Genomic DNA, 72,089 nt, shown 5'->3' with positions numbered 1-72,089 from the left:
TTTATTTTAGACTCTGCCAAAACAAAAATAAAAATATATTAATCTACAATATTTTATCCACTCGAATATTTAGTTTACATTGGTAGACACAGATGGAAGTTTCCCCCATCCACCCACGCATAATACAGCTAATACGGATTTTTCTAACCAAAAAACTTTACTTGATTAATATTGATTAAAAGATAAATAAAAGAAACTGAAAAAGTTTGCATTTTGATTTATCTATGGTGTTTAAACATAAAGTTAATTGTACACCTTGATTTGTAAGTTTGTATGGATGTGGGAAAATATTACTTATTTTCCGTAGTATATTGACGAGGTTTAAAAAGCTGTATATTTTAGTCCTGAAAAGATCTAAGAAAAATAGTACAAATTTTATGTTATATAAAATTTATGATAATAATACCTTCGTCACACAGTAAGATGCCAAAACACGTAGGCATAGTAAATAGTCTTGCAATACTTACTTAACGGTATTTAGTTAATGGATCCTGAAGTAAATTTATTATTGTTACATTTCTTAACATTAAGAAAGTATCCTTTAATACATAAACTTCTCTAAAACATACTAGATTCAAGCTCTGAGCAAACTTCAAAGTCTTATTTGTCAAATTAAAATTTCAAAAGTTTCATGTTTATAATTTCGTCAGTAAAAAGTCCGTCTAATGTTTCATAATTTCTTTATAAAATAATATGCTTTATTCTCTTACAATTATTATCTTTTCCCTGTTAACCACAATTTCTTCTCTGTCCTGTTTATTATTCATACCGTGGTATTGTACTGTATGTTATGTATTCTGTTCTTCAAAATTTGAGATGCTGTTTGGGGCTCTCATATACATTCTTTGAGCTATGAAACCCAAATTTTCTCTCTTTCACAGATTTATTAGCATTCAATAAACATTTTGAAAAATCATCTCCTGACTATTTTTTTATCTAGTCTGGTTAACTTATCAAGATTTGATTTTACTGTATTTTGACACGTACTGATTCTTGTACACTATTTCAATATAAACTAACCTGCAATTTATTGATATATTTTTAAATACTCGTATATATGTTATAAACATGCTTTAAGTTAATACTTTGTTAATTTTGCTAAATGTAAGCATATTGTTCCTAATACAACAACATCCCAATTAAAATATTATATAATTTGCTATAAACTGTAAATTTTATACCAATCATTTTTCAAAACATTACACTGTTTTATTATTTCATCCGTAAAATATTATTAATCAAGACATATTTACCATAGAGTGCTATAGTCTGATGTCAGGCTTTTCAACAATGACTGCATTTGACACATGACCGACAAACAGCGGATAAATCACGTGACCGGAACTGGAAACAGCTGACGGCTGTCAGTCACTTGACCGACCAGTCAGTTGACAATCAGCTGGTCCTTACTACTATATGTGTAAAATTGTAATAAAAACATTATTCGGATATTTATTATTTTAAAGTGTCAAACATCACATAAATGTACTAATTTAGCCTTCAAGTATTACTTTTTCGTATTCAACTCTTTAAATGTAGGTACCAGAGATGTAAGAATTCAAGGCTCATCACAGACTTAACAGACAAATTCTCCAGGAGATGAGGGTAAAAATTACACATTTTTAAGTTTCTGAGATTATAAAGTCTATCATATAAGAAACTATAACACGTGTACATGTTTCTGCACTAGTTCTTAAACAGTAAATACTGAAAGTGGTCTATGTAGCTAAGGTTAATGATGAAAACAAATCTTTAAGCCCCAAAAATTGTTTTAGAAAAAATAATTTTGTACTGTAAAATGATCAACTGTTTTTAAAAGGAGTTGATTTTTTTTATCAGAGTATTTACTACTGTAAATATTAGAAAGTTTTTTCTTTCTACTTATTCTACTTGATCCTAAGAGAATCAAGTGAACAAAAATAGTGTATTGTAAACTTTCATACGTAACTATCTAATTTCACAATAAGTTCATATCGTGACATCACCCTAAAATAAAAATTTAAAAGTTATAATATGTACAAAATTCTTAACCTGTATGTTTTAAAAAGTATAACCATTGACTATTAATATACAGGTAGAGTATACGATTCAATACAAGAAAAATATAATTCAATTTGTAAAGAAAACAATCTTACAATCCAGTACAAACGTCATTCAATCAGCGTTCAGCGAAACCAATAAACATCTGATTTGGTATTCAGTCTCCGACTTCCTCAGCATCTGATCTGCATCAGCGAGTTAGTGGGTGACAGTCAGTGAGTCATAGCTTCTTGCACGATTATAAACATGGAAGATGTTAATAAGTGAATCAATTAACTAAGACACGCGTGCGGAAGAGAGCGCAGGCGTCGGGCCGGGGTGGTTAGGGGGGAGGGGCGTCTCGTCGCTCAGAAGCCGCGTGGTTGCCTCCAAGGTGCGTCGGGTCCGTGCCGGAACATTTCTTGGAGATTCGCGTAAGTACAAACTTTAAGTGAATGATTAAATTGAGGCGGTAGTTTGTGAAGATGCGTTTAAAATGGTGTAAACAGTGTTGAAACTAACGTAGAATGATAGTTGGTGACTTTAAAGTAGTTACGTATTCTTTTGTTGAATTGCAAGTACATATTTTAAGTTTTTTTTTATAAAGGACACACAATTAGGACACATAAAACGGTGAATAATCATTGAAAGCTACTAGTGATAAGGATAAGTAACCATAGTGCACTGTTTTTAATTTTATCCTGGTGCGTTCCGGCCCCAAGCCATTTTCAAGATAGTTTTAAAACAGTAAAACAAGGTGTGAGTCCACATATGCACAATAAATGTCCTGAAAACTCCTCTAATGATGTTTAAATATACACAAAATGCGTAAAAAATTAGGCTAGAAATAGTTTGATTATTCTACGCGATCAAGCTAAGACAGTTTTTAACGGAATGTGTATTGCAGCATTGTTTTTATCTAAAAAAATATTACGAACCACTATGTTACCGATAGAAATATCAAAATTACCAAACGAAATCTGATGTCACTCATACTTTTAAATTAAATTGTTTGCTTGTTTGTATTCATGAAATTTTGTGAGCTTAATCTTCAAACGATTGAAACTTAATTAACAATAATGTGTTGTATTAGCTTTTCTGGCTAAATGTTTAGTTAAATATTACCACTACCAAACATGGTGTACTTCGAACTATAAATAGTCACTGAAAGCTACTAGTGATAAGGATAAGTAACCATAGTGCACTGTTTTTAATTTTATCCCGGTGCGTTTCGGCTCCAAGCCATTTTCAAGATAGTTTTAAAACAATAAAACAAGGTGTGAGTCCACATATGCACAATAAATGTCCTGAAAACTCCTCTAATGATGTTTAAATATACACAAAATGCGTAAAAAATTAGGCTAGAAATAGTTTGATTATTCTACGCGATCAAGCTAAGACAGTTTTTAACGGAATGTGTATTGCAGCATTGTTTTTATCTAAAAAATATTACGAACCACTATGTTACCGATAGAAATATCAAAATTACCAAACGAAATCTGATGTCACTCATACTTTTAAATTAAATTGTTTGCTTGTTTGTATTCATGAAATTTTGTGAGCTTAATCTTCAAACGATTGAAACTTAATTAACAATAATGTGTTGTATTAGCTTTTCTGGCTAAATGTTTAGTTAAATATTACCACTACCAAACATGGTGTACTTCGAACTTCCCTTTTAATGGATCTGTGTGAATACAAAGTTAGTTAAAAGTTTGCTTTGTCTGTAGATTAGCCGTCATGGGATTTTTACTTAATACTCAGCTTGTACACTTCAACATAAAATAAAGAAAATAGCCTAAATAACATACAATTTTTAAAGACAACCATGCAATTTACAAGATCGCTTGTTCAACTACTCAATGTGCTTGGAAACTAAAGTCAAAGTCACTAGTTTGATTTGAAGAGTTTGAAGTACTTTATAAAGTTCGTTGGAAGTGTTCTTTGCTAAGGTTGATATACGGGTCAAAAGGTTAGGACATTATACAGTCCTTTAACATACAAGCGGGACTAATGTGTGAAACTCACTCCATTAACCGTAAAAATATACATAAATATACAGTTTACAAACTCTAAGCTTGGGCTGGGAAGTAACAGAACTAAGATTTACTTCATTATAACGAAAACTCAGTAATCTTTGCGTTGAAGTGCACACAACGGAGTTAACCATGTATAGTCCACATGAAGTTAATAAAAAACCCTCACAATATCACCAAAAGGGTATAACGTGAGCTGATTGTTTTCATCGAATCAACCAATCACATGAGTCCCCAAGGATTAAGTTGTAAAAGAGAAACATTGGAAAAACGTGGATGACCTCTTAAAATGCAGTTCGAATGGTTTTAATTATAATATGTAATGTTGTTTTCAACGATTGATATACATTTTTATATAGATTAATTGGATGAAAATGTTTTATAGTAAGAAGTAATTTTCAGATTTAATGTGCTTTCAAACACGATTTTCTGATTTATCCGTACATGTAAAACAGTATAAAATAGATCGTAAATTGAGTATGTTTACTAATCAATATCTTATATCAGTTTTTTCAACAAAGTGAGTGTCAGAGAAAATTAATATAAACCCTCAATGAACTCTAATACAAGTTTGGAAAATTGTCTTTAGTTATATTTATACTATACTGAACTTTATAGTAGCCTATTCAAGAATAATAATTGTATTTGTAAATATGTAGCCAAAAACATTGTTCAAAAGTGAGAAAATGTGTTAAATCCTCTTAATTTGCTAGCATGGTAATTAATATTTCAGTATAATTGGTAGCCTATTATAAAATCCAAACAGTATGCATTTTAAAAGTAAGCTAGTAGCTAATTACAATAATAAACTCACAGATAAAACTTTGGCAATGTAAATATCGCAAATTTAGTGAATTAAAAGACACCTTGCAAGCAAAATATGTAACAATAAAACCTCACACAGTTAATTACATTATTTTATAAAATACCGACCATGAAATGAACTATTTAGGCTAACTAGGGGGGGAAAATTTTTTGAAAAACCGTAGCAATAAAACAATTATAAAATAAGTATAAAATACATTACATAATACAGATATCCTGCGGGATATTTTGGATAAAACTTATGATTGTTGATACGAACCATTCATGTGCCTTTTAGCTTATGTAATTATTTAGTAATTTTATAAACAGCCTAGGATTGAAAAATATTCACAGATATTGTAAAATCACCGAGTATTATTACACATGGAAAACCCCGATTCACCAAACAAACTAAACACTTAATCAGGTTTTTGATTGCACTATTAAGTGTACTGAATCGTATTAAAAAGTTCACCCAATATTCTTTATATCCATTGATATACATTTGTTTTACAAAAATAAGCACCAAATAGTCGTCAATATGCACCTTTAGGTAATATCGGAATGACCGGGTTTAGTTTCTAGACTTGAACACCGCACGGACTTGAAATAGCTCCAACCAATAGTATACTAACTAATACAGGCAATTTAAAAATGAATAAAGACTAAGAGATGTTTTGGGAAAACAATTTAGGCCCACTTAATCTATACAGAACAGTTGACAAAATGGGACTTTAGGAATGTAGCCTGGCAATACAAAAAAATAATTTGATTAAGTTCAAAAAATTAGTAATATGTCAGAATTGGACCATAAAAAGTACATAATTTGTAAATTTAGAACGTAACTGATATGTTCAGAATCTCTCCTAGTATATGTAAGACTAAGAGGCCCGTATATTAATTTCCTTGTAGTTCAAAAAATCTGTAATGCAGTCACACATTTTCAGATAATGACAAATCCACGTAGAAAAAAAATCAAAAAAATAACACCCTGAATATAGTATTTTTAGCGCACGCAAAAAAATATGAACAACTCGCTTAATTGTTTTAACCTATGGCGGTTACGCAATATACATTGCAATATACGCAATATAAAATATTGCGTTGTTGTATAAGGTGTTTAAGAGACATGAAAAGTTTACTGTAAGCCCTTAAATGTTTTTAAATAGGCTTAAACAACATTCTATAATGATGTATTAAATAAACCTTCACTGTATTTTTACTTTAATGGGATATTTATTTAACTAATCGATCAATATTAAAAATGATGTCATTTTATTTAAAAAATAAAATAATAACAATTGGCTAAGGCGGTAATATGTCCATACAATTGTAATATGGAATGCGAGAAAAGGCAAATTTATTTATCAAACAAGCAATTGATAAAAAATAGGTAGTTTATATTTTGATAGATTTTGTGAGCCTCAATTTCATTAGTATTTTATTTGTAGAATAAATTTTCCCTGCCATATATTTGTATAATATTTATTGTTGGAAAACGATACGAAAAACAATCGCCCTTAAAGATCATAATGGTTTTCATTTATTTTTAGCATAACTTAGTTGTGATCGGCATCTTAATTTGTCTGTAAATGGACAGTTTTACAAAATTTACAGAGAGGATGAATCACTTTCATCAATAAAACAATGTTGGTCCTATTATTAAATTTACCATCAAGAAAAATATAATGTGAAAAGTTTTAAATGTATAATTGATGAATGTTGGCAATGATAAAGATATATAGAAAAACAACTTTGGCCAATAGGGGAAAGATGTTGCCGTTTGCATTTTTATAACATAATTGTACGATTAGGATTTTCATGAAAAAAAAACAACAATACAAAATACAGTCTCCTTAAAGATCGTAAAGATTGTTTTTATTTATTTTGAACATAAATTATTTGTGATCGTAATCTTAAATATTTTCGTAAAAAATGGACAATTTTACAAAATTTTATAGAGAGAAGGAATTATTTTTATCAATAAAGCAGCGTTGGTCCTACTATTAAATATAAAGTTTAGGCTAATGAAGTGAAATATCTTGGAATAATTACTGGGGAAAGAAGCTTAAATCAATTTGTAAGGACGCAATTTACCTTCCCATTTTCGTCATTAATATTGTTTTTAACACTTTGAACATTTAATGCAATAAACACTTTATATTTTAAACCAGGCTGAGTAAACGTTGTCTATAACAAAATATCTTGTAATATAAAATTCAACGAGTTTAATTAAAAGTAAAAATCTTATGGCAAAAGAACTCAGTTCTGAGGAAACTACTGCCAGATTCTGTGAAATTCTTTTAGTTTTAATGGGTCATTTTACACTTTTTCTGCTTCAAATGACCATAAAGTAAAACAAATATTAGCAAATTATTAAAATTGTACAAACATCATTTATGTTGTTTTAATTTGCATTGCTTTTGGGTTTATGCCAATTTGTAATAGCTAATGCATATGAAAAAACTAAGTCATTTTCGGTTTTTGTGATATATGTTCATATTACGGTTACATGATATTCCTTAGCTGTAAGTTTTACAGTTATTTTTCGAAAATGATGTTAAATATTTACTCTTAGTGATGTACCTTACCATGGTGGGGACGGAAGTGATAAGTTTGTTTTTATAAATAATAACTCTTCAAAGCTGTTTAAGGTAATATAAAAACAATATGAAAAATGTGTTTTGCCATCAAATTATCGGTCAGAATAATTTTATTTTTTTAGAATAGGACCATAAGGAATGTATGAAACATCAACTAAAACTTAAATAAATAACTCTACAGGTAATTTGTAAACACCTAACACTTATAAATCAGTCATAAATTTCACGATCAATATACCAAACGAAAAATATTCAACGCCCGATCTTTCTAAGCAGCTTGGTGTAATAATTTACAATAAATACTTGAAAAATCTTCTTAGACCTTAATATGTACGAATCTGTTAAATATAAAAAATTTAATCCTAAAACAACTAAACACTTTATAAATAAGCAGTTACTTCAAACACGTAAAGATCGCCAAGATTACATGAATAAAAACATAAATACACTCTAAATTTCCGGATTTCGCAAACAATGTTTCTCTGCTAGAGAGAAAGCAATACTTCTAAACCATTCGAAACGGCCCCTTAAAGCTGCTTATTGTTGTGAAAATATAAACAAATAACGGCATCCCAAGTATTTCTAATAAATGCGCTGTTGCGCCTTGGAGCGAAAATTATAAGCAGCGGGCCAAAGCGGTTGTTACCCTTCTGGGTCCGATATTTACTTTAAAAAATAAAAAAATGTTTCTAATTGAGAATATTTTATAAATTTTTTATTACATGTTATATTATATAGTGTCGTAGTGAGTTTCCCTACACACTTATTTTTTATTTCTTTGTCACTTTGAATTAATTAGCGGCTAAGTTAAAATTTTGTACGCTTAGGGTACAATACTGTACTTTATTTATTAGTATTATGAGAATAGTTATATTTAAGAATTTATTTTATTGTTATATTGTTTTATTTGATTGATGAGAATTCAGTTCGCTGGTTTGTCATGTTTCTACAGAATAAACCAATTTAAATGGTTCGGCTTCCACTATTTTTGGGGTATGCGTTAATCATATATATTATGCGCATTTGAGAGATAATATGCTTTTTAGTTTAATTTGCTCTCCTAGGAATTGGTCGGTTCTTTCTTGTTCTTAAAATAAATGCTTTAAAAAAGCTTGAAGCTTATGTTTAACGTTAAATATAGGCATATAGACTGACCAAAACACAAAATTAGATTGCAAAGGGGATATCAAACAATGAAGTACTTATAGAATACGCATTTAATTTGACAATGTATAAATTAAGAGTGGTTTCATTTATACGTGAAAAAGTGTATTACAGAACATTTATAGTAAAATGTCAAAAAATTAAATAGTTTTCTAAGTATAATTTACGAAAATAATGGAACAATATCTGCTCACCTAAAATCATTAAAAAAACTTATAGAAATTGAAATACTTCTTTGAACACAAGTTTTGGCCTTACAGCTTCATTTGACTTAAAAAAAGCATGTGTATTGTAAATTTGTAATCACGAGTGTCGAAAAAGAAAGTATTGGGTTTTTTGCCATGGTTAAAAATATTGAATGAGAAAAAAAGTTATCTCATAGTAAGCGTGGCTAGTAAAGCATCAAAAATATTTTATTCGAGCTGTAAAAAAAATACATAAAAGCTACTAGACACAAAAACATATTTTGAATATTTTTTAATTACAACAAACTGTAGATTTCAATTTTATTTAAATCTAATTTCATCCAAAACAAATTTTCCCCTTGAATAACAAACCAGTAATTCCTCCCGTGAACGCCTTCAACAGACTACTACTGAGCCCATTAAATGTCTAGCCAAGTAACAAAAGTGCTTCAAACAGCCTGTATTAGTGAAACGGCTACTTGCAAACCCAAATTGTTATTAAAGCTGGCATTTGTCCATTTTTGAACACTGCTGGCGCAAACGACGAGTGTAGGGTATCAGACACTTCATAACAATACAAGCTCTGCAAGGCGTTCCCTGGAAGAGGAAATAACTTAAATAGCAATAAATTATTAAATATATCAATTAAATTAAATAAATAAATCGTGAATGCATATATATTTAATCGTAATACATATTAAACAGCTAAATAGTTGCACTAAAAGACGAAGAATTTAATTTGAATAGGTATTAAAACGGGGAAAAATGCTTATTTATGAAGATTGTATTGTTACTTATTTATTAAAAATACTTACAGAATGCTAAGGGTTTTAGAGGAATGTCCCAACATCATAAATATAAACTGTTTTTCTGTAAAAATGTAAACACACAAGGTTTTTATACAATAACACTGAAATATAGTCTCTTAACTAGCACAAAATCACCCATCTTTCAATAAAAGATAATTTTGTTAATTATTTGTAAAGATAATGTATAATTACAGCTAATCAATTTTGGCATGTTTTTAAATATCAAAACTAAATCCATTTGAACCTTCAAGGGGACAAAACACAATTTTTTTTATACCATTGCAATTTATAATCTACTCCAATATAAAATATTTCCTGGTCCATCTCAAAGTTCTTAAAAGAAATTATCGTTAAGCGGCTTTAAAATTGCTAAAAATACTCAAGGCCAAGTATTTTCAACTAATCTCTTTATTTTACACTTAGTAAAATATTAGTAAAATCCACTTTAAAATCGTAAAGCAATCTATATAGCATTAATACGTATTTTACTTTGGATAAGTAGAGATCTATTTGACTGTCCCGGTTGTCCGTTTGAGTTTAGATTTACGGCATCGCATTCTGCTAGTAAATACCTTTAATGCGATGTACTGTACATATCAACCTATGCTCCTATTTAATATTTCCTTCTGACTCCTTGCGGAACGTCCCCATGATAAGACGGAAAACTTATAGTTCCTTTAAAAAGTAGATTTTAGGTGTCACATTGATGTACTGAATTTTAATTTATCTGTTATCGTTTAGAACATATTGAACCCGCGCGGTACTTTATTTACACTCTGTATATTTACATAATTTAACGCACATCCACCTTGTGTCGACTCTTGAACCATCCTTTTTATAGGATTTTAAGATTGTAAAACATTATTATTGTGATATTTTTGGCATGGCATGAAATATCTCAATGCTTTTTGTTGACATATAAGTTACAAATTCTGAAACCTATTTAAAAATCTTAGTACCTTTAACATGGCTGTTAGAGTACATAGATTCGTGTAACCTTGTAACCTTACTTTGTCTAAACATAATAATTATGTTTTTTTAATAGTTGAATTAGTTCTTACAAAACAAGACAAAAATGTTTAATACATAATCACAGAAGCTACTATAAAAATGTATCATATTGTAATTTAACAGTCTAACAGTTAAAAAATACTTCTTTCATAATCGTTCTTCAATAAAGTTTTCTTTATCCTATTTATTTATTTATTCTTTCAACGGTAAAAACAATATAACGCAACCAAAAAGATATGGTAAAAATATGTTTTAGTTATGTGGCCTATTATATTTAACCATATTCAGGTAACATTTACCCTAATTTAAACATTTACGAATACAAGTTGTTAAAACAATTGTTGTTTAGATAATGCATAGATAAATATAAACAACGTTTATGTTAAGAGTTTAACGTGATTTATGATTGAGCGATTTTTAGATATGCAGCACAAGGTGGCAGATATGTAGTATCCTTTTAAAATATGAATGAGGATAAAGGATAAAATCACATCTTGATTCACATTTCACTTTGTGGTTATTATAAGAGATATGAAATTAATAATCCAACAGTTTTCAACGTGTCTGCACTTATACATTTCTCACTTGAAGTTTTTCTAATCGTAAATATATATAAAATGTGTTACAAAGGCCATCAACTTCGACCAGACACCTTCATATTCAAGTTTAATCAGAAACGCTTAAAAAGTTAAATAGGAAAATTCACACCTAAAATAATAAGAAATAATACAACGATTAAAAAACCCGGACAGTAAATCAAACCTCAATTTAAGTAGATAGTAAAATCAGTTTTTAGCGAATTTCCCTATAGGGAAGTAGCTATTACCGTAGGTCTCATGGTAAGACCTAGGCCCGGGACCGATTTACTTTTTCATTTTGATGTCCCCAGAGGCCAAAGACACCATTCGTTCAAATATATATATATATATATATATATATATATATATATATATACTAGTGGCTTGTAGGGGCAATAGCCCCTATATTATAGCTCAGAGTAAATAAAACAAAATTTGTTTTATTTACTCTGAGATTATAGTAATTATTTTGTACAAATTATTGGTCTCATGGGTTACCCTACCTTGAATTATCATTTAACTTTTTTATTATGATATGTATAATAGTTATTACATACCTGCATAATGTGTTTTGATGTCTGCTCTATTTAAAATACAAATTCCAAAGGATATGCGGTGTGTTTATAATATAAACTTTCAAATCATAATACAACTAAGGAACATTTTCCAATAACAATCTTCATGACTATTAATTAAATATATATAGATTTCTTTAAATATAGACAAATTCACTTAGAAAAACACATATAGAGATAATGTCATCATCCAAATTGTAAAATGCTAATTAATTCTATAACAAAATCTCTCTGAAACAACATTTGTTGTTTAGTATCCATTTTGGTCTATTCCTTGGCCTTTATTTGGTTCTAGTGCTATTAACATCATCTACCCTCTTTACCCATCTAAAAGCAATATAAAGTTGACCATGGGTAAACACTGGGATTTTCAAATAAATGCCATCTTTTGTGAAGGTTCGGCCTTGCGCCACAATTTCACCAAATCAAATTGTGCAATGCACCACAATGAATGCATCCATCGTTCATTGGCCCTATGCTGTGTAATGCAATCTCATTTAAAATTGGTAATCTATACACAGGAATAACTTCATGTTCATCCGATGCTCATTTATTCTTCTTCCATTAATATCGTGCCAAATCTGGCGCCTGTAGTTCTCATTTCGAGGAACAATACCTCTGAGTGGTAGTCTTCCGACATTATACATTATTACTGTGCAAGCCATTGTAAAGTATTAAGTGTAAAAGTATCAAATTGTTTGTTCAAAAGATTTGATCTAATTTTCACTTTGTGTTGTTTACTACTTCACTAACAACTTTACAATAACAAAATAATGCACATTCAGGTGTGGTTATATTTTTCAATTTATATAATCACAGCTGTGTTTGCACTAAATAAAAAGACATAAAATTAGATTCCCATGCTATTTAAATGTGAATTGTTTTATTCCGTAATAACCTTTTGGTGCATAATTAAGAAAAATGAATAATTTTCCCCAAAATTTCATGCCCAGACCTTTAAAATGAGACCTCTCCCAGCTTTCTACAGCCTCCCGTTCACTCACAATTTCATTGTAAAATTTTGGGCTTACGGAATTAGATATATAGATGTGTGTGTGTCCATCCGCTCGATAACTTGAGCAATTTTTGTCCGATTTTGATAAGATTTGGTTTGAAGGTGTAAGGCGGGATAAACTTGAACGAGTTCGCGAACCAGCATGATCGGACTATGGGAACGGGGGTTTATGTGGGGTTTTATGGGGTAAAAAATGGTTTTTCCCATTTTTGACCAAAAAAACATAAAATTTAGCAATTTCTTTCCAAACCATTTTGTAGAGCTTAAATAAAAAATAATTTAGTATATTGAAGTGTTATTATGCGCCTAATGGTTACGGAGAAAATTCCAAAAATGTTAATTTAAAATTCCCATATTACTCTATTCTTATGGAGAACAAGTAAACTGTTGTAGTTTGCTTGTTTCTAAATATATTTTGATCAAATTTTTAAAATGTTTTTATTTCTAACTAATTATTAACATTTTACAAAAAAAAAAAAAAAAAAAAAAAACAGTTTTGCCCTCCCTGATGCAGTAAACCTACTTAAACTAATACTTGTAAAACTTTGTGTACTTGTTAAACTAATTCTATTTAAATAGGAAATAAATTTTATATTTTTAAGTAGACATTTTAGTGTAAATCCAATCAGGCAAATGGAAATTCACTTAGTCTGCAGGTTTGCTGTGGCGGGGGTATTTTAGATACGTAAAAGTCCTGTAAAATTTACTCTACGCTACAAAACAATCAAACCCTACGTAAAGTGGCCTGGCACATGTTAACCCGGATTTAATTAGAGTGGCTATTCAACACGAATGTAAATAATTAAACTGCAGGTGATAACGGAAGTAATAAAGGTCAGACTGCCTTAATAACTCAGGAGTTACTGTGACCAATGTCTGGAATTGGTCCATGTTTTTTCGAAAGTACATCGTTATGTTAGATTTTGATTCTTTATTACCATAATACTAGTGCTATTCAGCATGATACGCAATACACATACCTCACGAATGTTAAATTTTGAATAGATTTGAAATGGTTAGCTAACTATTGATTTACAAACTGATTTATGATTTTGGAAACAATTTCATTTGTGTGGTTTTAGAAATGTTCATGTACTCACAGAGTTGGATATGTCCGATGATACCGTCGCTAACCAAGAATATTTATTATTTCTCATATTACCCACATTGACCTTTGGATTGAAGGGTGTAAATGTTAGAGCAAAGGGTTCAGGTAGTAATCTTAAAATATTTGTCATGTTCCTCTAGGAAATTAGTCTAGTATCTACTATGCAACGTTTATCTTGTCTGGTATACCATTTAGTAAATTTTGAAATAGGGTTTACCATTGTGAATAAATATATGCATAACAATGGTTTTATGTCTGCACATCTAGAAAAGAGATAAAAAATGTTGAAAACTCAATTTCTTAAAAAAAAACTTCCTCCTAAAATTGTAAAAGTTTGACATTTATACTGTCTATTAATTACACAACAAATTTCATTTATATTTTAAAACGGTAGCAATTTTTGGAATAAAAAACTTAGTTTAATTTTGGTATCAACATAAAGCGTGAGGCAAATTGCCAAATTACTGATTACTGTTTTAAATTGAAGTAGAAGGCTGTAGAAAGCTGGGAGAGGTCTCATTTTAAAGGACTGGGTTTGAAATTTTGGGGAAAATTATTAATTTTTCTTAATTATGCACCAAAATGTTGTTACGGAATAAATAATTCACATTTAAATAGCATGGGAATCTAAGTCATGTCTGCTTTGTTTACTTTAAAACATGTGGTTTAACTTTATTTAAAGCATATGGTAATTTGTAATATGTACTGTGTATACTATTATAAATTGCTTAAATAGACTTTTTCCCAATTTTAAGGGTCTGTATTAGTTAATGGGAGTACTGTTGGTTGTGTTAGGCATGTCTGAAAAAAGTGTAAAGTTAGAAGGAATTACTGGAGTAGGCAAAGGAAACATATTTTTCATGCCAAAAATAAAACTTATATCTACCGATCCTAATATGCTGTTTAAATTTATAAGGATTCAATTCAAATTGCGGTTAGTTTTCGCTATTACTATAAATAAAGCACAAGGCCAAACCTTCACAAAAGTTGGCAATTATAAAAAAAAAACAACAGTGTTTACCCAGTGGTCAACTTTATGTTGCTTTTAGCCGGGTAAAGCGGCCAGATGATTTTAAAATACTACTAGAACCAAATAAAGACCAAGGTATCGACCAATATGAATACTGTAAAACAGAGAGATTTTGCATTTTACAATTTGGAGGATCACATTACCTCTATGTGTTTTTTCAAAGTAAATTTGTATATATTCAAAGAAATTTATATATATTTAATAAATAGTCATGAAAATTACTATTGAACATGTTCCTTAGTTGTATTATGATTAGAAATTTTATATTATAAACACACCGCATGAACAGTCCTTTGTAATTTTTATTTGAAACAGGGCAGACATCCAATTGCTATATGCAGCTATGTAATAACTATCATATTATAACAAATAAAAATGTTAAACAATAATTCAAGGTCGAGGATAACTCATGAGACTAATAATTTGTACAAAATATCCACTAAAATAATAGGGGCTATTACCCCTACAAGCCACTAGTGTTTCCTAACTTAGTTCTGTTTTACATAAAAGAGTCAGTTCTCCTATAACAGGATATGACTATTGTTTCTCAAAAGTGGTTATTGCGTAGAACATCTGTCTAAACAGTGTGGTCTATTTCTAGCCCTAGACGTCCAAGTGTAGACCAAAGAAGGGCCACATTTTGTATCCTACTGTACAACGTAGGCCTATCTGTATTGTATGACCTCCGATATATTCGCCCAAGTTAATGTTAGTAAGTCAAAATTCATGTTAACGTACGGTAATTATATAAAACGTGAATGAACAGGTATTCAACAGTTTGATGTGATCCAAAGAGGAAAACCACACAATATGGTGTTACCAGCAGAGTGTCTAAAAATAAAAAAATGCAAATAATAAACTATTTGATTGAAAAGTTAACAGTTCTTTTTGAAAAATATAGCTCAAGGAGAATACAATAGAACTAGATAACAAAGATTAGATTTAAAATTAAAAATAATGCGGAAATAATTGGCTAATGAGGCCTAAACCGGCTATTGTATAGTTTAAGTAATATTTTGCGATTATTTAAAAATATGATCTGTCTAATAGTTGAAAGTGGTTAATACATGTATAGTGTTAAATCTCTAAACGATTAAATTAATCATATTTTTCCGTACTCTGATGACAGGGTTTTTACAAAATGTGACAAAACAGTTATAATTAACAGTTATGATATTATTATGTTGGTCAATAATAACTTATTAAATCAAATTGCATTGCATGATTTAATGGCAACATCTTATACTTAAAATGTTATTACCAAAAACGTCTTTTACCACCCGAGTGTTTTTTGTGCTATAAAACTCAATATTGTATTGTTGAAGTAAAGCTTGCATACAATATATTTTTTCAATTATAACAGCTTGTTGTGAAAAGCTGGTATATTTTTTTTCTTTCTTTTCAAACAAGTAATTTTTTGTTGTTTTTGCTTTCCAAATTTACATACAGTTCTTGTAAGTGAACTGAAATCAAAACTGATCATGCAAAACCTTTTCCGATTTTTAGCCAGTACACAATGAATTATGGATAAACGATATCCAATGTTTATGGCAACATCTGGCTTAACATTGGCGGTTGATAATTATCGGGGCGCTCATAAACCGATCGTCAACCGAAATTCGACCTTTAAAACTTTAGTCAGAAATATATAGGAAGAATTGGAAATCAGAACTGTAGAACATTGATTTCAGTTAGTTTTAGAATAAAAATTTACAGGTTTACTATCAGTTTGCAAGGGAATAATTTTGAGAAGCAGGTAAACTATGTTTTCTGTGAAAATGAAAATATTTAAATTACGAATTTTCTTTTGTAACATTTTATTATTATTGAATTACGAATTCAATAAACTTAATGGATCTAACCAAGTGCGGCCTTGATCTAACGCAATACACTTTAATTGCACTCGTTAGTTCTTAAATCCAATCAGTCAATAATTTTGAATCAGTCCCACCTGATGTTATTTACCGTAGTCAAAATATTAAGGAAATCAATACATTTGTATTTATTATGTTTTTTTGGTTCTCCATTGTCGTATAGTAACCTTCTTCGGAACCATCGTGTTTGGTAGTTATTGATGGTAATAAAAAAAAAACTTGTTCGTTGTTTTATCCTTTTACTGCTAAGTTATTTGACCCTAACTATTCATATACATTAAAATATCTAATCTACGGAAAAATGCGTTTAAAATTAATATATATAAATGAACATTATTATAGTATATTTCATAACAAGAGTAGAAAGTGAGTCATTACATATTTGAGACCATGTTTGAAGTGCGAGATTTATCGATTTATCACTTTAAATGGTTGAGAATATGTATAGCCACTTTCACTCGTGTTTTGAACGTTAATTTTTACTACACTACAAAGAATAATTATTTTCTTCTTTACAAAGCTCATAGAACTTTTTAGTTTATGCCTTTAATGTCAATTTAATATTTAATTTAGTTGTTGAAAATTTAAACAGTTGATAAAACAATAACAAATATTTGCAGTTGTTGAAGGGGAAATTTTCGATTGTAAACAATGTTACTTTCGATAGACAGCTGTTGAAAATATGATGTTTCGCAGGTTGTAAACACATAACGAAAACAGCTCAACTCATAGTAGTGTAGTGACAAATTCTTGATTACACTTAACATTGTATACACTGAACACAGAAATGTAATTCCCACTTGCCTGGCATAACAAAAGCAGATTACAAAATCTATTTTATGAACAGGTAAGTAAATAAAGATACTAGTAAACGTTGTTAAGATTTGTTCAAGAAAGTGAGAAGGGTTTAAAATTACAACAGATATGATCAATGTTCTGCTACATTTTCCCGGTAAGTAGATTCTCCTCGTTTCCACCACTCCCTTAAATTATACTGAAAGCTATGTAAATCTCAACTTGAGTAAGGCGACTTATTTTGCATTGTTCCAACCACGCTCAGTTTTCTCCTGGTTAATTTACATTCTTTCTTCTACTTTTTGTCTGTGATAAAACGTGTCCTATCTGATGCCTGTGGAAAATGACCTAGATATTAGGGATTGGCTCGTGTTGTATACCTACTTAATATTTTTAGAATAACTATTCTACAGATAAGTTGAATATCTTAAGGAACAGTGTTCTTACATATCGAAATGAAACTAATTGGAAAATAACGTGATCTTAAGCTGTATTGATTTAAGTATTGGAATATTGGATACTTACGTTTTATGCCGACCACACCTAATAATTATAACCTAACCTAACCTTACCATACCTTACCTCACCTAACCTAACGTAAGGGTGGTTAGGTTAGGTTAAGAAGATTTTCTTATTCAAACTAATTTTCTTATTTAACTATTTAAAATTATTTGGAAAACGATTTATCGGTGTGGCTGGTATAATACGTAAGTACTGAAATATTGGTCCGATCAAAATTAGTTTAATTATTGAATACTATTAGATAAAAAAAAAACGCCCAATCTATAATCCCGGACAGATTCTTTTAATCATCAAAAGTAGACAGGAAAAAAGTTATGAACAAAACTTCAGAAGTAAAGATTTCGTAGAAAAAAAACATATTTACATACTTGTTTCAAACAATCCCATGAAACTATGACGATTTAAAAAAGTAAAACTAAAGTTTTCCAATAAAGCAATTTAAATTCATGCACAACATTATGACGTTAATTATTGATTCATAATGAAAACGATAAACTCATGAATTTCAAAACCTTTTTTTCTATAGTACATAGAAACCAAACACGCGCAACCCAAACTATATCTCTATCATTTACCTTAGAAAGCCGATTATCGATATATAAAGAGTAAACAAGTATGGTTCCAAACTAAGTTGCAGTAAAATCCACTCAGTACATGCGATAAATAACTTAACTGTTAATCAAAAACCACACAGCGGAGTGGAAATAAATAAATTGCAGGGTAAAACCGATTCTGGTTGGGACAGTTCTGGAAGGGGGTTGTTGTCGATTCCCCCCTCCTCTCCTCTTGCCACAATCCCTAGCAAAACCTCCATTTGACTACCAACTCCCCTTTCAAATTTCTATGTTATAAAATAGCAAATAATTTGTACTCCCGTTAAATGAATTTAGATATAACACCTGTGTTTCATATCAAAATGTCTTGATTGATATACATTTATTGTTAATGGGTTGCTTGATTTTACTCTATAAAAATGGCATGGCGATTTTTAGTTTGCCAAATATAATTGTTTTTCAAATGTGCAATAGCCAAGTGGGTGAATAGCCAATCCTCAATAAAATTTGCATTAGACACACTTATGTATATTATTATAAAATTCGGTATACAGGGTGATTCTAAATTATTGTTACACTTTTGAAACTCCATAAATGATAAACTATACTACCTATCATCACGGGGTGAGAATCAATTGAAATGAGATTCCAAAGTTTTCTTTAACACCACTTTGGTAAACGTAGTTGCAGGATTTGCCTATACAGACAGGTTTATATTTTAACTACGGTTTGAAATTAATTACGTAATTATAAATCTATGAAACTTGCGGCGTAAAAATAGAAGATGATTTCATAAAAGAATTTGAACATTATTATATAAAAATCTATAAAAATGCTCTATGTGCCCCCTCTGGCTGCACAGCACACGTCAATTCGATTAAATAAGTCGTCCCAAACTAAAAAATAAACACAGACAACTTTTAGCTTTTTAAGGTTCCTTGCAGCTTACAATAATAGTGGACAGCAATAACTGAGCGGTAAATTATAGAACTAAATTAGCTTTTATCGGCATTAGTTAATACCTTTGACAATTCAACGTAGAGTATGAAGTTTTGAGATTCAGAGAAGTAATATTGTGTAATTAATTAAAAATCATAGATAAAATCTAAAATGTCTGTATAGGCTAATTTTGGATCTATGTTTAGCAGAATAATGTCAAACAAAACTGTGAAATATCCTATATCAATTTATTTTCACCCCGTGATGATAGTTTGTATAGTTTTTCATTTTGAGAGTTTCAAAGTTTAATAATTTAGAATCACCGTATTTGAATCGGAAACATATGTGTTCGAAATCATTTCATTAGTAAAGTATTTACTGCGTATCCAACTACGTATAGTGCTCGCATCTATGGAAAAGGAGCTGGTTCGACCAATAAGGAACATCGCCAGACCAACGAATTAAAACTGTGTTGCTGTAGTTCGTTGCACTGGACTCAATTGCATTTTTTCTTGAGGTAAATTTCGCTTGTAAAATTAAGACATCGTCAAAATGTTACAATGCGATAGTTTCGTATGCTTGTCATGAACACAAAATAATTTGTAGGAGCTTATAGGTAGTACGTAAACAATCTAACATAATATTTTTTCTACACCAGTGGCATTTTACAAAGGCTACGTGAAATTATATTAATACACTTTATTCTCTTTATTTTTTTGTAAAGAGAATAAAGTGTCTTGTGTTAAACGAGTGAAATTATTTTAAAGATTTGAACACTTTTTACAATGTGTGTTACTTTACTAATACTATGTGTGTTGCCTGCAAGTTTTCATAATTTTCATTGCTCTAGATTTAAATTATTCGTTCCACGTTAATTAATTAATATGTCGGTTTTTATGTTTCAGAATCTTATGTTAGGTGAACCATAAGGAGGATTTCAATTCACATAATTTGGTAAGCTTACATGTTAGCTATAACATGATACTCTAATTTGTATACTGCTTTCTAAGAAAATTACGATTAACTTTATTCACTAATTATTATTTAATTATTGCTTAGAAGTACTCTTCAATCGCAAGCTAAATATTACCATTCTATTTTTAAAACATTGGTTAAGCTCTTTACAAAAGAAGTAACCTCTAATAATACTCAGAAATAAAGTAGAGGTTAAGTATTTTTCAAAGTTATTAAAAGTTTGCCCATTTTTCAAGATAAGCTCACAGATTGCATTCTTTAACTTGTAATATAACCAAGAGAAAAACTGTCCCTCGAGAACGAAATTGACTTCATTTTTCTGAAAATTATATGAAAAATTATATCGCAGGGTTGATTTGTGGCAAAATGACTTTATATTTTTGTAAGTCATTGTAGGCAACGTTGTTTGTAAACTAAGACTACATAAATGCTTTAATGTACATATGTTCGATTAAAAAACCAAATATTCCTATGTGCATCTCTGTCGAAGTACGCGAAGTTACATGTTACACTGAGCAAGCATACTTTTTACTACACGAAATGCACGTTTCGTATTATCTCTAAATTTTGTAATCCGAACGAATTTTATAAAAATTGTTACGATTAAAATTGGTCATTAAATTTTGTAAACTGCAATATTACAAGACATTAACTGTAAATATTTGTTGTATAAAAATACATTTTAAAATATTTAGCAAATAAAAATTATTTTTTTTTCTTGAAATTGTTTACAATACCTGCATATAGTAATCCTTTGTTGCTGATTTAGGCAACTGAAGCCTGAACTGAGGCCTAGAGATCGTTCAAAACAAGAACCGAAACTAGTTGCCTAAATCAGCAATAAAGGATTACTATATGCAGGTATTGTAAACCATTTTAAGTAAAATACAGTAATCTGGAGGCTAAAAAACTATTTATAAAAATTTATTGTCTTAGTAGAATTTTAGTGTAATATTTTCCAAAATACCTTATAGTATTTTATTTTATAGTTCACTATTCTTTAGAACTATACATACAATACTTACAATGGTAATTTAAAAACCGCTAATGTACTGAAAATATAGTTTGATAAATAATTTCTTAAAACCCAATTATTGTTGAGAGAGACAGTTTCAATACACTTTGTAAATTACTTAACTCATTTTAATATTCATATTACATATTCAAATTAAACCACCCAAATAAATCAATCTGAATTTACTCTTAAGAAAGAACTATTGTGTATTGTAATTTCATCAGTTATTCATGTTATCAAAGAAAATGTGTATCGAAACTTAAATAAACATGGTTAGAATGTTTATGTTTATTCTAAAATGTTTAGTACGGGAAACTAACTTTTTAAAGCGTGTTTATTAAAGTTTCACAATGACTTGCTAGTCGATAAAATATCTGCTTCATAAAAAACGTTTTTCAAGTAAATTCAGTTAATTTGAAGAGCGAAACACTAAGAACAGATGTGGATAAATGGTAATAAATAGCATACCATCCTTTCGTTTATAATGAAACACAATTGACTTACTGAGAAAAATATATTGCCTAAGATAAAGTTTTATTTGCATTTTCTTCTTAAACACTGATACACTCAAGCGATTTATCTGCATGTATAATTATGGAGGATGGAAAATGAAAAGGTGGGCAATCTGCGCTCATCTTCACGGACGATCGGAAACTTTTATTAAACATCGGAATGTGGAAACTTTCCAATATTGACTCCTCGCTGAGATGCAACATTTCCAAGAGTTGATTCTTGCAGACCAAACCAGAGATGGAAAAACACGTTTTCTCTCTTTTACGTGCATAGTAAAATAATAACTATTGGCGAAAATATTTGTAATAACGTGTTAAAGTTTGTAAGACCTTTATGTGTAGACCACTAAGTGTAAGACAATTAATTATACATGGTAAATGAAACTCCAAAAATCTTCAGTGAAAATAAAAACCGTGGATTAAGGAAGGTAAGATATTTGGTATACTCTATCATAGTAAGTAATTGCTGAGTGACCAAACCCAAAAAGAACTCTTAAATATTATGTCAACATTTAAACAATTTAGTAAATTAAAAGTTAAGAGTTTGTGTATATTTTAACACATTTACCAGAGTAGGAGGTTTGATTTATGGGAGATTTTCCGACCGTAAAATGTCCCAAATATGAAAATACACGGGACATTTCCTCCTACCAGATGTCTTTTATAACCTTTGTCAGCGAAATCTGCTGTGGTGGTGCCTACTCACACTTTGTGTTGATTTTTCATACGTTGTTGTACTAAAAACTACTTATTTATTGTAAAACTTATTATTTATATCGTTTGTATATAAATATATATATTTGCTCGTTCTGAACCTTTTTTAATAATTTTATCATTCCGGAACTCTTACGATATTTGGTGCAGTTGGAAAGTGTGAGGACTGCTGTGTAGGGTTCTTAATTTAGTACGTAATATTCACCATTTTAATCCAATCATTTAATTAAAATTATGTGAATGTAAAACAGTGGATGCCAGCGTATACAAACATTCGGTTTGTACTAAAATAGTACATAATTAAATCTGACGTGCTTGTAAAGAAGGAAATACATTCAGGTATTGTGACGCTGGAAAGATAAATAATATATTTAGGTACTAAGGGATTTGTTAACAAATGCTTATAGACCAATCACTAGTTGGCAAAATCTTAGAAAAAAATGTTAGCAATTTAGGAAATTTTCCATGATGGAAAATTGAAGGAGCCCCCATCAATATATGTAACTACGATAGTTATACGGTAGTTATACATCGAGGGAGTCCTTATTTTTTTCATCATTCATCATTCGCATACTAAACTAAGAAGAAGTTACCAAGAACCTAAAATGAGTACATACTCAGTAATGCATTATGCGAGCGAAGACATGGAATGAAACACATGTTTAATGATACATAACACCATAGTGTATACAACTATAGTGATAACATAAAATATATAAACGTTAAAAAGACATAACAATAAGTTGTGGAATTTGAAATAAATATATATTTTAAAGTCTCATTTTTACTGATAAATGGTTGAATGTTGGTAGAACCAGCAACATGTAACCAATAACTTGTGACAGTTCATTTCTCAAATTTACACCAGTCGAATACAAATAAGGTTGTCTATGCGTTTGCATTTCTAGTGTGTATTGATTAGTACTTTAAATTGTCTTACAAACAGTTTAGAATAATAAATAGTATTTTCAAATTATCCACAACAAAAACCCTTAATTGTATTAAATATAATAAACACTAAACAAATAAACACAATAGAAAATAATCAAATGTATAATGTTTGAAGATATGCAATATTATACTATAATTTAAATAAATTAACTCCTTTTGGAATTGTATTGTTACATAAAAATGTCAAAAAATTTAATGACTCTTTACATCTCCCAAAATTATATTCAATTTGTACATACTATCATCTTATCGTTAAGTCAACAATATACCAGTAAAGTAATAAATAACAATATTTAGTAAAAGTATTATTTGAATTACCTACAGCTGATGAAAGGAAATGAAATGAAAATCCTTCTTTATTGAGGGGAACTTAGGAACTCATGGTCCTTTCTTACAGTTAACCTCTACCCTACTACTACTATGAAACATTAGTAGTCAAATAACACAACGATTTGCAAACGATTACTCCTATTTATATCCATCCAATAATAAATCATCTTATGTCCTGAATTTAAAATTGGTACAAAATGGTTAGGAGGTTAGGGATTGTTCTGTAAGATGAATCCCCTGGAAATCATTTGAATAAAAATTCTCGGATATAGCATATTTATAGTACATTATTGAAGGTTAATGTAGATAAGAGATGTTTTAGTTCACGTAAATATTACAGTTTTTGACGAAACTAATGAATTTTTTGTCAGTTTGGCTTTACAAAGGACTTATGACTTATTACTCATGAGTTTTTAATATTTAATTAAGTAGTCAAAAATGTAAGTGCCATAACAGTTATTTTTTTTGTATTTCTAAATACAAAAGAAAAAGGCTTACAAACAAACTCCAAGCCAGTGTTTGTATTTTAAATAAAAAGCTTAATTCTGAAGGAGCCTGTTTTACAGATGAAGGGAGATATTTTATGGCAGCATAAGGAGGTGAAAGGCATTTCCAGCTAGCGGCCGTTTTATTGTGAGCTATGGGGAAGGATTTATCAATTCCAGACGGCTACGGCCACTACTCTCGCAGCAGTGTAGGCTATATACTCCCAGAGAAATAATATTATAGCGAGATGATTTTGTTAAATAATAAAACAGAAATGTAATAAAATATGTTGACGTGTATTGAAATATAAATAAATAAAGAGAGTGAAAAAGGAGATTTACCATAGTATGTTTTCATGTTTAGTTCATGTTGGTGACACTGAGCGCTAGTGTCGACGAAATTATATTTCTATTATTTTAAGGCAAATCTTTTAATTCACACTTTACTTTTTGGTTGCATAACCAGGGTACTAGCTATTGTTCAGGATCGTATGGTTTTATTTGGCCAAACAAGATAACAAACTGTAATAACAAGAAACAAATTGTAAACAAAATGAAGTTACAAGGAGTACGGAACAAACATTAAACTAACTTCAGCTGGTCCTTAAGGATGATAAATCTACAAGGAAACAGCTGTAATCTTTTGTATTACGTAATGAAGTCCCATTTGGTTAAGAAGGTGGCAAACAACAACTGTGTTCCGCATTCAATACATATACGTGGAAAGTCAATAAAACATAGAAGCTTTGGTAAAAAATACCAAAACGAAAAAAAAATCAAGAAATAAATTTTTTCATTTTTTTGAATGGGTAGCCTCCGGATTATCAAGATACAATTAAAGTGGATTAAATACCTATAATATTGACAATCCAATCGGTTGTGAAACAACTAGTTTCGGCTCTTAATGGAGCCTTCTTCAGATTTCCCAAGGACATTGTCACTTCTTCCGAAGGTCGTCAAAGTTCACAATATTTACAAAACATAAAAAACATTTAAAACACGTAACACGCATGGCTAGGCCTAGCTTTAACGATGTGACCGGCGGGAGTTTACGTCTAGACCGCCGGGCACTATGGTCGGTGCGTCTTATCAGTACTGTAACAGGTTGTTTGTGGGTTTCATTCTTCTCCCTCTCCCTTTCCATTATTTCTATTGTAGTGTTGTAAATGAAATTAGATGCGAATGAAAGCTTGTCGTTTAGCACGTTTTGTTTGTCCGATTTGATGCCTTATAAATTTCGAATTCTTCTAGCGTGTTGATCTGAAACTTGTTATTATTAAAATGTAGAACAGTCATGTTATCGTTGATGTTGGAATAGCTATGGTTGTTTGTGATTAAATGCTCTGCAAAAGTTGATGATTTAGTGGACGTGGTTTTCTTGGGGATGTGTTCTTTAAAACGTTTTGCAAAAGAGCGTGTCTGGCCTATGTAATAATTATCACAATTGCTGCAATTGATTTGGTAAACACCTGTCTTATCGTAGTTTGATGTAGATATGAGAGGACGTTCCTTTAACTTAGAGCCAAGTTTGTTAACTTTAAGAAGTGACAATGTCCTTGGGAAAACCTGAAGAAGGCTCCATTGTGAGCAGAAACTAGTTGTTTTACAACCGATTGGATCATCAACATTACAGGTATTTAAACCACTTTAAAGAAATTTTAAAATAAAAACCTCAATCCATACATTGTCTGTGTTTGTTTCAGAATGTCTAACGTGTGGCGATGTAGAGCCTTTAACGAGTTGCCCGTGTAACCTGGGATGGACCAAACAATACCATTGCTGGTCTGGTACATGGTTTTTGTCCGATCTGTGTCTGGTGAGTACCTTTGATAACACTACCAAATAGATTTAAAGAGTTTTGTTTTAAAGCATTTATCATTAACTGAAATTGAAGTATTTGTGTCCAGCCAATGGGAAGTAGTAACCTGTATTTCTATTGTTACCTTTGTGTTTGGAAACGTACAAACAGATCTAACACGTAAATATAGCTCCGTTATCTTAGAGAAATGAATCTGAAATTGATTATCTATCTTTCTATGTATATACTAGCTTTTGATTTGCTCATCCTATAAGGCCAAATTGAATTCCTTGTTATGGTTTTAAAATTTAATAATTTAACTTCTTTTTCGTTAAGATTTAAAATTTAAAATTATAATGGTAGATTTTACGAAATACTAAGTTTAAAAGCACACAAGTTGGGTTATTTATTGTCACTTTGGATACTTGGAATTACTAACTCGTTCCTAATCTTCATCTAATAAAAATACTGTCATAGGAAATTTTGAATGTGAATTAAATGTGGAATTCGATGATGTCTTTTGTTTTTATTTTGACCAAAACATAATTATTCTGTAATTTATGATAGCCAACTATATACTGTATGATGGGACCTGTAGGTTTATGAGACTGTTTAAATAGTCTTAAAGGTACTTAAAATGTACTAAAGGTACTAAAAGGCACCAAAAAGGTACTTAAGTTTAAAACACGTATTTTCATCATACAGGCATTAACTGGCTACTGACATGTTTCCTTAAACCTTCATTACAGAACGCCGTGTTGATAAGTTGGACTGAGTTCTTTTCAACATTGTTTCGTACATGTATGACCCAATTTTAATTTTTTTTGTGACTGCGGCCCTTTATCTTTACACAGGTTCTATTATTCTTTAGCGAAATATTTATTTTGTTTTCGTACAAACCACGCTGAAACACTCTATAGATTCATCTAGTTGAGCTCCAAAGAGACTTATTCAGCTCAAAGGGGACGGCGGCAGTCGAAACTCGCATGTCGAAGCACCATTTACTTTACCGCTTCGGTTCCTAACTGGATGTCTCGAGGCCGTTCAAGTATAACCAGATATATTGTTCTTCCAAATAATATAAAATACTACCTTCCAATCGACTTGATACCCTACCTTTGTCGTATTTCAATAAGTGTTATATTCTGAAGATTTGTTAAGCGATTGCCTTAAAAGGTTATTTATTTATTTCTATATTTTAAAACGATGTTAGGAAATTTTCTATTACCAATTCAAAATTATCTATTGTAATTATCTATTGTAAATCTATCGTAATCTACTGTCTATCCTCCTTTTCTCTATGGTATAAGTTAAATATTAATCGGAGGCATCTGGAAGCGAACTCACGACATCACTGACTTCCTTTAAAATCCACCACGCTATTTTATGAGTCACTGAATTATGTAAATATGGTGTAAATTAACGTTAATATCTTTTGTTTGGAACTATGGAATAAACTAGCAGGCGAAGCTAAATCAAATCATAAAAATCAATAGAAAAAACTGAGGTAAGATCAATTAAATAGATAAAACAGTTATAATTAAAATTTGTTAAAATTGGTGGAAGGGGTTTGTATTTTTTTATTTATTTTATTTATTAAAATACATCACATAACACCTGAGGAGTGCTTCTGCAATCAGGCAGGTAAACTGTCAAAATATACATTGTGTACTAGTATATGGAATAAAAGAAGTATGTGTATGGATAAGATGAGTTTCTATGTCATAACATCACAATTTCAATAGATATCCTACCTTTGAAAATGTAAAGAAGTTCTCCGCAGTTTTAAATGCAAAACATGTGTCTGTGTATTACACAGTGCATGGCAAGTAAATGATCTTTAAACATACTTGAGAAAAATTTGCCATGCATATATGAAAATATATGCATGGCAAGTTTCCGATAAAAGTTCTAGTTTTGAAAAGGCTAGTTCAATGAGAAAATACATTTGAAAAACAATAGTGTTGAATTACTAGTTGAAAATTAGTAATTACAAAATTATAAATCTATCTTTAAAAAATCGAATGATAATTCCAAAGGACAAAACGAATGATAAAGTACGCAAAATTACATCTTAGTCTCTTTAAGTATGTTACTACAACTTGTATACTTTTATGCCTCTTTTCAACTTTGATAGTTATCAAGAGTTTTTTGAATAGTTATTTGTGAAACTTAATAGCTCTTATGCATCAAGCCAATTGTGAAATATTTCGTATTTGAAGATGTTGGATGTCAAAAGCAAAGACGTACAGATTCCTACTTGAGGCTGATTCGTGGTCGGTATTTCAACTATCAATCAAAATATATCTGACAAAACGTCTCCCTCCCATGCAAATGTCAATCGGTTATTTTATCAGAAATGCAAACTTCTAGTGTGCTATTGGTATTTTACAGCATGCTATGGTCATTCCTGATGAAATTGTAAACGCACCTATAAATACCGAAAATATAAAATAAAATAGTCTAATGTTTAGATCTCTAACAATTCTTTTTTTTATAATCAACTTATCAATAGTATTATATTTAATCTTCGAAATATAGTATTCTGACAACATAGTTCAATGTTTTCTTTTTTGAGTGTACAAACACTATGCTCAATTATTCCAAGGGGGTGAGGCCTTTTCCGAACATTCATTGACATACGATCTTGGGAGGAAGCCATAAACAAAGACATACAATAAAAGTAGCATTGGGAAAAATCTAAATGATTTTAGCTTGTAAATTGTATCCCTTGGTCTGTAAATACATTTTTCTTATATTTATCAAAGATTTCCTTGAAAGCTACTAACATGTAGTAATTTTCTTCGAATTCATCAAAATTATTGTCTGTTTCATCTAAAGTGATTGCAACTATTTAGCTATGAATGTCTGTGAATTAACTGTACAATTGTTCTAACTTTTCATTTCTGATTTCAATTTCTACAAATTTACCTGTATTTATGTCAAAATTGTTCACAAAGGTCTTCATTTTTTAGACAGAGCTTTTGATTGAAGCTCTCTTGTTTTGTAGAAGCCTGAGTTCTGCCATGATTGTTTGTTAAGGTTAAAATAAAAATTAAAATATTCCTTCGGTTTTGATCAAACTCTTCAAAAGGATAATAAACTTATTTTATTTGTTGGAAATATATGGATGAAAGAAATGTCAGTGTTTTAATGAAAGCAATTATAAGAAAAATATATTTAATGAGAAAATACATGTGAAGCCAAATCAAAATCATCTGACAAAACACTGACTACGAGAATTTCATCCAATTAAATTGAAGCTACAGTTAAGTTTTTATAAATTTCACACTACACAATATGTTTTACTATTGATAGGCATTTTTATTACGGTTGTCAAATACTGTCGAAGAAAATGAGACTGTAAATTTTATATGCCACTAGTGATTTTTGTGCTCACGTGCTGCGGTTTCGAAATAGCAAAGATCACACATCCTTATTTGCCTTATTTCCAAAAATATTAAAGAAGAGAAACAAAGAATCTTCCTTTTATGTACCCAAATATGACAGCAATTGTTGTGTAAAAAATCACTCGTACACGCATTAGACGTTTACGACTCTGGGAACTTTCAGAGGTTTTCATAACCACACAACCCATTTTCGCAGGCTAGTCAGCTTATGTTTTATGGGGTAAGTTTTCGACGCTATGGCATGGAACTAAACAGGCTCCCGTTGTGGTATGTCTTTGTCTTTGTTTACACAACTTTATATTTATTGCTTTAATACTTCTCACTAGGAAAGAAGAGGACTTTGTTCCGATGCTGGCCAATTAAGTTGTAACCTCAAAAGTACATATGATTCGATAATTTTCATGACTACATTTATATGCAGCATACCTTGTGACAAATCAGCAACAAATAGGTCTAACAAAATTCATCTACTGAACTAGAGTTGGTCAAATCAAAATAAAAATCCATTGAACTTTTTATACTATCTTCAATATTTTCAACGTTTTTTTGTACTTGTTATGAATATTTTTATGCAATATAAAATGTTTATTGAAAATAGGCGTTGGTGGGTGTAGAAAATATAGTACTGGATAGATAGTTTCCTAAGGCATCGGGTTCGAATATCACCAATAACCATTGGCGAAATAGTGTTTTGGAAATGTTTAACACTTGTGGTCCAGCAATAAAATAAAACTACATGTTAAATCTCCAATATTTTTTATATTGGTGTAATTTCTTCACTAAAACATGCTGAAACTATGAACTTATTAACATTTTAAAACATTAAGTACAACTACAGTTATCAATTCCACACACCCCGTAAGGGTAAGCTGTTAAAATCCCATGTAGAAACAAGTGAACCGTGCAAGGAGGTTTTATAACAAGTATGACAGCGGATGTAGTGTCAAAATCTAAGTGAGGAAGTTTAATTGGATTTAGCATTGTTCCAGGGAGTGTCACTTGAGTTGTAAATCTCCAGCCAGAGTTATCATCAAACGCCACTCCTCTCTCTACTCTCCTCCCAACCTCCCTTAACCCCTCCAGATCCCTTACAATTATCACTGCTTACTGATTAGCCCGGTCTTTGTCACTGTGCTCACTAAATGCATTATGATAAACTGTAACATAATTTCAAGCAGGGTAACATTTAAAGAAGTATTTTACTTAGTTGTTTTTGTGAATGCAATTTTTGTTTAGTTTTAAGAAAAGCTAAGATTTTAAATTGTAATCCAGACATATTTGAGGAAAACGCATCCTATAATACGTATATGCCGAACAAAGTTTAGTGGAAGATACGGAAAATAATAACATTACCGTATTAAATTAAATCAGTAAGGCATTATACGAACGAGCCCAATGAAGGTAACAAAAATTAAATAAAACCTTTCTCACTAAACAACTTTAACTGATTTTACTTGTCTCTTTGAAACGCTAATATCCCTTCCATGAAGATGGTCTAGCCAAACAATCATAAATGAGTTTTTCTACACAATGAACAGAAATGATGATCAAGATCATCTATTCATAAAAAAATGGTGTTGTTATCAATTCCCTACCAGTTAAAACAATTCCTTATTCGTAACAGGTAATGCTAACGGCCCTTGGACAAATAATTCAAAACTTAAGTTTTTTAAATTGGAAAAATGTATTCGAACAACAACTATTAATACAACTGCTGGAAATGCATGGGGCTTTCTTGATTTAAAATCTGTTTCCATCTTCTAGCAAAACAATTAACCCTAGAACTTATCAATAACAATTTGTTAACAACTATATTCTTATAGGTAGCTTCCCAAGTGAGGTCGGGATCTTAACACCCCAAAATTTACGTAGGATTTGTCTTCTACCAATCGTAATAGCCAATTTAAGCAATAATTTCTTTAATAAAATAATGTAGCCATTACAAAAAAATGCCTTGGAAACAAAAGTTATTTTTAGACCTATGCTCCAAAATTATCAACTTCAACTTACTTTCTCGGTACAATTGGTATGAATCCTTTGATTAATATTGTTTTCAATAATCTATTGTTGAGAAAGAAAACTGTGAGAAGATATTTAACTTAGCAGGATTATGTAGAAGGAAAGCTAGCGTGTGCTAGACAGAAAGAGAGAGTAATGAAGGGGTGAGAAGGGTCGAAAGGGGGGGGGGGGGTAAAAAAACTGTTATGGGAAAGGGGCAATTAGTGGTATCGCAACAAGTGTCAGCGTTTTATTTCGCTGCTACAGCAAAAACATTGGCGATTACCCCCGCCCGTGTAATCTAAACAAATATTTTACAATCTGATTACCAAAGTGTGCGGCTCAAATTACAACAATAATTATGCGACTGTGGGGGTTTTGTAAGCGTAATAGCTGTAATACGTATCAGACCATTATATATTTTGGTAAGATATAGTGCTGTAAGTAGTAGTAATGCATACAACATCATTGCATTGTAATTAATAGTCTAAGATGTTGAAAAATGTTCTATGAGGTGTGAAAGAGGGTCCTGTTTTATATATAGGCCCTGTATATACTTCATTTGAAGAATAAATAACATTTCATTTTTCAGTCTTGCAAAACTCTTACTAGGGCTTATCACAACGTATCGTGATTTATGCAAATACACTCATTAATTATTAATATTTATTTATTTCAATGAACAAATTTCTTTATATATTTGTATTTTTAATAATGATGTTTGTAAATATTCTTTGTAATACATAAAATAAAACCTAATCAAAGTAAACCTGAAAATACCGAAACGTGGCATTTTAATCTTCTGTGTTTTTTGTAAAAGATTATTAATACTCTGTTTTGACTACTCACTTCTTAATATTTGTTTGTGATCAAATACAATTAATTATCCAACATAAGCAAAATATAGAACAGTTCTACCAACAAAACAAAACATAACTTTTAAGTATTTTTGTTTCAGTTACAGATTCTAAAATCCATTTTGTACATACATAACAAATCTAAAATATTCAAATATTTATCACCTAGTTATCATAATACAATGACTTATAGAACTTATAACAAGGAAAGCCATCTCATCATCAACCTGAGTAAATTATAATACTGTATCGGAAGTATGGAAGTGATTCAATTTAAGGTTATGTTTATCTTGAGAGTTGACTCAATCCTAGTTCACAGAATGACGTCACTAAGTGCCGGAAAGTCAATTTCAAAAGGATTACAAAAGCTTTTCTGCTCAGCTGATTAAGCGTTCGTCGTTCAAGTTATTGTCTTTTTTGATTTAACGCGCTTTGTAGAGATAAGTTAATCGTGCAAGTTGGTTTTGTGTATTCTGTTTTATACTGTATTCTTTTTGCAATGTGGACCCTCTTGTTTTATATGGTTTTAAATTGTTTACAGTCTCATTTTTTATCTCTAAATACAGAAAGTAAAGATTAAAATCTGAGAAGTGTGCATAATTTAATTTTTTTTTATATAGACAGTAGCACACTTTTAATTTTGTGAGTGGGAGCTTATTGAAGGATATTTTTGTAACTATAGTGGAATCAAAAACCCTAAAATGATCCTTAACTATTTATGCAACCTTTACAAACAGTTAGTATGACAATTGAAAATATAATCTGAGATGCAAAAAAACATATGCATTCGCAACTAATAATGTTCTTATAACTAAAAGTGTTAGTGTTTTAGCTTGTCAATAAAAGTCTAAAGATAATAATGTAATAATTTATTTTAAAAATGTTTTTGGTTTTAATTAGTAATGAGACAGGAAAATTTTAGTATAGATTTCTGATGAATAAATTTCATTAGTTATTTTTCACTCACTACCATAATGAAGATGTTGTGCTAATGAATAGGTTGCATTCTAACACATTAAGTGGTCAACCTACTTAAAAATAGTTAAGGTGTTATGTAGGGATCAACGAGCCACAAATACAATTAAGACAGTTTTTGGCCTTAACTACTTCGAAAACGTAACAAATTTAACAAACTAACGTGTGAAACATGATAAACGCTATTCATCATCGATATTTTTATATATCGATGCTACTCATACGTTTATGCAAAGCAATTTAATTGATACATTATTAAATTGGAAAACATAATCAACACAATATTATATAATAATTTGATTTACTAAAAATGAAATACAAATATTTTTCATTTAGAAACATTATTCCAGATTATATGCGAGGGACAGTAGCAATTTAGCAGAGATAATTTTAAGTGGAAGGGGGACAATTGTGGATTGATCTAATTAATTGATAAAGCAACAGGCTCCCCAGCTGTTGTGAGACCGACGTTCTTGTTACTGTAAATTCCTGTAAGGATTTAATTTGATTGTATGTAATTTACTTACTGAATTAGAATCCAGTAGTTATCGATGTAAACTCAATTTAAATAGTATTGATAACTATACTGATTTGTTACAGTAGGAAACATTTAATTCAGTTATAATCGTTGAACTAATTATTGTTGCTAATATATTGCGTTAAGTTGGTAGGTTGGTAGCCCTTGTTGTACAGATCAATCTCGACATAGTTTTTTTTTTTTTTTTTTTTTTTTTTTTTTTTTTTTTTTTAAGTGGAGAGCGGAAATAGAGGAGGCCGTTAGAAAATGTAAGTAGATCTATTATAAAAAGTTGTAATTATAATTATCCGAGCACATCCATTGTAAAATATCATTTATATCAACCAGAAGTATTAAATTTTAAACAGAAGACAACACAGATTTAGTTTATCTGCAAGACAATCATAGTATTTTCAATAACTTGCCAATCATAACCTCTTGCCTCGTGTTAAACAATTGTATTTACCTTATTCAGTATTTTAGTTAGTTTAGTATACCAATATGTAACTCAGACAATTTATTTTGTATTTCAGAACGATGATCCTCCTTTTCTTCCCTGAATATAGAGCGCTTTCCATATGATTGTGTATATGCATGTACAGGTATCACTAGCCTAAGAATTTATTATTGCATAATGGATAATCATTATTGTAGGCTGGTTAATGTGAATGAAAAATAAATAATTACATGGTGATTTAATCAGACTCTATTATTTCCACGGATCTTGGTTCTCGTCACTAAAACAAAAACTAGGCCTAACCTAAATTAAAAATTAGGGTAATAGGGCAGTATACAATATATTAAACAGGAATAACAATAATTTAAATGCACTATATACCTGGCGATATTAATGTTTTAAAATCTCTATTTTTCAATATGTTTTTTTTTATAAACGGTATCAGCATTCTGACACGTAATTTCTCCCATAAGTTTGTCAACAACCTTTATCATGGGTAAGTGGTGATAGTAAATATGATATTTTATACAGTAGTTAAAAATCACAAATGTTCCAATTACTTTTGAGTCAGAATTGCTGCAATGGGGTGTTGTACTATATTTTTTTTTATTATGAGGACCATAACATATTAATTCAAAACCAGTTTTTCTCAAAAAATCCGATTTTCGGTTATTTTATGGGGTTTATGGAAAAATCCCCATTAAAAATAAAAAAAATGAATAAAAAACTTTCAAAATTTTAAGGACCACTACATACTATGTTAAATCAAAACAGGTTTTTTTATAAAACCAATTTTTGTTATTTTATGGGGGAAAATAACATAATTTACAATAACTTTTGAACCGTAATTTTTACAGAAATGGGAGTCGCACCATTTTGTTTAGAATTTAAAGGGCTACAACATACTAAAATGTTATCAAAATTGTTCAGGCCATTTTTAGAAAATCCGATTTGTCCGTTATTTTATGGTTTATTATGGGTAAATCAACATTAAAATCAAAATTTCAAAAAAATAAAAAAAAGCGCCTGAAGATACCAAGGGTTAGAACCTACACACCAAATACATCGAAATCGGACCACAGGTGTTAAGCTCTGTACACATCCAGACATACAGACACACTGACACACACACACATACATCACTTCGAAAACCACTTTTTTTGGGTCCAGGAGGGCCAAAAATGGACATATCCACTCAAAACTCAAACGCGAAAATTTTGACGAAAACAATACTTTCTCCATATACTATGGTATAGGGGGAGAAAGTAAAAAGTAAGAAATTAACGATTTACATATGAATATTAAAGTTTTAGTTATTCAATGTTTAATAGGTAGATAATCACTAGGTCTAAAGGATGTAATAGAATGCAATTTTAAATTTGATTATCATTACTTACCAACTAACTTACCAACAAATATAATGAAATTTTACAATTTAGTTTTTCTGAAAAAAATTATGGCTTCAAAACTATGTTTCATTTAAAAATTTGAGTTCAGTGGAATTAATTGAACCTTTAAATGCCTTTTTTTAAGTTTGGCCAATATGTAAACATAACTTTGAGGTGTAACAACTTCCCCTAAATTCCACATAACGATTGGATCAGGATAAAGATGGTTTGAGGACACATTAAAATTATCTAAGCCTAAAATCCATAGTATTATTAAGAGATCTATTTCACTTTCGCAAACAAACGAGGGTACAGTATTAGAAACAATGTACAAAAAAATCAACAACAAAACATTAAGACCACAGTTATAAATACCTCTTATCAGTAAAGTAAAATTATAACACAATAAAACATTAAGAACTCAATACGTCACGGTCGTGGTAGCAAGACCATCTAGAAACAATAATTTATCAATAGTGGCTAGAGGAAAATAACAACGGGGTCGTGGCAGGTTTTACCCTTATCAGTTAATTATATCAGATCACACCCCCGACTCTCCCCAAGGGAGGGAGGCTGTGCCCCATGCACCCACTGCATCCCCCCCCGCACGATGGTTAGCCACACGTTGGTGCAACTTCATCTAAATAATTACTTGCTATCGGCTATCTATAGTTCAATTGTTGGGTTTTAATTAGTATGCTTTACGTGGTTTATTAACTCGTGTGGTCGGTCAAATAGAAAAAAATAGTCTAATTATTTGGAGTACAATTAGTTATGAAATGCTATATTGACGGTAGTTGGATACGGTTTTATGTTTAAGTGGTTAAACATGTAAATATGGTTGTTATATAATATATGGTTGGGGATTTTTAATGATCCTGATTTAACATTAATTAGGTCAATATTTTATATTCGTTTGGAAACTAATCATATACTAATCATATTTTTTATTAATAATACTCGGAATTTTAATTGACAGCACTTGTTTTTTAATAGTCACTCATGTTGATAAATTTTACATGAAAATATCTAGTGCTTTTTTGTTTATAATAGCTAGTTTTCTGTTTGTAAATTACCAATAATTCTGTTGGAAACTTAATATGCTTTGCCTTGTTGTAGGCACATTTATACACAAACACAATTAAGTTAACCTTTTTCGAAAATTCATAAATCAAAACCCCATGGAATCTATAGTTGGTCTATATAAATGTATTTAGGTTTTATCGGATGTTTACGTGGACATACTAATATGCGATGATAAGCTTCCACGGTCACTGTAGATTGTCAAATCTTGGTCTTCGGGTGTTGATACAACATTCCAGAACGTTCTATAAGACTCCGCATACCATCACCCCTCACCCCCACCAACTAATAAAATAGGACGACGCTCACGACCTTCTTCAGTTGAATAGTAGTTCGCCCCGAAGATGGATAGCTGCTACGCATCCGAAACGTCGGCCTCTAGTTTGACTTATTCAACGACGCGGTCAACACCCGAAGACCAAGATTTGACATACTAATATGCGTATTTTAATGTGAATATGAGTGTCGAATTAATGGGATGATAGATAGTTAAATGTAGTGGACCAACACATTCTTTATGAGCTGTATGCATCAAACTTTCAATTTAGTTTTGAACGTTTCGTATCAATATATATAACGTAACTTAACGTATATATCGTAACGTTTATATTCAATATCAGTTAGGTAGTCACTGCATGTATTATCATGACACACAACACTGGAGATTTAGACCATCCTAGCTGGGGAAAACGTGCCACACACGCCCATAGCCAGATCAGTTTCAGTTGTATAAAAACAAAAAAATAAATGGTTTCCACAAACGAACTTATAAACAAGCTAGGTCGTTTCGACCTTTACACTACATTTTTAAAGGAATGTCTATAAAGAAATTTAGATATAAACCCCTGGTGGCTGGTGTCGTAAACTGGTTTGGTAAATGGGAGGGAAGAAAAGGAGCGAAGGGTGCGTGGAGCGTGGTATTAAACGATATCCACCAGATATACCGTCTCCCGCCCTTAAATATTACACATTTTATATAAAGACTAAGGAAACAAATACCCAAGTAAAATCCTTTCAAGGGACCCAATTTATATTGTATTTATTGGAGGTAATTTTTACATGTTTTAGTAGGTAAATTATTTATCGAATGGATGAATTAGAAGTGCATTTAGTATTATGATTTTGAATATAATTTCTTTGAAAAATTTTGAAATCGAAGGAAAATCTTCCTTAAAAGAATTAATATTAGTTTTTGGTAGGTAACCTATATTATGATAAGCAGTTATAAAACTTGCCTGGAAATAATTTTTTCTTTTCGATCCTGAAAAAGCTGTTAGATTATTGGATTTTTGAAGATTTTTGAAGATCCTGTTCAAGTAAACAGCTAATCTTATGATCCAAACTATTTTTATGCAAAATTCGATCAGCTGTTTGGTAAAGTAATTTTGTTATTAGTTGCATTATTGTTGAAACATCACACTCTAATATACAAACTTAGTTTTAATATCGCCAAAGTTCAATATCTCGCGAATCAAAATTATTACAGTAAATGGGTTTTGTGCTACAAACTAATTTTGTACCTGAAACATCTTTTGTTTTAGTCTAATTGGATAAAAGTATCGAAATGTTGTAAGAAATACCTATTATCATCCTCTATGATAAAAAAATATTGTATTTTTAGGATCTACCCTATAATATGCAATTAGATATATTACAAATTGAATTCTTAGTTTTTCTTTCATGTATTTCGAAATTCGCCCCAGTACAGAAATAATGAATTTCCTTGTTCACCTTTGGTTCTTTATTAAATTTTCGTCAGTACTATCGAAAATTGTGCAATATAAAGTTTTAATGAAAGTGTATTAGGCTTGCACTGCATACAGTGAGCAACTCACCATTTACACGTTTGTCAACGAGCAGCTACGTCCATTTTGATTATAAAGATATTGAACATGTCAGTGTCCGAAACAGACCTGTCAGAATCAGCTTACGTTAAATAAGATATTCTGTGGGGAGACTACATTCATGTGGTAAGATTCATTACGCTATAAAAACAGGCTTTTATATATCTGAACTATGTGGGAAATAATTAGAAAATTTGCTAAAAATTGACGTACAATATGATAGTAAGAGAAATTAGTAGTAGTAAAGATGCAAAACATGATTTGCGAAAATATTAACTACATATTATATGTAATAAACGGATGGCTATCTTTCTGCATGTCCATTAACGAAACGTCGTCCAATTTCCATAAATTTTGGAATTTAAACAAATATTTACTTGGGTACTTTATTATATTATTTAAGATTAAAAATCTTTGTAATGCTCTGTTTCTGTGGGTTATTAATTAATTATTAGTTTAATTGTGGTTTTGGGGAATTGATTCTTTAATAAAAAAAAAGAGAGAAAAGGATACTTATCAATTAATTTATTTTCACTCCTTTTGCTCATATTTCCCTATTTTATTCATTGTATAAAATTGATCAGCCAATCTGATTCACGGAAATATTTTGTACAAGGAGACGAAACTTTAAAACAAATAATGGGTGGATTACATTTTCTTATATGGCTTTTATGCTAAAGAATGAGAAAGAAGAAAACTGTGAAATAATGGCTGAGCAGTTGCATAGAACGAAATGGCTTGGTAAATAGCACCAATTTCTGCCATTGTTGGGTTGGTTCGAGTTGTTATACGAATTTAGCACTTGCTTAGCAATAATATCCTTGAATTAACAGTGCCATTTTTTATAATTCTTTTTTAACATAGTATTATTTAAAATCTGTTTTACACTAAACAATAGGCCTAAGTAAATATGATGACATTTTTAACAATAAAATAAACATTGGAAAGCATGAGCTTCGATACGGTGGACCACACCCTTCTGCTGCGGAAAATTCAAGACCACGGCTTTGGAAACAAATTCGTCAGGTGGCTGGCCAGTTATCTGTCTGACCGTCGTCTCAATGTCAAGTATGCGTCGGCTCTCTCCTCTGAATTTGTTTCCTACTCAGGGGTACCCCAGGGATCGTTACTTGGTCCGTATCTCTTCACAGTCTTCATTAATGACCTCCCTGACGCACTTCAGAACGAATCTCTGCTTTTCGCTGACGATGTTAAGATTTTCTCAACTATATCTTCTTTAGATGACTGCCTCCGGATTCAGAGAGATCTGACTAGTCTTGATCGTTGGTGTGAGGACAACAGGATGAATTTGAATATCAAGAAGTGCCAGGTCATTACTTTTCATCGCTGTAAAGTCCCTATGAACTACAATTATTCAGTTCGCAACATAAATATTGACCGAGTGCAGCAAGTTAAGGACCTCGGCATCATCTTGACGCCCTCATTGAACTATCAAGCTCATGTATTGGATTTATGCTGTAGAGCAAACAGAACGCTCGGTTTCATCTTCCGTTTCTCAAAGCAGCTCAGCGGTTCAGAAGCTCTAAAGTCCCTTTACTGTGCCTTGGTGAGGCAAACTCTCGAATATGGTTCACCAATATGGAGTCCTCATCAAAAGTTATTAATAAATGAGCTGGAGAAAATTCAACGAAGATTTGTTCGAATGGTGGGCTTCAAGATGGGATTCCCATACCTTCAGGTGCCCATTGACACTATATCCCTGGCACTTGGTCTTCAGTCGCTGGAGGAACGTAGACTCATTGCTGACACGGTCCTGCTGCACAAGATTATCAACGGAAGAGTCGACTGTCCTGACATGCTCCGCCAAATCAATTTCAAGACTCCTTCCAACACTAGGTCGACTGATCTGTTTATCAAGCAACAGCACCGCACTAGCTACTCAGCAAACAGCACGATGGTTCGAGTCCAGGGAGCTGGCAACAAAGTGACAAGGCATGTCGACTTTTTTCAAGACAGCGTAAATATACTGAAAAAGAAGATCATCAGTCTCAGTCCTAATTAAAAATTGTTTTTTGTTGTTCAAACTGTTACTCTTGTTCTGTTAAAAATTTCACTTAAACATTTCTATTAGTCAATCTATATATTTATCTTATCATTTGTTATTGTTGATGGTAGGTTTGTTGTTATTGTTTCATATTTTTTTTATTTATTGTTGTTGTTTGAAATTATTATTTATTTGTATACCTTTTGTTATTTTGTCAGTTTTTGTTTTGTTTGGCTAGGTTTGGCATTGTTACTGTTGTTTGTTATTAGATCATTATATATTGTTCATTTTATTTCTAATATTAAGCACAAAAATTGTTATTATCAATTTAAGTCATCCTGAGTTTATTGTTTTGTTTTGTATGCTGTAAAATGGAGATGTCCGTTGAAATAAATAAATAAATAAATGAGTTAGCAGCTAAACAGCTTTAGCACTAACAAAAAAAGCAAAGAAAATAAATTTCAGAACTGCTGTACAAATCGAGTCGGAAGGTCAATAAAACATTTTCTCTTTTTAGTCTGTAGACATGTTGACTGTTGTCTACGAGTTTGAGGGCCAAATGGTTCGGATGGTACTCAAGCTTGGAGATGTATTTTTTACTGTAGCTCGTAGCTTCTTCGGTAACAAATGGAATTTTGCAATCATTGTGAATGGTGACGTTGGATTCATACCAAGGGGCTTTCAGGATGGTTCTTAGTAATTTTGACTGAAATATTTGTAATATATCCAAGTTTGATTTTGAAGCTGTTCCCTACAAAGAAATGCCATATGTCCCTAATTGGTTTGAGGACAACCTTGTAAAGCAATAATTTATTTTATATTGACGGTTTTGAATTTTTATTTATGAGCCAGGCCATTTGTCGAAACTTTGAATTTAGATGTTGCCGTTTGTTCCAAATATGGCTTCGCCAGGTAAGTTTTCTGTCGAGAGAAATATAATCTTTTGGAATCATTGTTAATATAATACATACTGTACCGTAAGGTAAATATTAAAAATAAATATACTTTTGTGATAGAAAGGACTATACACGGATAAATAGCTTATTTAGTAGCCTCAAAAAACTTTAGCCTATTTTACAATGTAAGCACGAACTAAACTTGAAGATTCTAGCTACACAACTGTGAGCACCAAATCATCAAAAGATGTATAGATGAAATGAAGCCAAATCTAACCCTTAAGTAACTCTTTCAATCGACATAAATAACGTTCTTAAAATAGACATGAGTTATCATTCAACGCAACGCAGTAAAATATAGGTAAAAATATTTGGAGACACGTTGGATTGATTTCCTCGTGAGATGCAAGTGCGGATATTCTGATCACATGTTTGTCACACTTGGCTTGAAGGGGTGAATATCCGCCCCTCCCCCCACCACTTTCCCCCCCCCCCTGACAACCACCTTGTCACACTTCCATACAATACAGACTTAAGGAAGTTTCACCTCTCCCTCACTTCATGGAAACTATGTCAATTGCATAAAAACTTAGTTTCTTGTGTGCATTCAATAATCATCAACTGCTTATACTACGCCAAGAGCGTGTGGTGTAAGGTTATTTTAATGATGTGCAAAACTTCGTATTTACAAGATTTGTTAGGTTGTAGATTTATTTTACTATAACATATGTGGACCTAATTAACTTGTAGATTACAGAATGCACGATATAAAATGTGATTAATTAATTATGATATTTTCCTCATAGAGCGCAACTCTTTAATACATAAACAATGCAAACAGAAAGGTTTGGAACACACCACCCTTAAAACTATCACGTATACAGACCATTGGAAATTGGTAGGATGGACCTTCACTTTCATGTCAGAAGTTCCTTGCTTAAACCAGTATATTTCAAGTTTAAAATGGTTTAAGTATTGCAGTATTTATAAACTTATATTAAATTATTTTGTCTTAGGACCCTATTTCAAATGTGCAGGTCTACTTCGGTGACTTTTCAGTAGTTCATGACTATCATAACATAGGTATACAAAACGTTTAGTAACTGTTTGTATTTAAAAATATTTATATTGATTATTCGAGGAAAATTGTCTAAACCCTGGTCTTTTTGCTATACAACGTCAACATTTTATATAGCATCAACAATATAAAAAAATGACAAATTGAAAAAAATTCTGGGTCCAGAAATGATTAATTGGAAATGAACCAGTTGTCGTAAAAAGAATAGAATAATACAACAAACCAAAATGATTGTAAGCTCTCTGTACTTGGGTCTACATGATTCTGGTGAGAGGGAAATTTCACTAATTGCCCATTCAAAAGGTTATTACGGCTGCGTCATCTTGTTCGAACGTGATACGTCAAAAATACTGCGTAAAAGCGAATAGTAAAAGAGTGAAATAAAAAGCGTATTAGAATTTATAGCCCCCAGTTAACCTATACTACTCACATGGAAAAGTTAACAATTATGAACGGTTGTGGCTAATTATTATTTTACTAGTGTACTTGTTACTCGAAATCGAACGAATGTCAAGCACCGGTATTTAACAGGAGTTATTTTAAATCTGAAACAGTCATAACATTCGACGACTGCTCGAAATTGAGCTATAATATTCTTGTAAATTTTGTATACATTTTCACTTAAGTACTTAAGGGGGTTTCCTTTGTTTGAATGCAATTAAATGTGACGACTTGTGTTGTTTTGAGAAATGCTCTGGTAACCGTTCATTCCATATTTTATTGTCACTTATCAGAGGAATTTTAATTTTTCACTATTAAATGATGAAATTTAAGTTGAAATTATGTTTTTCACATTGACCTCTGAAGATTCTGAGCTATATACAAGGATGAAATCAAACATAATGTTATAACAATGTATCTAAATAATTCATCAATTTTAGAAGTATATACACATTTTTAAGGTTTCAAATATTTTTATTTGTGTGTTTCTCACTTATTTATTTTATTTACTTATTGAGCAACAACATACAGCAATATACATATTCAGACAGCATGGACACAACAAAAAAAAGTAGCCTGTCAATTAATAATAACATTAAGTATCAAATAAAAACAACAACAACAAGAGGATGGTCACGTCAGAGGAATTAACTATAGAAACTAACTATAGAAATGAATGGAGAAATAGCAACAAAAATAGATTTGTTCTTCCACACCATATTTAAATGCACTAAACCAACGTTGTTCTGTTATATTTATGATTTTATTTATATGGATTAATTATGAATACTCTTTTGTTTCTTATGACTATATCATATTTAATGAGTGAAGACATGTATCAAGTAAATTAGTAAGTGGGATGGGTATGAGTTCAGGAACCCTTCTCCAACCATCGTCAGAATTAATTTAATACCACTAGTGACTTTAGGTGTTGTTTAGAGTATTTTGTTTGTCACTCCCAAACGTCATTCTAATTAACACAATCTATACTCTGACTGTCGACAATTAACGTATTCTCGTCATGTTGCAGGTCAGATGCCCCCCAAAGAGGTAGAGCCTGAGTTCCTCGCGCCTCTTGAAAACCTGACAGTCACACAAGGTCGAGAGGTCACATTCACCTGTGTGGTCAATCATCTGGGAGCTTATAAGGTCAGCCAAACAGACAATATTTATGTTTGACATTCAATTCCAGTTTGCATTCTCATATTAGGGCAGATAGAAAAATATAGTATGTGATAAACATAATGTACAGGGTGAATAGACCACCCGTGCACAACAGTTTGGCCCAGTAAGCGTTAAAAAAACTTTTTTATTAAAAATCCGCTATTCAAATTTTTTTTCTTTGTTAGTTCATGGGTTACAATTTTAAATTGTCACTTAAGGCTTTTTTATTTCAATGTTGGGTTCATTAAAAAAAGGGATATATGTCCGAAAAGTAATTAAACAAATTAAAAACAGGTTGAAAATCCAAGTCATTTTACAAACACTACAAGTAGAACGTGTTTGAAAGTTAAGGAGTGCAATTGTAAAATAATTTACTCCAGACCATGAAAATCCTTTCAAATCTTTGCTAGCTCTTACTGTTTTCAAACTATTGCCGTTTAAAAACCCTGTTTTCTCAAAAAGGGGGCTTAAGGGAATTTATTTGGGGAGGGATCGTAATTTGAAAATGTAACAATTTTAGATTTTTTTGAAGGTTTGGGACCGAGATGGACCTCAACAAAAAAATTTAGACCCCTAGCTACTATAGATGTGTGTAAACATTTGTATACTGAAGTAAGTAACACTAGCGGCTGTATATCCCGTTAAAGTATGTGCACGGGTGCTCTGATTCACCCTCTATAAGTGCAAGTTTTAAATATCAACAAACATTCTGGAACCTTTCCTAACTTTATTAACTATTTTCTGAAGTCTCGGTCTTCCGTTGATAAATCAGTATTTCAGTATGTGCATAGCCATTATATGATGAGGCATCTTCAGTGGCAAAGCTCAGTGGCATCTTTAGTCTCAGCTTTGCCACTGAAGAGAGAACCCCTCAGTCAAGATGCTTCACGAATGGGCGAAACGACTGATTTTGTACTACTGTAAAATGCCGACTTGACTCGGCTCTCGCAGGAAGACCGAGCATTGAGTGATGACACTTGCTGCTTAAGCCTACGCATGACGATTATTTACTATTGAGTGGAAAGTATCAAACAAAGTGGTGAGGTGATTCGGTACGGTGATTGAATGAACTGAACTGATCATTTAATTGTGGCAACGGGGTCGCAAAACTACGTAATCAGCTCCTTGAATTGATAATCTGACGTGCTAATGGCTGAGACACTGACTCACCGTGATAACTAAACGATAATAAAATTACCGAGGGACACTGTTTAAGCTCAAAACTAGCTCATAATTTAGTCCTACTATTGTCTTTTCTCCACTATCAGCTGATGTGCATTGTTGCACAGTCGTCTATAAGGTAAAGTATTATTGGGAATTCGTTCTGGACAAGTAAACTAGGTGTTTTTGCAAGATCAAATAGTAGGTATTGTAGATAAATATATTAAAAGTAAAAAATTTGTTTTTCCCCGTAAGGGTTGTAATTAAGTTTCCAGGTGTGATTCTAGTTGGGATTACAATAAATCAACTATTTCTAGACTTGTACTAATTTTAAGGAAACCGGATCTATGGAAAACGGAAAAAGCTTTCATACTATGCATATTCTTTGAGGTTGCGAAAACACCACGTTGAGTCTTCCAAACTGTGTAGGAAAAATTGCAATGCATATCAGCCGATTGACAATGAAGTAAAGAAAACAGGGATACCAAATTATGAGCTAGTTTTGTCATTAAGTAGTTGTTGTCTATAGGCACTTTTAGTTTGGGTTGCGTTTATAACCAACCCTGAATAGAAAGTTTATACACATATTATATTGCTACTTCAATCATTTCCTATAGACATATTCAAGCTGTAAACCCCTATCTGAATCTTAGCCACTTTTGCAAAGCCGATTGTGTATACGAGTAGTTTTCCCAGTTCATTCCCAATAGTTATCTCAGAGTCAGTTTATTATCTTTAATAACATAGTGGACTATTTTAGTTGTTTGATTGCAACTAAATACAGTATTAGTAGTGTGATGGCTACTAAATATTCACCCTTCGACTTACCTATGTTGAAAGATACAAAAAGACTGTATGTGGTAAAATAAAAAGTGAAAAAGCTCTTATGGAATTAAAATAGTTTGTGACAAATATTATTAAAAAATAGTTATGCTTGCCAATTGGTTTAAGAAACTCTACTGTGAAAGATGATTTCGTTACTACCACAAAGGCCTCTATATTTCCTTCAAAGGTCTTTGATTCGGTTTATTTCCCCAATTGTTTCTTCATAACTAATTCTACTGACTTTCTCTCTTTTAAAAATGTTCTTTCTATTTTTAGATGCTGGCAAAATAAGAACTCATAAAGCTATATAAGTTGAATAATAATAATAATAATAATAATATTACTTTATTGTCACATACACAAGAATACATTCCAAGTTTCTAGCGCAGCTAGAGGAACAGGTGACATTGTCAAATATGCATAATATAACACAAAGAAAACATTCCATAAATTAAAATAGTATTAAAGTAAAATTAACTATAAACTGAGTTATTGCCCAAAGTGTGCACCAATATTATTGTCATCCAGAAATTCAGATACAGAATAGAAGGTTTTTTCTATTAAATACAGTTTAAGGTCATTTTTGAATTTAGTTATGCAGCTAATATTTTTGAATCTATTTGGTAGACTATTGTAAAGCCTCAAACTCATATAGTAGGGTGACTTTTCGTACAGACAAAGCCGATGCCTTGGATACTGCAGGTTATCTTTGAAACGTGTGGGGTAGTGATGAACAAACTGTTTACTTACATATTGGTGAAAATTACTTTTTAAATTTACTAGAGTTTTGAAAATAAACAGTGAAGGCATTGTCAAGACTTCATATTTTTTAATAACTCCGTTAAAATGATATATTACATCATTTTTTTTACTCAATTTTTAATAACTCCTTGATTTTTGAATAACTCCGTTGACTAACTGAGTTTATCTTTCTTTAAAATTTCAAACAGCAACAGCATTTTCTCAAACATAATTATTTAAAAGTCATTCTCTATATTGGAGGAAATGCAGACCTACATATTTAGATAACCATTGTTCTTAGTTTCAACCTTTTAATAAACATTTTTAGTCGCAAGTTAGTCTATTCTAATAAATAATGGAATTTATTTCTTAAAAAATAAATTTCTTAAAGATTCTAAATACATTCTAGATTTCATACAGGATATAACATAGAACAACAATTATTTCGTTGTCTTTTTTAAATTTAGTTCAATTATTGTTTTTTATTTTAAATGTAGAATTTATTCTACGTTAGTAAAATATCTTGAAAAAAAAACTACTCAAAGAGTATTTCTTGAAAACATACAAAGCCCCAACTGAAAACCAGATCCATGCCAAGTGGTCTTTTGCAAATTTTAAAACTTCACCTTTGTGTATTTGAAATGTAAATAGAAAAAAATAGAGGTAAAAATCAATAATAATTTTCTTACGGAACCTAGGAAAAGTTATCATTTATAATCATCTAAACATAACAAAACTAATTGAGTTTAATCATCGAGTACACTTATTATTATGTAATGGTTAAACTATAGACATTACAGTTGTCAAATGAAAATTGGTAGTGCAAAAAGTTAAAGAATCTTTGATTACAGGATTTAATTATGAACAAAAACTGTCCCAAATAAAATTTTACAGAATTTTTATCTCTATACAAACACGTATGTATCAAGAATATGGGACATATGAGCTCCATGTGAACCAACAGCTGAATATAAAGAGAATGTTTATTTTCTTTACGATTGAATAACCCTCAATTGAGTTTAGATTCGAAGGAACTTGACAGGAATACATAACACTCCAGCGTTGGATCATATGGCTTAAACTCAATTGTTGATGAGATACATGTGTATTATAGTACAATATAGGTTAGCTTTTAGTTATCGCATACATGATTTGATTATTTTATTGGTCATATGAGCTCTATTTATGTTATAAGTAATTATGTTTACTTTATTAGCGTGAATTTCCATATTTTCTTAATATAATGTAGATTTTTTTATACTTACCTACGTATCTATGTATTCAGTAGAGTGGGTGACCTATATTCATAATTTGTTTACAAGTTATTTTCCAAAATACAAGGAATTTATGCTATCTCGTTCATGTACTTAATTGGTTTTAATTGTTTTTTTTACAACAGTTAATTATGTAGCTCTAACCTAAACTAACAAAGCCAATTGGATAAAACCAAACAGAAAAACTAAACCCAGGAAAATAGTGGTTAGAGCTTGTAAAAAGTAAGCTGTATTAGCTTTGTTACAATAGGAAAAATTATAAACTTTTAATTTTTTAGGTTGCATGGATAAAGTCAGACTCGAAGGCAATCCTCGCTATCCACACTCATCTGGTGGCTCATAACACGAGGCTGTCTGTGACTCACAATGGTCATAACACGTGGAAACTGACAGTGAACAACGTACAGAAGAACGATTCTGGAACTTACATGTGTCAGATCAACACGGACCCCATGAGGAGCCAGGTGAGTCATACAATTTGCCCTCTAACATGTATAAAGATCTGCAGTGAACAACGTATAGAAAAACGACTCTGGAACTTAAATGTGTCAGATAAACACGGACCCCACGAGGAGCCAGGTGAGTCATACAGTTTGATCTATAAAGGAAACTTTATAGGAAACCACCAACTTTATAAAGGAAACCATTTTTTCCAAAGATCTACAGTGAACAACGTGTAGAAGAACGACTCTGGAACTTACATGTGTCAGATCAACACGGACCCCATGAGGAGCCAGGTGAGTCATACAATTTGCTCTGTAGCATGTATAAAGATCTACAGTGAACAACGTGTAGAAGAACGACTCTGGAACTTACATGTGTCAGATCAACACGGACCCCATGAGGAGCCAGGTGAGTCATACAATTTGCTCTGTAGCATGTATAAAGATCTACAGTGAACAACGTGTAGAAGAACGACTCTGGAACTTACATGTGTCAGATCAACACGGACCCCATGAGGAGCCAGGTGAGTCATACAATCAGATGGAACTTACACGTGTCAGATCAACACGGACCCCATGAGGAGTCAGGTGAGTCATACAATCAGATGGAACTTACATGTGTCAGATCAACACGGACCCCATGAGGAGTCAGGTGAGTCATACATTCAGATGGAACTTACACGTGTCAGATCAACACGGACCCCATGAGGAGTCAGGTGAGTCATACAATCAGATGGAACTTACATGTGTCAGATCAACACGGACCCCATGAGGAGCCAGGTGAGTCATACAATCAGATGGAACTTACACGTGTCAGATCAACACGGACCCCATGAGGAGTCAGGTGAGTCATACAATCAGATGGAACTTACATGTGTCAGATCAACACGGACCCCATGAGGAGCCAGGTGAGCAATACAATCAGATGGAACTTACATTGTGTCAGATCAACACGGACCCCATGAGGAGTCATGTGAGTCATACAATCAGATGGAACTTACATTGTGTCAGATCAACACGGACCCTATGAGGAGCCAGGTGGGTTATACATTCAGATGAAACTTACATGTGTCAGATCAACACGGACCCTATGAGGAGCCAGGTGAGTCATACAATCAGATGGAACTTACATGTGTCAGATCAACACGGACCCCATGAGAAGTCAGGAGAGTCATACAATCAGATGGAACTTACATGTGTCAGATTAACACGGAACCCATGAGGAGTCAGGTGAGTCATACAATCAGATGGAACTTACATGTGTCAGATCAACACGGACCCCATGAGGAGTCAGGAGAGTCATACAATCAGATGGAACTTACATGTGTCAGATTAACACGGAACCCATGAGGAGTCAGGTGAGTCATACAATCAGATGGAACTTACATGTGTCAGATCAACACGGACCCCATGAGGAGTCAGGAGTCATACATTCAGTTGGCCTCCATCATATCCTAAGGTCCACTGGTTCAATTTAGAGCGGAACTAATTGACCTTTTCACTATATAAGGTTTAGGTTGAGTATGATTAAGACCAGACAGTGGATCATTACACTTAAACAATACGTATAATCTTGTTAAAGTTGACACTGTTAATCAGTTATAAGTCCTATGACAAATTTGTGATTTTGTTTTATATTTTCAATATTTGTAATACTAACTTGTACTACATTAGTAAGACAGAGTGGTTTGATGGCTTGACACCATTTAAAGTGTTTTGGTAGTTCTAAAGCGAACAAATTACTGTAACACAAAAAACTCTATGCCAAATTTCTAATGTACAGGCTTCTCTCAATTGAGTCAGACTATTTAATATGAGAGGTTTGAAATTAGCCCACTGAACTTTGTAAAACAATAAAAATATCTATTGATATAATTTTTTCCGTATTTCATAGAACCTTATCGTAACTGTTAACTTAAGAAAAATCCATGCATCTAATCTAACATTTCCAATGTGACAATTTATTAGTCTGTTTATTTATTATTCCGTCTAATTGTTATGTTTACAGAAATACTGGAAGTATTTCACTCATCACTCGCATTGATATCTTAAACTAAACAACTTAAAACCCACCATCACTCAAACCTTACCTTAAAACCTTTCAATCACCAACAAAATAACTCACTGGTAATATCTGGAATCATTTTAGATTTCTCTCACACCCACGTTCATCAGGTACGTTTGAGCGTAACTGATGGTTCCACACATCTGCTGAGTCGAGTATATGTGAGATAGGGACGGCACGCTGAATATCGCTGAGAACCAGGTTATATATGGTGCTGAGGCAGCCTAACACATGACAAGTGACGCCAGAGAGTGCTGCCGCGTCATGAATGCGTTATTGGCTTTATGGGGTCCCATAAAGTTATGGCTTTGAGCTAGAGCTTCCTTAAAAAAATACTTAATAACTACATCCTTGAACCTTTGTCTAGTGGAAACTATTTACAATGGATTGCATTATTTTTTTTGTTATATCATAATTCAGTAGAATAAAATTTTGCAGGTAGCATAGTGTTAGCATATGCCGAAGTAAATTCAATTCATGGTGGTAAGCTTTAGGCGGGTGGAACCTTAAAAATATACATTTAAGCTAGTGATTAAGATGTAAGATTTTACTTTCATAAAGTATTTTCCTTAGTATTGCATTTTATTTTGTATATTATATTTTATTGATATGTATCATGAAAGATTTAAAATACAACTGTTAGGCAACTGAAATAGATGCACTCCGTTGCACACATATACTTTATTTGTAACGTTAAAGCCTACTTATCGTTTCAACAACTTGTTAGTAGTTGAAAACTTATACATTTGTAATAGTTTCATAGATTCAAGTCAATAATATACATCTTAATAACTACATTATTATTATTTTTATAATTTTCGTCGTGTTGAGTTGGAGAATCCATTGTTCATAATTTATTTTATCAGTTTGTGTTGTAATACGGTTGAATACATACAAGAGGGGGAGGAGGAGAATAAAAGAATTTAGAATTTATTTATAAAACCATATTGATAATGCACTTATTTTTCATTAAAAGTGCACTACCTTTTATGGATAAAAAAAGAAAGATTTATGGTTAAGTAAATGAGGCCCTTTGCTCCATATACCCCTCCTTTTCTTACTTATCCTCTTTACCTACTCCACAATTCCTATAATTTTACCACATTCTACTTGTTCAGTTCCTCTCTATCATACAAAAAGGCAAAATTACGAATGAATACTGAATAAACAAAAAGTATCGAACATTATAAATTACCACGACGCGACGCCAACTCAATGAAACTGTCCACGATGGGATATGCTCCGCCGGGAGGCCACTCAACATCTTGGGGTGCTGTCGGTTGAATCGATTTGTGAGACCTTGCTGGAGGGTGAGGATAACTGGGACTGCTGGTCGCACTTTGTCCGGAATATCATTCAAGTGAAAAAGAACGATCTAGATCGGATCCCAGTCTTGATCGTGTAAGAAATGAACGGCTAGACACGGGGTAAGCCCTTCGGGCGTAGGCAAACTGGGGCTAGTTTTGTTGAAGTGCGACAAGTGTTCCCAGGCTAGTGTCCGAAGAGTAGAGGAGGTTTTTAGTGGGTAGTCATTGAGCCTTAAGTCCGTTTGAGTCCCACACTACAGGCTAGAGTCACATGTGTGCATAAATGCATTTTCCCACCTCTCCCTAAAAAACACAAACTAACTACATCATCTGTTCTCAGATGGGGTACCTGGAGGTCGTGATTCCTCCTGATATTCTCAACGAGGACGGCCCAGACGACTATGTAGCGGTAGAAGGTGGATCAGTCAAGGTCAAGTGTAAAGCTACTGGAGTTCCGGACCCAACTGTGCTGTGGAGGAGGGAAGACTCCCAACCCATCGTGCTGCGGGCGGACAGTACCAGGGAGAAGCAAGGTAGGGTGGGAGAGAAAAGGGGTAGGTGTATGTGCATAGTCAGTAAACCCAACTCATTTATTCCTGGACACAAAGACATTCCGTAATTTATTTTGGAAATAGAGCATACTTATTTGAAGAGGCAAGTTAAGTAAGTTCTAGGTTCTAGTAGAAGTTATTGATTTTTAATTGATGAAAAGTCAACCATCAACTGATAAAATAAGTGAAAATGAATTTATCAGGTAATACATGTCATGACTCAAACAAGGATATGTATTTGGACTAGAACACATTTTTAATATTATTTGTCAAACTCTAACGTAATTTACTGTAGATATGAACCAAATTGTTAACGTTATAAAGGTGTATAAAAATATATTTAAGAACGTTAAACTAATAAAAAGTGCCATGAAACATTCTTTATTTTTCAAGGCTAAGTTAGGGCCACATACAACAACACCACATACAAGTTAGGAATTGTCCTTTCCTACAACTACCTGACAAATAAAGATTGAAAGAGATTCTTTTTATAATTCAAGAGGCTTAATAATAAAGTATACAGTTTCTATTTACATAGTTATATTGCAATATTTGTGATTAATTATAATCGTACATTGATTGTGGTACTTAATATTTAAATAAAATGGAAACTATCTGCACAAAGAAATCAACCCATTATCAGCGATGTTAAGTAGCGATGAAGTGTGTTAATTTTCAACTGCTAATACATAAACTAGAAATTTTTGCATTATCTTAAATCAAATATTCTTATTTTACTTTATAGGGTTATATGTTTGTGTTGTTGTTTGTACTTTATACCGTTGCAATGTTGTACCTCACTAACTCTTTAAACAAAATGTTTTTTAGAAGTTTAAAACTGTAATCAGTGTTAAAAGAAGTGAAGCAGGTGCTGAAACAGTAAAACAATAATGTTTGAATGCTGTTTGAGGTTTTACAAGATGTATTTAGTTGTTAAATGTAAGTAAAAAGTATGTATAGGGACACTAAGTAAGTATAGTCTAGTTATTATAGCTATGAACCTCTGTCTTAGATACTTCGGTTTGATTCCATGCAATCATCAGTTGAAAATTGATATTAGTAGTGCAACTTGTTTGGAACTCACCTTGAGATGTATGTCAACCTATTCAAAAAACAATATGACTCTCAGACTTGAATGACTTTCTCCTTATTAGTAAACCTCAGCATGGACCTCCTGTAGTAAAAGCCAAAAGACAATTTTACACGTGTAATCACTTTATACCTTCTTTAGATGAAATGGTAAGTTATATATATATAGCTACAATACGTTGTTGCAGTTGTCAGGCAGTTTGACGGGGAAGAGTTGCTACTAACCAATGTACACCGGGCTGATATGGGAGCTTACCTGTGTATCGCCAGCAACGGAGTGCCTCCTTCCGTCAGCAAACGGTTTATAGTCCAAGTTCACTGTGAGTACGGTCATTTTGGCATTTGCCATGGTATCTAATAAAAAGATAATAATTAGGGCTCACTTTAGTGGTGATTACTACGTTTTGTCTTTGGATTTTAAATTTAAGGTGCAGATTAAAAAAAAAAACATTATGTCCTTCCCCTTGCACGGAATTGCCTTAAAACTTGTGTAATAAAAGTTAAAACAATTTGTTGAGTTTATGTCATACTATACCCTTAACAAATTCGACTGCAGTACATTCAAACGATTAGTTTTTGGCATACTTGTCTTGTGAAATAGTAAATGGTGTAAACGTGTATTGCTGAAAAAAACCATTACAGCACAGTAGTATTGAAATGTTATTTTTACATGTAGATACATATTGGAAAATACATATGTATTTAAATATAGTACTTAGTTAGTTGTAAGCTGCTTTTTAGATTGGATCATATGCAAACCAACTTTGTTCATGTTACTTATGAAACAAATGTATACTTAAGTGGTGCATTCCGACCTCTAACTTATGTTAATTTATTTCAGTTCCACCTATGACCAAAGTCTCAAACCAATTGGTTGCAGCGCCAGCTGGTAGTGATGTGGTCCTTGAGTGCTACGTCGAGACCTCGCCTAAAGCGATGCACAGCTGGTTCAAAGAGACTGGTATATTAAATAGTCATTTACAAACTGAAAATTCTAGACAATCTTATGCATTTTTTACTCGAAATATTAAATATTTCGTTGCAGAAAATCGTTATTGATAGAGGGTTCATACTTTTCCGCGAATAGGTGTTATACAAATAAATGTCTTATATTGTACAAAGATAAAAATGTATTTCAATAGTGACTTACTGTTTCCCTTTACCCCTAAGGCACATATGCCCGTACTTAGATAAATGATGCAACACAACACTAAACTTGTCTTACCATCATGTTGATATTGTAAATTGTGAAAATGTGGGAATAAATAATTTTTAGTATCTCCATAGCTAATAGCACTAATTGATTATGTTATATTAAGAACGGAACTTACGTTTTGTTTATATCATAGGCGAGAAGCTAATGCCAAGCGCCAAATATTCCATGGAAGAATATCCGATCAATGACTACTCTCTGCTGATGAACATAACGATTCGATCATTAGAAAAGAGGGACTTTGGTGGATATGTTTGCTCATCAGTTAGTGCCATGGGGAAATCAGAAGGCCTGATAAGGCTCCAAGGTAAGGTCTCCAATCTACCAAGGATTAATTAACTCAACGGAATTTAGTCCAAATGCTTACATACTTGTCTTTAATATATTTACAATTAACTTAATTCAATACTAAACAATAACAAGTATCATCAATTAATCTCTTGCTCCACTTGGTCTACTTACAAAGTTTGTTATGAAATATAATGGCAGTGTATATATGGGTTTTGATCATAATGCATAAAAATGCATTATACGAGGGCCTTTTGCATATTGCTCATAGTGATAATTTTATTAGAACATGGAATCCGATTGCAACGTAAAATTAAAAACATGGTGTTGTAATATATAATAGAACTAGGAAATAGCAAATTGTCTAATAAACATTTCCCATGAAAATGCTCATGGTCTACATGCCAAATACTCAGTAGGATTAGTGTAGAATAAATGCTACACAGCTAACCGATCTGATCATAAATCAAAGACATTTTATCGGACCAAAGCCACAAGTAAAATAGAAAACTGGTGAATGATGAGCATCCACCCCGTTAATAAATGTTTACATTCTAGTTGATTGAGCTTATTATAAAGCTCCAGAAGCACTTACCTCTTTCTTTTTTATCCTTACAAACAAATTAGATTAGGATTTTTTAAATCACAATGAATTCCTCGTAATATACAATCCTATTCACAGAGTTAAACATTCCAAAGACTACAGTCATGCCCAGTCCTAACTACTATGAGCCGGTGAAACCAGCTCGGAAAAAGCCTCATAAGACGTCCCATGTGAAGGAGAAGCACCAGGGGTCTCGCAAGAAGAACCACAATCACCACGAGGAGGTAGAGGAGGAACCTAGAACCACAGCCGAGGTGAGGACGGAGTCTTCTCTGGTGTCTCATCCAAGCAGACCGCCTTCCTGGATACTGCATCACAACGAGGTTGGCCACAGTTCGGGCGCCAAACGAAATGTAGGAGTCTGTGTCGCTGTATTGACCTACAGTGTCACTTTGTATTGCCAATGGTTATTGTATATGTAGATACAGATTTGTCAATCATTGTTTTGACAATGTATAGCTGGGCCACTCTTCCGACACCAAATCCAAATTTAGTTTTGTTTAGACATCTCAATACGATTCATCAACACAATGGTGTCTAAAATGTAAAAACATTATTGTGTATGGATAAAAAATCAAACATACTACGGAAAACAGTTAAACAAGATATACGTAATTTAACATATACGGACATCATAACATATTTAAATAATAAAGGCATATATTTGGTAAAACTGGAACACGTATTCACATAAAAGAATTTATGTTTTACGACAAATGCATAGTCAAAAGAGATCGCTAATACGAGCTATACAATGTTGTATACGTTAAACATAACGAAAATACTGTCGACTTTTATCACACCGATAGCGGAAAACAAGCCCTCAGATATACCATGATGTAAATGCAACAATAGTGTTAAACTTAGATAAATTATAGATGAAAAGTTGGATTTGGTGGTACAAAACTTGGCTTCACTTTGCTTTAGGCGTCTTCCAGCACAGAATAAGCTTTGAATAAGACTCAAAGTCTTACAATACGTACGCTTTATTTTTTGATAGGTTTATAGGAGGTAAAAGTTATACTTTGTAATCTTAAGTTGATTAAGACTTTTGTAAGCTAAGATGTTCTTAGGATGTTAATGATTTAGATAGTTTGTTTACAAGATTTGCAAAACATTTATTATTGATTCTGCTTTCTCTTTGTTAAAAGAATGTTTTTCGTACCAATTTATATAAACTTCCATCGATCTGTTTAAAAATATTTATTTTTGGAATAGTTGAAGTTAATATTAGGGTTCAAGATAAAACTTGATTCATACTACATTATTTAAATGAATGATAAAAAATTACATCAATACTCATTTAAAATTGATTTTCTTGACAATAATTCATAATTCATAGTTCAAATATTTAGTTTAAAGCATTATTATATGTATCTTAAAAAGATAAGTGTACTGTAAGATTTAAATTTTACTATCACTGCACAGTATATTGTCTATGTTTTAAATATATTAAATGTAAATAGCTTAGTAGTGTAAAATATTTCAAGACAAGTTACCGTAGTACTCATCTGTTATATATAAATGAGCTTTGTTGTGTACATAAAATGTTTGTAAAATAATAAGCGTAAAGTAATTAATTACTAAAATATATTAAATAAATAACTAAATACACTAAATGTTGGAATATGTATTTATTACGGAACTTAAAACGGTCTGATCACCCCTATTATGTGTGTTTTGTCTGTCTAATTGCTTGACTTTATTTTAATACAATTTTGTATTTTTCAAATAGTATATACTTAGGAAATTAATTGATTTAAATGATAGAATAAAACTCAACGGTTTAGCTGTTTTGTTTCCAAATCTATATACTTTCAACAAAAGATATTACAAAGAGAAATATCACTTCCCAAGGTTATATTTAGTCATGTTACACTATCAAACTATTACAGGGTAAGAACTTGTAAATACGTAAACTGTTGTACTAAACCAACTTAGGTGATGTAATAATGTATATTGTATATTGATGTAGTTTAATTATAAAACTGAGGTATTTACTTTAACTGTTATCAGCCAATTCAATAGTAGCTTTCGAAAATTCAGAAACTTGAAAACACGTTTGGTGTTTCCTTTGCATTACAAAATGAAACATTCAATTTGTTTGGATCTTAGAAAATAGGTGTAAAATACTTTTTAAATATGTCTGTCTTTTGTTGCCCATTAAAATGCCATTTGAATGATAAGGAATATCATTATGGTGGTGAAGGGAAGGCTGCCAAGGCGTTGATGCAGATATAAAACTGATGAGCATCGTTGCATATTAGAAGTCCTTCTTGTTCAGTCTCTCACCTACATTTACCATACTTCATATACAACGTATGTTACATTTTATGATTCCTGTATCAACAGGCTGTACAAAAAAAATTGTTTAAAAATATAATTTCATTGAAGTCATTGATGTGTAAAAAAATTGCATTAACAAGTAATCTGATTTCATGCTACGTTTTCAAATTTTGAATTGTTGTTTTCAGAAGGAACAGTACCTGAAACTAAAAAAAAAAACAGATACCTACATAAATTTAAACTGTGCTTCATCTTTTGCCTCCAGTATGTTTGCGCGTACACAAGCGTACACAAGCAGTACACAAGCGCGTTCAAATAAAATATGGCATTATCTGTTAATGGTATTTCCTACCGTTTCATTTCTCACATTTTATTTGTTTTTGTTTATTTGCGTCATCTTAGAAGTGTTTTTACTTAACATACGACATTGATAATGTGTTTTCAGCTACATCAGGGTAGTTTTCACTATTATCATGCTTGAAGCGCTTAAATGGATTGAGTGAACGATTTTAGACCCTAAAATGTTGTAACTCAACGCATTTATGGGATCTGAAACTTTTTACTATGGAAACTTACCCCGATCAAGTCCTGGCCCAAACAGCACCATACAGTATTTTTCTTCTTGGTATTTGTCGCCTAAACGTTTGTGTTTTTTTTTTTTTTTTTTTGCTGACGCTTTCTAATGAAGCAAGAACAAATTTAATAAGTGGCCTGAGGATGATTCGTATATGAGTCGAAACTACTTGCCATAAAACATAGTTTCAGATGGCATAGATTTTGGTACTTACACCAATTTATAGTTTTAAATTCAATTAGAAGGGTAAAATTCAATCAAATGAATTTTTGTGTACAAGATTATCGCAACGATTTCTTGAATATGTAGCACATTTTAATCCTCGCTATCTCTCAACTAGAACAGCCTTTATGTAAATTTTGTATATTATACAATTATATTTAGTTGTGAAATATATTGAATAACGTGCTAACATGGGATTTTTTGTTGGCCATAAGTGACAACAATTTCGAGAATTAAGTCCTAATTTGGGTGTCACACCTATTTCAACATCAAGTCATAGGTAAAACCCCTACAAAACCCAATTTTCCTAAAGTGTATACGTGTAACACAAAACGTTTAGATAACCAAAAATATTTCAAACAAAAGTTATATAAGGAAATAAGGAAAGACAAAAAATAAAACTACTTAGGGGTTGAGGACGGCACGATTGTAAAGACTATTATAAAAAAAATGTACCGGTTATTTGTTATATAATATTATATTCCACGTTGCTAGAGCTGTCAGTATATAATAACAATTTTAAGACTAATTAGGTATGCAAATGGTAAATTAACATTATAAATGTACAGTGTCAATCGTAAATATGAAAATAATGTAATATTTAAATAAAAAAAGTTGTCTATATCTATAAAAACATCTCGAGTCACTGTCTTCCAAGATATGTTATGAGTTTATTTAATTAAACCTACACATAATTAGCTCACACGTTCATTCAACAGAAATATAAACCTTTAGAAAATTATCTATGTATGTATGAAATATTGTAGTGAATAATATATTTTTTGTAGACGATATTCATATCATAACATATGGAATTTATTACTGATAATGTTCATATTTTTTTACTAATATCAATATACAAAGAACATATTTTTTTCTTTACAGTTGTAACATTTATTTTGGTTGTAACATTTACAAGCTTTGTTTTATATACTACAGTAGTTTTATGGTTAAGTAAAATAGTGAGTTGAAGAGTGCTGAGTGCTATACATAACCACTAACAGTTGGAAAACGAAACAACTAAACAAAGTTTTATACGACAGTGAATTTTGACACTCTTTAATATATATTTTTTCCCAAGTTATTTTAAATCATTTGTATTTATTTTTAGGCTTATAGTACTAAACATTTTACCCACTCAGTTTAAATACATCCCACACTCTTTGTCGTCTGTAACCATCATAGTATGCCCCTGTTTAGGTAATTATATCAAATTACATAGTTTATTTCTATGAAAATTAACCATACTAAAGAAATACCGTCTATAAGGGGCAAAAACATGTTTACTAATGTTATGCCATGATCACCTCCCAAGAATCATTTATGATATAAAAAAAGACTTTTTTTAAGTCAGGGAAAGAGTTAAGGAGTTTATTTCACTTGAGTTGAATCCAAAGATTTTCGGTTGCAGCATTAACAAAGTAATTTATATAGATTATTTTATTAGACAGTGCACCGTCTACACGGATGATCTATGGTATAAGATTATAGTATTGATTAGTAAGAAATTTTAGTAAATGAATTTTGCTCAACAGATCCATATCTAAACGAATTAGATAAGATAGCAGGTATAATTTTGTAGCAGGTTATTTTGTGTAAATGCTGATTTGTTTAGTAACCATGTAAATATAATGAGGTGAACACGATGTTATTTGCACTTTTGCAATCAACGCCTCTGTTAGAGAGTTACGGTGTATTTAGTAGCAGTTCCTAAGGACATATTGACAATACAGTTCGTTTATTATAATAACAGTATGTATCATATTTAAAAGAATTCCAAATGTTTATATTAAGTAAATAGTTGTTTTGTAAAAATAATCGATGGGAAATGGTTGGTTATGAATAAAAACCGCAATATCATTACACGTGTTTTATTTTCCTTAGTCCTTCACCTGTTGATCACAACTGGAAATCAGATAATGGCCTATAATAATTTACTGTATAAATATATATTATATATTAGAAATGTTCCCTGTAAGTTTCTCGTTTCTAGCGTCTTTGAATACGAAGTCACTCATCCAGCCACCAATCTTTAAGCTCCGTATCTTGTAGGAAATTTTAAATTCTTTGTGAAAAGGCGCAAGTTAAACTCACTCTGCTTATCCAAGCTGGGCCTTCCCCACAGCACAACAGCTTAAAAAACTCTTTGTGGTTTTATTATGCCGTTATTGGAACCCTTTAAATTATGCCATTAAATCCATGGAAAACTGAGCCCAACTGACGACGGGCGCTGAAAAATATTACCTCATCCGGGAAGTGGTGGCATGGCGGGATGGTGTGCTCTAAGGAAGTAGGCCTATGTGTGTGACTGTATGATAGCGAACCTGATAAAATGTGTGTCTTGTCATTTTATTATTTATTATTTTACAAACTTAATTACTTTTGTGTTGACACATCATTATTATATTAGATAACTGTGAGAAAGGATCTCAGTTCACCTCAATAAAGAAACATTTTTCATTACTTTTATGACTAACTACAAAATATTTGGAACAATACAATTTTAGGAAAAATTTGCATAATTAGTATCACAATGAATTCATTTTTATTAAGGGTTTCATTTTATTTCAAAGTTTTCACTAAGGGTGGTAAATAAAATTAATATTTCGAAAAGACTGATGAAAATCCAAGTGGGGTTTCTACTTACATTGTAAGTCTATTACATTTCAATTTCGCTAACATTGTATATACAATTCAATGGTGGATATAGTTTTTACCCATTCCACGCACCTGAATAATTAAAAGGTACAATTAATCGAATTTGTATAGCACGAAAAGAAAAGTAGTTAAGAAAATATAAGAGAATTATCGTATATTCAATCTTTCGTTGGTTTTTATTAAGGTTTGTGAACTTGTTCAACTGCCAGTCATGATATTGCCGTTTCTTTATGCAACCTCATCTCAGCTGTAATATTCAGTCGGATAAACCTTTAGTGCACAAATGTTTATTATTCACAGATAATAAACAAAAATATATATTTACAAAAGTAAGACCATGAAACAATAGTTTGTATGTAAATATAATGGCTACAATTAAGTTTATTACTTGGACTTAGTACAGTTTAAAGTTATTTAAAGTGTAAGTTAAGTTATAAAACATCGCAAAGTAATAGGATTAAAATAAACAGAGTAAATATACTTTTCAAGACATAGTTTTACATTGGTAAATACGGAAAGTCTAATGTCAACATAAAAATTGTAAACAATAAACAATAAGTAAAATTTGGTTTTTCCTTCACACAAATTTGTTTACTAAATGTGTACTTGAACTTAAAGTCATATTTTTACGTAGCTTAAAGTTTACTTTGGCAGTATTGTTCGTTACAAGCAAAGTCAAACAGAATTAAGGTGGGAAAAAAGACCTTTAACAGCGCAGTTTATATTTCGTTTATAGTACCAAAAGGAAGAACCGGAATTTATATATTCAACGTTCCGAATAATAAAGACAACATGAAAGTAAACCAAATTCTACAATAGTTATTTGTGCAACTAGTGAGCAAAGGGAGCAATTGAATCACTCGAGAGAAATACTCACGAGCCGTAGGCGAAGAAGGAATGGTTTCTCGAGTGAGGCAATTGCACTTTGCACTCGAGTTGAACATTATTTTTCCTACAGTTACCATAAAACAAATAAATTGGTAAAGAAACGTGACATATTTTTACACAGAAGTGAACTTTTAATATAACATTTAATGTGAAGTGACAAATACAACAGTACAACAGCTGACCAGCTGGTTTACAGCCAGTGCTGCCAACGTATTTCGCGCGCATACGACCTTGTCTGAATGTTACGCGCTCACTATTTCGTGCCTTCACATTGCAAATCTGGAGTGAGTGAGACAAAGTAATTAGAGTGAGACAATTTTAACATTATCTCACTGATGAGCGAATTGACCACTTTGATTTCTCAAATAAGTGAGAGAACATGTACATTGTTAGGTAACTGTAGGAAAAATATTATCCAAACCTTATCATTCAAACTGAAAGGTTATCTAAAATATTCATAAATCAAATTGAAGTGATCTATAGAAGCATAATGCTGAATTTACAAATGCAAGCTTTGTAAGTGACTTAATAATAGAAACGATCCAGAGACATTAGTTCAGCGTCTTGCATTAAAGCAGCTCAGCTGTGTACCCGACAAGTTGATGGCTTCAATAAATCTGTGTATTGTGCAGAAATGAGAGAATGTCTTGTTCATATCTTGCAAACTTCAATAAATAATCTAAAATAACAAGCAGAATATAATTGTTTCAATACTATTACGGCGTGTAAAATTATCTGGATTTTAAAGATTGTTGCAGTTGATTGCTGCAGTTGAAAATATAAATACGTAAATACGTAGTATAAATACGTAGATATAACCTCAGAGTAATTTTATTACTCTGAGATATAACCGAGGTATTATATTTGTAGCTATGATATATTTACCCTTCTAGAAATTATCATACTTAGCTCTTAATATATTTTTGCTCTTGCAATAAATTGTCATTGGCATATAAATATTATGTTGGAACGTAAAATAGAAGGATGATGTTATTAATTGGCTCAATAATTGTGCCAAACAAATAAGCTAACTGTTGATTTGTTTCATATAACGAAGATACAGTTTTTTTTTACCAAAATCGTGATTAAATTTCATATTATGTAAAGGAACCAAGGATCTGTTTCTATACATTTATAGTTTTTACCCTTATTTTAAATGTTTTAAATTCATTATTTTATTATTCTAGTTTTACTTTTGTAATTAAACAATCAATCCAGCTATGGACTGAAGAATGCAAAATAATTCCTTGCTTGTAACAAAGAACCATAGATTATTTATCATGCTCAAAAATCTTAAAAATTACACGGAGAAGTGCCTGGGTTTGTTTTAATTCCATTACTTGAATAATTTATACTTTTAGTTCTTTTTGTGTCTTGTATGCTTGTGAATGCAAGATACCATTGAACTCCTTCAAGATTCAAGAATCAAGATTCAAGATTATTTATCGTCATAAAACACAAAACAGTGCATAGACAAGCGTCAAGATTAGAATACAACACATAACTTACAATTCTTTTTAGATTATGTACACTCTAAAAAACAAATATTATATTACAACATAAGTTATAAATATGGTAAAAGCATACACGGTAATAACAAGCATATGAGCAAAATGTAAAAATGGCTAGAAAAATATTACTTCACACATCTATGTTTCAATACTGAAAACTAACAGTAGTGTTCCCAGCATATATAAAAAATAAATCATCAACTTTATAAAAACATTCATCAATGAGTATATTTTAAATTTTGCCGTTAAACTTAGAATGTGGCAATGATTTCAATATTGTTGGCAATAAATTGTAAGTTTTTATAGAACTATAAAACTATTTTTTTAAAACTACTATACTTGTATTGTCGAACTCATAAACAATATTTATGCCTGGTATTATACGAGTGAAAATTGGCATTTATACTGAAAAGGTCTAGATTTCTATGAACAAAACAGACCAGATGAAATACATAAAGAGAGTAAAGAGTTAAAACATGGAGTTGTACAAACAAATGTTTACAAGATATTATGATGGGGACATTGCAAATTAATCTAATATCCCATTTTTTGAAGGGTAAAAAGCTTCTTAAAATTACTTCTAGATCCCAAGACAACAATTCCATATTCCAAGATACTCTAAATGTGAGAAAAATACACAGTTAATAAAATGTGAATATCAACTGCTTTTCTTAACCTTCTTAGTTAGCATGCATAAGCCATCTTTCTTGAAACAAAATCAACATGAGGATTCCAAGATAATCTAAATTCTAGAGTCTAATAATAGTACCAATGAACCAACGAACGTTTTTATAATAAGAAAACTAACTTAGCCTATCCACCCTTATCACCCCCTATTGACGTCCATCAAGAATCATGTCATTCGCCTATTGGGTCTGATGATGATTGGAGTGTCCAATCGTAATCGATCACCACTAACAATCTTTTATATGTATTTACAATCTTGTGAGTAAACAGTATAGGTGTAAATATATTAGTACAAGTGTTATTTGACATGTTTCAGGTCATTTAATAACACGCACGATGGTGATCAAGAAGTTATTTACATTTAAAAACGCAATGATTTGAATACGTTTACTGTCTTAATTTCTATAAATAAAAAAAAAAAAAAAAAAAAACTAATGAAAGTGAGCATCAGAGACCTCTTTTAGTCTCCAAACGCTGACTTAATTTAATATTTTTGTTTTGTACCACTTCCATTCAGTGGTTAATACAAAGTAGTTCTCAAAGAGAAGTGAATGTTGAAATATGGATTCAGTTTCGCCCAAGTTGACGACACCAAATCCTGCCCTAGGCTTGTGGTAGACGCGGTCACTCATTGTGTTTAACTTGTACAGAACTAAAGGGATTTGTTTGTTTCACATCTATATTTCCAAGTATTTGATGCCAGTTGCTTTGAGTAAAAAATACCACACGGTGTCTATATACTGATTAAAATATTATTGGATCTTTAACATTTAATTATACAGTCAAAATAAAATGGGTATAGGTACTTGATTTTATGATAAGAAAAAAAAACTATAACTATAATCAATAATGATTGAAGTTCAAGTTAAGTTCAATACTACACAACTAGTGAGAGGTAGGATATGTTACCTAACTACTAAAATATTTAAAAAAATGATTAAAACAATGTAAAATCCAAATATACCATAATACCAGTATGTATATACATCGTTTCAACTTAATATCTTTACATGTAGTAATTTATAAGTTTAAACTTTGTATAATGTATTTTAATACAGTAAATTACATTAACACAACTATATGTTTCAAGCAAGTAAATATGCTCCTATCAATGAAGATTGTTTGCTGTAATTCAAATGTATTTGTGAAACATGGAAGTGAAAGACGAATCCATATCACTTCTCACGATTCAATTTCTCGCTAAAATATACAGTAGATGAAAAAGAGGAGTTGTTACATTAAAAGAAATCTGGTATAGTGTCTCATATTCAACCAGAGGCTTCATTGTTTACATATGCAATCGTAAATGTAATTTCAGTGATAACGATTGGTACTATTGCCGATTGGTTTATTTTAGGTTCAGATTTAACAAGTAATATATGATCGAATTATATCCAAACGAAAATATTCTATAACTTCTTTAACATACGTTATTTTATGTCTCATATCCCAAATGCTTATTTTTCATAGTATGTTTTCTCTTACTACAGTTGTAATCATTGGCGTTGCATTGCAGTAGACACGTTATTCTATTGTAAAATTTAACGTTTTGTAATGTGTTTTTTAACAATTTTAATTGTCTGATTGCACTCGCATTCACCTAATATTTCTCCATACTAAGGGAAATGTTGATGTTGTGTGCTCTTTTACAATAATACCAAAAGCCAAATACAGCTAGTTTGAATATAAATGTTCGTAATCGGTCGTAGTAGCTTTAAATTTCTATATAACATTGGAAACAATGTTATTAAATTATCTTATGAAATTATTGGCAATAAAAAAGTAATCTTAAATGTTTTAGTAAATCTTAATACTACAATCATACAAAACATTGACTATGTCTGAAATAAAACAACACCGAAAATTCCAGCTGTATATGTAACAAAATATGTAATTTTGTGATGAAGGGGAAATTTAGTTCCGTCCCATATAGCTGCAAACTTATCGCATAAAACATTAACTCTTGACTGACCAGAAATGTTTGAACTCAGTTGTAATGTTGTAGTCAAAATGTATTAGGTTGTTTATATGTGTGATTTGAATAAAAAGTAACATAAGAAATAAATCTAAGTTTACTTTGAATCCCTATAATTTACTTAATTCCAAGGTGTTACCTTATAGGTGTTGCATTTTCCCTTCCAAATTCAGCTTGAAAAAGAATTACAAAATAAAGTGCTTTAAATTATATTAAAATGTTAAAAGCACATATAAGTTGTATAATGAGCCTAATACAAATGTATCTTTAAAATAGGATTAGTTAAAAACATTCATTTAAACCATAAAACTAACTGTCATAAAACTAGAATACAGTTTTAGAAAAAATCTCTTGTAAACTAATAAGTTGCTTTGAATATACAATTTTTTTTAAATAAATACCAAATCAAACATTGAATAAACCTACTCTATACCAAAGTATAGACAATAGGTAGCTTATATGTTAATACCCCTTAGAATTTAGAAGCAAAACTAAAAGTACTGTAACTGAAAATAAAACATTATTAGTTCAAACATGTCAGAAATTGTAGTTTAATTACACTGCCAACACATAGACACCAGAATGTATATCAGGACCGTCTGATGTGTTATCAATTAATTAGATCAACCCTAGCTTCCCTTTACAGCTGTTATCACAGATGACGTCATTGTAACTCTCTTGTGATATGAGTAATATAGTAGTGTTGTACCACAGCAATAACTATAAGGTTTAGACTGAATTTAATTCACAGATTAAACAAACTTTGGCAATATTTTTTCTCACTTTTACATATTATTTTTTTGATATTATAGTTTTCACCATAGAAAAAGCTTCAAACTTAACCCATTTATAAGAATAATTCGTTAATTTGTAATCGACATTCCTTTTAATTTATCTCTTAGTACCCTAAGTATTACATTATCATTATCAATTAAGATGGTTATGCCACCTAGGTGCGCATTTTAACCCAGTGAAGGATGAGTGTAGGACGGAGTGAGATTATCTGTTTTAAAAGCCAGGATTGTGTATTTAAAGCCTAATGATCAGGGACAGCTGGGTCCAGGTCGAACCATCAAAAAGCTACTGACTTTTCTCAAGATCGATGAGGTGACCTTTTGATTGCTAGGCGAGCACTATAATCACCCAGTACCCAGGCAGCTATTGGGTATAAGCGGTCAAGATAAACTCACTCACGAAAATTTATCAAAATGTCCTTGACAACACAATCAAACATTACTACTAGAATGATAAATGATACTCACTTAAGGAAAAATCAATTGGAATACAGATAATATTCTATTAATGTGTTAGAACTATTACTAGTACATACTCTCACCCCATAGTGAATATAAAAAGGAATGCTAGCCAAACACCTGTGACGTTCCCCAAAGAAATTACTTCCTTAAAACTGTCATTAGATACAGTTTTAGCTGCTAAGTGCGTGCTTGACAACCAGCATCAAAATTGAAATTACCAACATACTTAAAATAATACAGGGTGTCCATAAAATAATCATCGGGTTTTAATTACATATAATATTAATAAATATTTTTTCCACGACACTGTGACTCAAATGTGGTTAAAGATAATTTTAAAAAGTTTTATATTGATATGTTCATTGTTATCGTTTAATTTTCTGTTCACTTCCATAAGTTGTGTATAGAATGCCTTACATTGAAGAAATAAACATGTGTTGAGATATGGTAACAGTGTTCCTAACTAACTGTATCTGGTGTTGCATATCTGTACATGTTGGAACAAGTGTTGTTTCCTCAACTTGAAGAGGACATAGAAGACTTCGGGTTCCAGCAGGGGGGGGGGGCTAATCCTCATTGGCCTGTGGTGTCCAAAGTTTTTTTTTGTAAAGAGACTCCCTGATGGTTAGAGTGACTACTGTGCTGAGAGTACTTAACTCTCCTAAGTATAGGTGGCCACCCCTTCCTACTTCCTCGAACCTTACTGTATGTGATTTCGTTCTTTGGGGCTATGTGAAGGACAGGGGCATTATCCCAACCCTGCCAAGAAAGGATTCGCGTTGCAGTGACATAAGTAGGCCAGGATATGTATACCAACGTTCGGGCAGAGATGCAACATAGACTGGAAACATGTTTCGCTGCAATCGGACAGCATATTGAGCAGCTTTACTGATATCAAAAAAAACATTAAAGCTTTCACTTTCAATAGATGCAGTTTTTTGTAGCATTCATGCATCTGTAAGTCCAATAAAGTATTTTAAAACCAGATGAATATTTTATAGGAATAACAATAGATAATACGTTTTTTAGTAAAAGAGAAAGTTACATAGAAACAAATCGCTAAAGGAAACGATTTTCCTTAACACCCACACATTTCCAAACACATTTTGGAAGTTGACTGGTGTGAAAGTGACAAATAACCTCTAGCTACTTGGTATGCAGCGCGTCGTCATATCCACATATGTGGTCCACACAGTCACAGAGACAATGCTTATGGTTATAACGTGATGCAAGGACTGCACCATGGATAATTGATTCATGTTACATTCGTTGATTCAGATTTGTAGCTGAAACTTATGACAGTTCTGTTTATTTCATGACAGAGATGTTCAAATAGCATTAGGTTGAAAACTGTATCCCTACAAGGAATTTAAATAGTAAACACCACACACAATATTTTCTTGTCTTATTTGAAATCCAAAGACCATAGAATATTTCCAGAAAACAACAAGGAGGATTTTCTAACTTTACAACCAATAATGATAGATTACCTACGTCTTTGGTGTAACAATCAGAGCCACGAACGAATTTCTCATACTTTTAGAATTTAAATAATAGTTTTTTAATGGAAGTTTATTTTTTAATGTAATTAACATACAAACTTAGTTCCATTCCAGAGAGTTTAATTATAAACATTAAAACGTTTAATTATAAACAGCTGATATTGCAGGGGCAATAAAGTGGCTCAATGGAGTGTGGTGTAAACTATTAGCAGAGGATATATTGGGGATCAAACAGCTGTTTAGAGCAGACGACATACAGCAGGGTTCAAAAAATGCCTGCAATTTGACGTTTCAATGGATAGTAACATTAAACAAACTGTAGTAATATGCAAGTACCATTATAAAAATTATCTATTTGTTGGAACCATTTCAGATAACTAATTTCAATTAATCAACGAATACATTAACAATTCCAATGGAGACGCCAGGTCCGTATTTTAATCTACACATGAGTGAAGGATGAGTGTAGAATAAGTGAGATACCTTGTGTAGCTTTGTTACTGACTAAGATCAGCTGTGTATTATCCAGGACCATTTATAACAAGTCAAGGACTGAGTCTAGTTTCAAACCATCAAAAAGCTACTAACTTAAAGGCTACTTAAAGGCTGTTATTAAGCTGGCAACCTATTAAATACTCGGCGAGATTTATTACCAAATGTGATATATACAGGGTGATTGATATAAGTGTGCCAGCCGTTTTATTCGAAAACTATAAGAGATATCAAAAAAAGTTAAATGGTAAGTACCTTGGATTTTTTATTTAAAAAACAAAAAAAAATATTTTAGCCGCCATTTTTCCAATATGGCCGCCAACTTAGATTTTTCTTACGGAACACCCTGTATTTTATGATGTATTCTGGTAGAAAAAGTAATTTTAAGACGATTTTATTCTTGTGATTTTTTTTATAAACCTAACCGTTTTAAAGATAATAATGGTTAAAGTTTTGAAATTTCTGCATGAGAAAGAGTTTCGATAAAGGCCTAAGCAAGCATGCCAGCTGTTTTGCTCGAAAACCATTCAAAATTTCACAGCTTAAACCATTATTATCTTTGAAACGGTTAGGTTTATGAAAAATATCACAAGAATAAAATCGTCTTAAAATTACTTTTTCTACCAGAATACATCATAAAATACAGGGTGTTCCATAAGAAAAATCAAAGTTGGCGGCCATATTGGAAAAATGGCGGCTAAAATATTTTTTTTGACTCGACTATAATTTTTTTAATACAAAATCCAAGGCACTTACCATTTAAATTTTTTTGATATCTCTTATAGTTTTTTAAAAAAACGGCTGGCACACTTATATCAATCACCCTGTATACTGTACCAAATATTGAAAGTAAATTTTCCTCGGTTGCAATAGTTTAAACACAAAAAAATATTATATTAAATTTAGGAATTTTCTATTGTTGTAAGTAATGTTTGTATTCAGAGCATTCTGCTACAATGTAAGCCAGACTACTGGCGTTGCCACGTATATAATACAGCTGATCATATAATCCAGCATTGTATCCGCTCTATAAATTCTACTCAGTGGCTGTATTGTACGAACGTAATTGGTTTAGCAACGCAAGGAAACATTGTACAATACATTCTAATCATTTATTTTGTAATCTTAATAATTCTCACATCAATAAACGTCTTAAAAAATGAAAAATGATGCAAAATATACAGCTGGAAAACCATGAAATACTAATAATTCAAATATGTTATGACATAAAATGTTTTATTGTTATCTTAAATTCAAATATTACATTCATAATATTGAATGTAATTATGAAGAATAATATCAATGATAACTACACCAACACAGAACAAAATAGTGGTTATTTGAAAATAATTCCAAAAAACATTTACGTGGGAATAATGACAATATGAAATACCCCCGCCGCAGCAAACCTGCAGACTAAGCGAATTTCCATTTGACTGATTGGATTTACACTGAAATGTCTACTTAAAAATATAACATTTATTCTTGATTTAAATAGAATTAGTTTAACAAGTACTTAGGTTTGCTGCATCAGGGAGGGTAAAACTGTATTTTTTTTAATTTTTTTTTTTGTAAAATGTGAATAATTAGTAAGAAATAAAAACATTTTCCAAATTTGATCAAAATATGTTCACAAACAAGCAAACTACAACAGTTTACTTATTCTCCATAAGAATAACATAGGAATTTTTAATTTACAATTTTTTGGAATTTTCTCCGTAACCATTAGGTGCATAATAACGCTTCAATATACTAAATTATTTGTTTTTTAAGCTCTACAAAATAGTTTAGAAAGAAATTGCTTAAAATTTTATGTTTTTTGGGTCAAAAATGGGAAAAACCTATTTTTACCCCATAAAACCCCCCGTAAACCCCCGTTTCCATGGTCCGATCATGCTGGATTGCGAACTCGTTCGAATAAACGTACGTTTACACGTTTGTACCAAATTTCATCAAAATCGGA

At 31.4% G+C, this 72,089-nt stretch overlaps 1 protein-coding gene across 1 annotated transcript; it reads left to right on the top strand.

Moving 5' to 3' along the window:
- Positions 1–20,551: 20,551 nt before the first annotated feature.
- On the top strand, positions 20,552–57,140 carry LOC128996996 (lachesin-like). The gene is made up of 9 exons (XM_054422567.1): positions 20,552–20,575; positions 26,307–26,419; positions 44,381–44,499; positions 48,794–48,979; positions 52,671–52,863; positions 54,159–54,290; positions 54,812–54,931; positions 55,320–55,490; positions 56,154–57,140. The coding sequence occupies exons 2-9, from the start codon at positions 26,362–26,364 to the stop codon at positions 56,495–56,497; spliced, it is 1,323 nt and encodes a 440-aa protein (XP_054278542.1). The 5' UTR covers positions 20,552–20,575; positions 26,307–26,361; the 3' UTR covers positions 56,498–57,140.
- The last annotated feature ends 14,949 nt before the right edge of the window (positions 57,141–72,089 follow it).

This window comes from Macrosteles quadrilineatus, unplaced genomic scaffold (assembly GCF_028750875.1).
Source record: "Macrosteles quadrilineatus isolate MER2022 unplaced genomic scaffold, UCM_ALF_1.0 Scaffold_6__1_contigs__length_79288215, whole genome shotgun sequence".
Classification (NCBI taxonomy): domain Eukaryota; kingdom Metazoa; phylum Arthropoda; class Insecta; order Hemiptera; family Cicadellidae; genus Macrosteles; species Macrosteles quadrilineatus.
This window is presented reverse-complemented; position numbering and strand designations above follow the sequence as displayed.

Bases quoted from the DNA above. Each gene is read 5' to 3' on its own strand.
- LOC128996996 (XM_054422567.1), top strand. From the start codon at position 26,362: ATGGACCAAACAATACCATTGCTGGTCTGGTACATGGTTTTTGTCCGA. The intron at 54,291-54,811 runs GTGAGTACGGTC...AATTTATTTCAG, and splicing joins GTTTATAGTCCAAGTTCACT to TTCCACCTATGACCAAAGTC. The intron at 55,491-56,153 runs GTAAGGTCTCCA...TCCTATTCACAG, and splicing joins AGGCCTGATAAGGCTCCAAG to AGTTAAACATTCCAAAGACT.